The sequence below is a fragment of the Ovis canadensis genome, chromosome 22 (genome assembly GCF_042477335.2).
Source record: "Ovis canadensis isolate MfBH-ARS-UI-01 breed Bighorn chromosome 22, ARS-UI_OviCan_v2, whole genome shotgun sequence".
Lineage (NCBI taxonomy): Eukaryota > Metazoa > Chordata > Mammalia > Artiodactyla > Bovidae > Ovis > Ovis canadensis.
In genome coordinates this window covers 58129454-58200229 of record NC_091266.1, presented here as the reverse complement: position 1 = coordinate 58200229, position 70776 = coordinate 58129454, and the positions used below count along the sequence as shown (strand labels likewise).

Below are 70776 nucleotides of genomic sequence, written 5' to 3'. Positions count from 1 at the left end.
AAGCCTTCAGAGTCCTGGAGAAATCTGAATTTGATGGACTCTGATGTAAGTGAGAGTATAAGTAAGGGTGTCCCTGGTGGCTCAGTGGTAAAAAACCCACCTGCCAATGCAGGAGATGCGGGTTCGAGCCCTGGGTAGGGAAGATCCCCTGGAGAAGGAAATGGCAACCCATGCCAACATTCTTGCCTGGGAAATCCCATGGACAGAGGAGCCTGGAAGGCTGCAGTCCATGGAAGTCTCAAAATAGTCAGACACAACTTAGCAACTGGGCATGCATGCACGATGTAAGTGAACCACGTTGGGCTCAATTCACTTCTGTGAAGCTTTGAACTGGAAACAGCAGGCATCCTGTTTTGAAGAATGTCTATGCAGCGAGCACTTGCTGTGTGCTTCACATATGTGATTTTACCCTTTCCTTGTGTTAAAAAAACAAGAAACCCCAGGCTCAGAGGGGTTAAGTGACTTGCCTGAGGTCACACAGCTGTCTGATACCTGACTCCGAGACCTCTCCTGTCCCTGGACGCTGGGTTGCCTCGCACTGAGCCGGGTCCTCCCACAGTGGGCATCAGAGTGTTCTGAGGTCATCCTCTCTCCCCAGCAGGAGCCCCTGTGTGCCCACAGCACACATCCGGACCTCACAGGGAAAGAAGAGCCATCTGGGTTTCTCTAGCACAACCCAGCTCAGCAGTCTCTGACCCGACTCAGCTGCTTAGCAACCTTCTGTGGCTCCCTGTCACCATGCCCAGGAATGTCCAGGCCTCTCAGCCAGAGTCCCCCAACTTCCTCCTAGCACTTCATGGTCTGGGAACACAGACCTGTGTCAGCCCCATCAAGCCATGCTCTCTCTCTCTCCCCTCCCCTCCTGCCACTCCTCCCACTGGATTCTGAGTCTTCCCACGACTCCTAATACTCATGTGACCCGCCCCCCTCCTCCAGGAAGCCTTCTCTGATTCCTCCCCCAGTCGCTTGCCGCCACACCCCACCAAAGTCCGTACCCCCTGTCCAGTAACAATTTGGCTGTATGTGTCCCACCCAGCAGTATCCTGAGTATGGGACTGCATCTGGTCACAACTTTTTTCCCAGTGCAGCCTTCAGCTGATTATTGGAGGTGGGGTCTAAACCTGCCCTGGGGTTGCCTGGCTTCCTAGCAGGAGAGGACACTGGCCCAAAAGTGGCTGTAGGTGTCAGCCCCACTGAAACCCTAAGTTTCCGCCCTTGGAGCTGCAAATGAAGGCCATGTGCACAAAAGGCACAGCATGGTCGCCTCTCCTGGAACAAAGAGACGCACGTGGGTATCACCCTCAGTGGCGACGGCCACCCCGAGCCCTGCCGCCTGCACCACGCTGGTTGCCATGGCGTGTTTCAATTAAGTGGAAGGATTTTGTGCCTTGATAACAGCAAGCACGTCTCCCTTTTGTTTGTCTCCGGTCCCTAGGGGAACCGAGAGAGGGTGTGGAGCTCGGAGATGGTTCTCAGGGGAGGGGCGGGAGGGAGGTCCCTGCGGAGGAGACTGGGGGGAGGTGGGCTGCCCCTCTGACACACCCCTGCTCCACTGCCCTGGGACTAGCTTCCCCGGTCAGGAGGCACCTCCTCCAGGCTGTCAACCGTGATGGGCTAAGGGCATGGGGCAGTGGTGGCCAGACTGATCTGTTCTCACTCCCTCTGTTTCCATCAGGGATCAAGACAAGGGCACAGTGGGAAACAGAAGTAGAACAGGAAAATTAGAAAATCCCAAGCTGCTTCTGCCAACCTTGGATTGTGGCTGGCGTGTGGCTGGCGGTACAGGCCTGCCTGTGTGTCTCTGCTCCCCTTGTGTGTGTGCAGTCGCTTCACTGAGCTTCCTACTACAGCCCTGTAGACTGTGGCTCACCAGGCTCCTCTGTCTATGGAATTTCCTAGGCAGAACTGGAGTGGGTTGCCATTCCCTCCTCCAGGGCATCTTCCCAACTCAGGGGTCAAACCCACGTCTCCTGCATCTGCATTGCAGGCAGATTCTTTACCACTGCGTCACCAGGGAAGACGGTACTCTCCTTAACCATTCCTTAGCCTGGTGTCCCACTGAGGCCCTTAGGTGCTTCCAGCCCAAGGCCAGGATGCATTTATTTGGAGAACCTGCATAACGAACCCACCTATCAGCGCAAGGTCATACCTCATTTGTATTTTCATCTGAGTTGAGCAGAATACGCTAAGCAGAGACCAAGGGACCCATTTTACAGATGTGGAATTTCTGATCACAGAGGTTAGGAACTTGGAGATGGAGCCAGGATTTAAATCCAGGTTTGTCTGACTCCAAAGTTCCCAGTATTCCCTCTCCCCAGCTGCCTATTCAACTTTCCTTCGATGTGTACTATATTCAGAGCACGGGCTCAGCCATGCACTGAGCCCTTTGGAAGTTCTGGGAGGAAATGGATGAGGACTCCAGTCTAGGTCTCACAACATAGACCAGCACTATCCCATCAAATAAAATGCCAGTCACATCCATAATTTTAAATTTTCTGGTAGCCACATTAGCAAATGAAAAGAAACAAATGAAATTAATTTTAGTAAAAAAATGTCTTTAGCGCACTATCCAAAAATATCATTTCAACATGTAATGAGATCATTTACATTCTCTTTTTCCTATTAAGTCCTAGAAATCTGAAGTGTGTTTTATCCTTACAGCACCTCTCATTTCAGACATGTCATCCTGTCATGCCCGAGCCCGAGCTCCTAACCATGGCGACACTTCCCACCCACCGCTTCTCAGAGCTCTTTCCTACACAAGATCTCCTTGTATCTTCACAACAAGAAGGTGGGCAGACATGGTCACTCTCTTATAGGTGGGATTACCAACCTCCAGATGGTCTCCAGTGATCCTGGCATCTGGGTATTTACATCTTTAAAAAAAAATTTAACATTTATTTATTTATTTGGCTGCGCCAGGTCTTAGTTGCAGCTTGCAGGACATTCGATCTTCCTTGTGACACGCGAGATCTTTAGTTGCAGCATGCCAGCTCTTACCTGAGTCATGTGGGATCCAGTTCCTTCTTGTTGTTGTTGTTCAGTTGCCAAGTTGTGTCTGACTCTTCCCGATCCCATGGACTGCAGCACACCAGACTTCCCTGTCTCCCTCACCATCTCCCAGAGTAGGCCCAAGTTCATGTCCATTGAATTGGTGATGCCATTCAATCGATGGTGCCAGTTCCTTGACCCGAGATCAAACCCAGGCCCCCTGCATTGGGAGCACAGAGCTTTAGCACTGGTCCACCAGGGAAGTCCCTGGGTATTACATCTTTGCATGGTGCCCTCCGTATGAAAGAGGGCTGGCCTGTGAAACCAACTGTAGTACATTGTAAAATGGCAGAGTGGGACTCTGAGGCTGGTCCTGGAAGCCACTGTTTTCACCTTGCCCTCTTTGGATGCTTATGCTCGGGAAAGCTGGCCGCCATGCTGTGAGGACCCTCAAGCATCCCCGCGGAGAGGTCCACATGGTAAGAAGCTCAGGCCTCCTGCCAGCTGCGAGCAGTAACTTGTCAGGCAGACAAATGAGCTATCTTGGAAGTGAGGTCTCCAGCCCCAGTCGAGCCTTGAGATGCCTGGAGCTCCATCCCACCAACAGCCTGACTGCAGCCTCTGAAAGACCCTGAGCCAGAACCATCCAGATAAGCCACTCCTAGATCCCTGACCCTCAGGCAATTTGAAATCATAATTTTTTTTGTTTGAAGCCACTAATGTTTGGATAGCAAAAAATAATTAATATACCTGGGCAAGGGGCTCTCCTGGCGGCCCAGTGGTTGAGACTCTGTGCTCCCACTGCGTGGGTCTTGGGTTCAGTCCCTGGCGGGGGAATTAAAATTCCATATGCCACAAGCATGGCCAAAATAATAAATATACATGTACAGCAGGACAGTCTAGAACACCTACCCAGGCTGACTGGTTTCAGAAATCACAAGGCGGAGCAAATTCAACTCCGTACTGGAGAATCTCAGCTCTGATATGGGCCCTAGGGACCCCCGTGCAGCAGCCCTCCCCCTACCACAGGAGCCCTCCCCAGCTCCTCTGTCTCTAGCTGCTGCTCTGCCTTCAGACACTTAGCACCAAATTGCTTCGTGACACATTCATTCTGTCCATCACCCTGGAGGAATTACGATTTGGCTCATCTCAAATCACAGGTCAGGTGAGGCAGAGTGGCAGGGGCTGCAGCCAAGCCGGCAGGAAGGGTATAGCTCACGGCTCAGGCCTTCCAGCTATAAAAGAGTAACCCTTCACCCCGGCAAACTCCTGCTCTCTCTCGCCAATCTCTCTCCTGCTGATGTCTTTTCACCGATTGCTGCGGGAAAAGCCAAGACTCCCTCTTAAACTCACTCACCTGGCCCACCTCCAGTTCTGAGGCAGCAAGTGTGAGAAATAGCCCCGTTAATGCACACCGTGGAAACTCCAGGGAGAGGAGCACGTGCGCTCAGGAAGGAGCCCGCTCCCCAGCCCCCACGCCCACCCTCAGGTTTCCTCCGCTTTGAGGGACCCTGAGTCTTTCATCTTTCAGGCTCAGGGGAGGGATAAACCAGGGGCTTGAGATTAACACACATGTGCGTGCCTGCGTGCATGCTCAGTCAGTTCTGTCGTGTCTCTTTGCGACCCCATGGACTGCACCCCACCAGACCCTGTCCATGGGATGGTCCAGACCAGAATACTGGAGCGGGTTGCCATTTCCTCCTCCAGGGGATCTTCCCAGTCCAAGGATCGAGGGCTTCTGCGAAGCAGGCAGATTCTTTACTGCTGAGCCACCAGGGAAGTCCCTAACATACACACATACCACTGTATAAAAGATGGATAACCACCAAGGACCTATCGTATAACACAGGGAACTCCACTCATTATTCTGGGACAAACTGTATGAGAAAAGAATCTGAAAAAGAATGATTATACGTATATGTGTAATGGAATCACTTTGCTGTACACCTGAAACTAACATGCTGTAAATCAACTATGTGCCAATAAAAGTTTTAAAATGCTTTTAAATGTAAGTTAAATGTCTTTAAACATAAGCCTTACAAGCTCAGTGTTAACTTCCCACTCCCTTTCCTTCAGGGTCTCCTCGAAGGATGGGGCCGGGTGTGCAGGGGTGTGTGTTAAGTGGCCTTCCTTCCCCTTGGACTTCTCAGTATTGAGCAGGGACTTCTCAGTATTGAGCAGGGACTTCCTCGTTTGTCCCCCTAGCACCCCCTACTTCCACCACCCAGCCCTTCAGGGACCAACCTACCAGCCCCCAAGCTTAGAGGGATGAGCGGGGAGACTGCACCCTGGAAGCAGGAACCTTCAGAAACCCTCTCACCTCACAGAGTGTGGACCCAGATCTCACAGCCTGGCTGGCAGGAGGGCAGGGTCACTCATGTGTCTGTTTAGCCAGCAGGAATGTCTCGAGGGCCTGCCTCAAGACAAGCTGCAGGCACAGAGACGCGAGGCTCGGGTGTGTCCCCCATCTGGCCCGTCTGCCCAGGAGTGCTGGCATGAGGCCACGCAGGTGATGTGCACATGTGCAGGTAAGCAGGTGGCAGCATTTCTTGATTTTGTTGGTCTAGATAATGAGTCATCTATTTAAGATTTTACTCAACATATATGTTCTCTGTTTTCCTTTGCCATTTTGAATTGTTTTGCTCCAAGTGTATTCTCCACACTGAAGCCAGAGTGAACCTTCCGGGGCCCAGATTACTTGCTTTACCTCATCCACAGCCTAAAAGCTCCATGAGAGTTGGAACTGTACCTGGGTTTGCTCACCGAGACCAGTTCCTTATACATAGTATTAATACCTGCTTAATAAACATTTGATAAATAAATGAACAAATTAGGAAGGTTGATATAGTCAAAGCTATGGTTTTTCCAGTTAGTCATGTATGGATGTGAGAGCTGGACCATAAAGAAAGCTGAGCACCAAAGAATTGATGTTTTTGAGCTGTGGTGTTGGAGAAGACTCTTGAGAGCAAACTAGTCAATCCTAAAGGAAATCAACCCTGAATATTCATAGGAAGGACTGATGCTGAAGCAGAAACTCCAATACTTTGGCCACCTGATGCGCAAAGCCAACTCGTTAGAAAAGACGCTGATGCTGGAAAAGATTGAAAGCAGGAGGAGAAGGGGACGACAGAGGATGAGATGGTCAGATGGCATCACCAATTCAGGGGACATGAGTTTGAACAAGCTATAGGAGAAATTGAAGGAGGGAAGCCTGGCGTGTTGCCGTCCATAGGGTCACAGAGTCAGACAAGACTGAATGACTGAACTGAACTGAGCAACTCCAGACCCTAGCTTCTGAAAATAAATGTCCTCAAACCCCACCCTCTGGCATTTCTCCACATATCGGGTCCTCTCTCCAATCTCAGTCTCCCATCTTTTAAGGGGGACAGGGTGATTTGTGGACTCCCATAAGTCACAGGAGCCCTGCAGTGTGGTGCTTAAAAAACAGGGCTTTGGGGAATCCATCTTGCAGTCCAGGGGATGCTGGTTCGATCCCTGGTCAGAGGACTAATATCTCACTTGCCGTGGAGCAGCTGAGCCCGCGTGCCACAACTAGAGAGTCCTAGCACTGCAGCCAAAGATCCTGCGTGATGCAACGACGGCCCCAAATGCTGCGACTAAGATCGATGCAGCCAGGTAAATAGGTATCTTAAAGAGCCAATTATTTTAAAAAATGGACTTTGGTCTCTGAAAGACCAGAGTGGGGAGCCCCGTTCAGTTTCCACTAGCTGGGCAGTGGTTACTCTGCTAGCGTGACTTGCTGCATGGGACCCCTTCAATATTTGCACCTGCACAAGTAAGACATTCTAAGTTCTCTTTGTTCATTAAGGTATCTCCTAACATCTTCGAGTGGAGAAGGCAATGGCACCCCACTCCAGTACTCTTGCCTAAAATATCCCATGGATGGAGGAGCCTGGTAGGCTGCAGTCCATGGGGCTGCTCAGTCGGAGACGACTGAGAGACTTCACTTTCACGCACTGGAGAAGGAAATGGCAACCCACTCCAGGGTTCTTGCCTGGAGAATCCCAAGGACGGGGGAGCCTGGTGGCCTGCAGTCTCTGGGGTCACACAGAGTCAGCCACGACTGAAGCAACTTAGCAGCAGCAGCAGCAACATCTTCAAGACTTTGTGACACACTGCTTTTGCACCGCTTAGAGCGTCAACATCTAAAACAGGGTTTTGCCTTTACAGAGAGGGTTTTCACATTTATTCTCCCCATGAAGACTGTTATCCCCACTTCTCAGATGATGAAACTGAGGCTCAGAGAGGTCACCTGACTTTCCCAAAGCCAGGCAATTGAGAAATATCATACTCACCACCCAAGTCATGCTGCAAAGGGGATCTAGGAATCCCCACCATGGGGCGAAGGGCCTGCCAAATACGTGGCACGATGCCACACACACAGTAAGCACTCAAATAACTGCAGACACCACTGGCTGCCCAGGAAGAGAAGATGGTGGTCCTGTGCCCATCACCCCTCCACTGGTGCTGAGCCTGGAGTGTTCGGGAAGTACTGGTCATTGCCATGCCCCCTCTCCCTCCACTGGGCTTCACTTAAGGACCCAGCCTCTGTCCCTGTCAGTCCCATCGCAGCTCAGCATGCCCGCATGCAGGTTCTGCCCTGCAGGTGGACCCTCAGGGCACAGAGGCTCCTGCTGTCCTCAGCCCTCCCCCGGGGAAGATGGCCAGCTACACGAACAGACCCAAGCCCCCTTCCCAGGCCTCAGTCTCTGTGGGGACAGGTCGAGATCTTTAGTAGATCCAGGAGTTCTCAGCCTAGAGAATCTGGGAAGCCTCATTCCCCCTCCAGGCTGTTTGCCTTCTGCTGCAGAGAGAGGGCCTGGTGGGCTGAGCTGCTGTGTGCCTGGAATCACAGGATATGGTCCCCACAGAGCAGCCTCCCTGGGGTCCCACTGGAAGGGCGGAGCAGGGGGTGTTGGACAGCTCAGCAACCTCATGAGGCTTGTGGCTTGCTAAAACAATTCAAGTTACAATCTGAAATGCCTGGCTCCTTGGCACACCGTGCTTGGTAGACTCATCCTGCCCCTATGTGGGCCCAGCCACCCCATCCCGCCCACACCTCTGCCCGAAAAAGAACAGTTTATTACTTGTTGCAGGAGGTCAGGTGGAGACACACTTTCACTCTGCATTCTTCGGTCAGAATTAACCAAACACGGCAGCCCAGGCCACCATCTCCCCTGTATTACGTCCTCCATTTCCCTAAAGCACTTGTCCCTGGAAAAGCAGAGAGTAGAGGGAGCGCCCAGTGGCCCAGCCACAGAGATGGCCCCGTCCATTACTAAAGGGCGGGACTGGTCCTCGGTGTCCCCAAGTGACCGCTAATGACCATCTCTCCCAGACTCTCGCCTTCCCTGCACCAGTTCTTCCCCGCTTAGAATGGAAGTCTGCTTTCAGCAAAGATGCCGGTATGTTTACAGGAAGAACAGGAGATGGTTTGCCTCATGGTTAAAAGTACTACCTCAAATAACAAGTATTGGCAAAGATGTAGAGACACTGAGCCCTCATATATGGTCGGGCGGGTTGCAAAATGGTGCAGCTGCATGGAAAACAGTTTGGCAGTTCTAAAAAAAAACCAAACAAACAAACAAAAAAACCAGAATGATCATATGACCCAGTAATTCCATTCCTAGGTATATATCCAGAAGAACAGGAGGCAGGGATTCAAAGAGCATGTTCACATCATGTTCACAGCAGCACTATTAACAAGTAGTCAAAGCTGGGCAAAACCCAACCAGCTCCATCTGCCCATTGATTGATGAGTGGATAAACCAAACTCAGTCTATCCATGCAAAGGACTATTTTTCAGCCTTAAGAAGGAATGAAATTCCGATACATGCTACAGCATGGAGGAAACTTGGAAACATGTTAAGTGAAAGTAGCTGGACACAAGAGGATGAATGTTGTGTAGCTCCACTTTCACGAGGCACCCAGAACAGACAAATTCATAGAGACAGAAGGGGGGGTAGTGGTGGCCAAGGACAGGGGAGCTGGGGGCAGGGGGCACGGGGACTTATTGTTTAACGAGTTCAGAGTCTCAGTGCCAGATGATGGGAAAGTACTGGACGTGGATCATGGTGGTGGTGGTGGCCCAATATCTCAGCTCTGCTTAATGCCGCTGAATTATACACTTAAAAATGATTAAAATGGTTTAAAAAAATTGCTGTCTAGAAGTAGAAGGTCCTTTCCTTTCAAGGTTCAGTTTCATTTTTTATTCAGCACAAGTTCCCTAGGAGCCAGTTCCAGGGCAGAATGAAATCAAGGGTTCTGTGTCCGCAAGGAGCTCAGCTTCACGTGGATTCTGGGCACACACACTTAGATCACAATCCTAGTTCAGGGAGGTCGTTAACGATGTTGTTTGGGGAGTTAAACGCAAGGCTCAAGGAAGAAGGAGCCTGCAGTACGCTAGCCCGGCTCTCACTTGAAATCTCTCCCCAGGTCTAGGGGGTTGGAGATAGCAGAGGTGACAAGCAGGCCCCAGCCTATTCATGGGGGATGAACAGAGGGAGAAACCGGGGGAAGTGGGGCAGCCAGGGGGGCTTGGCAGGTCTAGAGTGACTCCTCTGCCCTCAGTCTAACCCTTCATCCACCCTGTCAAAGAGGGCTGAGATCTGCTAGCTGCACGAATGTTATCAACTAATAATCATCAGACAACGACGGCAAAGAAAAGCTGACTCTTAGTGCGTTCTTTAGGCAACCATTGTACCAAGAGTTTCACCTGAGTTTTCTTGTCCAATGCCCCTCACAGCCCCAGGAGGTAACTGAAATTATTATTATTTTACAAATGAGAAGACTGAGTTCAGAGAGGAAAATGTGTCCGAGGTCACAGGCGTAGAAAAACAATGAGTTGACAACTTCGTGCAGAAAACATTTTTCTTTTCTTCTCAAAATGAGTCGGGCACATGCCTGCGGAGTGAAAAGAGGTAGACTGCAGGTGGTCTTTTGAACCCTAAACGACCCTCCCCCAATAGGTTATCTTCAGCACTGAGCTCCAAGGACCCCAGCCAAGAATGCAGGGCAAACTTATCACCCTGAATTATCTATGGACTTGGGTCTCTGTCAGGTTTTGATGGCTCTGATCTGAGACGGGGTAGAAGTGGGAGGTGCTCAGGAGGAGCCCTGGACTGGACTCAGACCCCCTCTGCCCTCCTTCTGGAAGCAGCTCTGGTCAGTGAGGGCTAGAAGATGCTGACGCCGGGACACGATCTCTAATGCAGATGCTGGCACCGACCTGGGGCTGCATCCATGTGCGTGTTCTCACTTAACTCCTCGAGGACCCTGTGGAGTGAAGCGTATGTCCCTTTCTCAGACGGAAAGCTGAGACTTCAGAAGGGCAAAACGACTGGTCTCAGGGTTCCAGAGGGAGCACAAAGCCAGCTACATAATTTTTGAGGCCAGTGCAAAATGAAAATGTGGGGTCCCCTGTTCAAAAGTGCGTCAGAATCTTCAGACGACGACAACAGGAAACCAGACCCGGGGCCCTTCTGCACACGGGAACAGGCTACAGCCGGTGAGGTCAGTCCACGGAGTTAGAACGGAGCCAGGACTTCCTGGGCGCATGTTCCAGAACCCAACAGCTGCCTCTCCCGGCCCCTAAACACAGCTGCCCTGGGATCCCCGCGCTGCAGCCCCCAGCATGGGAGGGGTTCTGTGAAGCGAGACGGTGAGTAAAGGCCTGGACAGAGCCGGGTCACAGACTCCAGCCCCATGTCGCTGATCGCATTAGCTCAATTCAATTGTGATTCTCTCTAATTACAATCCTTTTCTAGGAACAAGAGGGCCAAACTGAATTAGGAGGGGGAAACAGCCCATACTTTCATTCAGGAAAAAAAAAAAATGGAATAAAAGCAAAATTAGATTTTACTCTGTGGGTCCTGGAAGAAGGAGCCAGAGAACCTCAGCCGAGGCTTGCCTCTGCCATTTGACCTCGTGTGGCTACCAAGAGTTAAGGCCTCTTTAGCCTCAGTTTGCCTTACTGTGAAATGGGGACAAACTATTTGGGGAACTTTAATGAAGATAGATGATGTAGTAAGTACTTAATCTTTTGGAGAAGGCTCATAAAAATTTGTTGCTCTTTTTCAGTCACTAAGTCGTGTCTGACTCTTTCCAAACCCCTGGTCTATGGCCCACCAGGCTCCTCTGTCATGGGATTCTCCAGGTAACAATACTGGAGTGGGTTGCCATTTCTGTCTCCAGGGGATCTTCCCGACCCAGGGGCCGAACCTGTGTCTCCTGCATTAGCAGTCAGATTCTTTACCATTGAGCCTCCAGGGAAGCCCTTGTAAAAATTACACCCTCCTATTTAATTTCAGGAGTGTCATGGTGCCCTGAAGTACAGGCACAGTATCCCTGGAAGTGCCTAGAAGTCAAGTTAAGAACAGCTAAAATAAGGACTGTAAAGGCACAATGCAAATACTTGTTATTTTGTGGGATTTCAGTCCACTGTAATATGAACACATTGAATTCGAAAGGCTTTTTTAAATATTCAGACTTTTAAACAAATAAGCCAGAGGACCTGTGCATTATTTTATTCTGCTCTAGCATGAATATTTCATAAATTACATGCAATTATTAACAACACTAGCAAATTAATTACTGTCAATTCATATTAATAAAATTGCATTTTGTCATAAATAAAGTTAGTTTACTGCGCACCATCAGTCTCTGAGGTATTCACATTTGTCAATTGTCCTCTACTTCAGGCTAAAGCAAAAGTAATCAAATAACTAATTATTGTACTAAATGTAGCACTGCTTTCCCGTCAATGAAACTCACATTATTTATAGCCCTTAGGACTGAATATTCAAATCTGTGTGAATTCCAGTGCTGAGAGGAACTTTTCAGCCCTCTCCCTTTCTACGTGCTCCCTCAGCCACCGGCCTCGGCCACCTGTACCTTAGTGAAGATGTCTCAGCAAGTAGTCGGTGGTCACTCTGGTGAACAGGAACTCAAAGTTTGCAGGATCTACTGGAAGCATTCCCAGTGCCAGAGGCCAGTTACCCCGTGCCACGCAGGCTTCCTCTACCGCTGTGCATTCTTATAAAATTTTCTTCTTTCAACAAAACTCCAGAGTTGTAACCTGAGATTACAACACAGATTCTGTGTTCCAGTGTCCTTTTCAAAGCCTGGGGGTTGGCTGATCAACATGAAGTCAAAATAACAACAGTGACGACTGTATTTGCAGAAACCCTAGTTCCAAGCAAGTTCACCTTCACGGGTTCTAGGTGGGCATACATTTTGTGGGGACCCTACGCACCAGTGTTGAATGCACTTCTCACTGTGGCACAGGGGTACTTAGTCCCATAGGACACAGGTGCTGGCCTGTGCCAGGCCCCTGGCTGGGCATGGAGTCATCCAGCACACAGGAGACAAACACAGCCCATCAGAAAGCAGCACACGGAGCTCCTCGGTGATCCCAAGGGGAAAGTGAGGTAAGCCACACAAACACCCTAAAAGAGAAGTATCCCAAATAGCACTTTCTTAAAAATTCCAGATGGGAGGTTTTTATTGCAGACTGATACACATGTGAGAAAGACATCAATTTAGTGAACATTCCCCACACCAGGAGGTCAGCCCATGTCAAACAGGTGCATTCCATTTATCCAAAAAGGACAAATAGAGTCTTTGGTCATCCTCAATAAAGAGAAAACGGTGGGACACCAACGAGAAGTTGCAGAGACAGGTTCTCACCAAAGGGAAACACCTCTGGGCTGAGGCATCCTGGCTGATGTAAAGAACTTGTCTTGAGCGGACAACACGAAGCAGGAACTTAGTCAACGCCAGACAGGACCCACCAGGCCATTGGCAAGCCAGGGCCGTGGGGCAAATGGACCCGTGGGAATCAGCATCATCGAGAAAGTACAGTGGTGGAGCAGAGAAGGGCCACAAAACACGCAAACAAGTCTAGGTTGCTTTGGAGCAATCCCCATACATGAGCCTTTCACTAACTGAAATGAATAACTTCCAGCTTCCTAAACACTACTCATCTGCTGGAACCCATGCATTTTCCAGAGGGAACTGAGACCCAAAGAGGCAGTCAAGCCCAAACCACATAGTCAGTTAGGGCAGAGAGTGAAAAACTCACCCAGTCATGACTAACTCTTTGTGACCACATGGACCGTAGCCCCGGCCAGGCTCCTCTGTCCATGGACTTCTCTAGGCAAGAATACTGGACTAGGTTGCCATGCCCTTCTCCAGGGGATCTTCCCAACCCAGGGACTGAACCTGGGTCTCCCGCACTGCAGGCAGATTCTTTACCATCTAAGCCACCAGGGAAGCCCAGTTAGGTGCAGCTGCTGCTGCTGCTGCTAAGTCGCTTCAGTCGTGTCCAACTCTGTGCAACCCCATAGACAGCAGCCCACCAGGCTCCCCCGTCCCTGGGATTCTCCAGCCAAGAGTACTGGAGTGGGGTGCCATTGCCTTCTCCAATGCATGAAAGTGAAAAGTGAAAGTGAAGTCGCTCAGTCGTGTCCGACTCTTAGCGACCCCATGGACTGCAGCCCACCAGGCTCCTCCGTCCATGGGATTTTCCAGGCAAGAGTACTGGAGTGGGGTGCCAGTGCCTTCTCCGAGTTAGGTGCAGAGCCCACCCTAAAACTCAACTCCTGACTCCCAGTCCTTGGCTCTCTTTTTATCTTCCCATTCCATTCTGCTTCTTCTTCCTAAGAAATGTTTTCTTCTCCAGAAACAAAGACCAAAACAAGCAGAAGCAGACAGACATGCAGGCACATACATGCACACACACATGCATGGACACACACACACATGCATGGACACACACACATGCATGGACACACACACGCATGCACACACACATGCATGGACACACACACATGCATGGACACACACACATGCATGGACACACACACACGCATGCACACACACATGCATGGACACACACACATGCATGGACACACACACATGCATGGACACGCACACGCATGCACACACACATGCATGGACACACACACACGCATGGACACGCACACACGCATGCACACACATGCATGGACACACACACATGCATGGACACGCACACACATGCATGGACACACACACACATGCATGGACACACACACATGCATGGACACACACACACACGCATGCACACACACTTGTCTTAAAGTCAGTAAAAATAATTGAATACAGAAAACCAAAGTTCAACATGACATTGTCCTTAATTAACGATGTTCTCTTCATATTTTTCTCTCTTCAAATTTGCTTTTTAACAAACAGGAAGAGTTAAGTAAAATGACTATATTAACTCTAAATTTCTTGCCTTTTAATCGTTGGTGTCACCACCTTCCTGTGATTCAAATTTAGTTACTTTGCATCTAATTGAAGCACGACACAAAAAAATGGTAATTTGACATCCAAAGGAGGAGTGAGGGAAGAGCAAAGAGGGGACATATTACTTAACTTCGTGATGATAATTATGTGAACACAAAGACGCTTACAAGAACATTCTACATTGGATATCAGCCAGAAAAATTAAACCTATGTTGCTGCTTCAATACATCTGAATACTAGGAATTGGCAGAAAAACATCTATTCTGTGAATAATAGCCTCCACAATCCCAGAGGACAGCAGTACATGAATTTTTTAAAAAAAGAAAAAAAAGAAAGAAAAGAAAAAGAAAAATAGTCTGGAGCTTTTTCCAAAATGGTGCTAATGCGCCACTGAAACTTAATTTTATAATTTACTGGCAGTCAAGATGGCAGGAAATAAAATAATTTGCTATATTCTGCGCAACAAACCCTGCTTTTCCTGGGAAGGGGTAATTATCCTCATGGAAAAAAAAAAAAAAGAAAAAAATACGCCATCTCATATTAGGCTAAAGTCTCATCAAGAAGAGAAAAAGTGCCTCATTACACGTAATTACCAGGGAATTAGAAACATCATTTAACTAAATGAGCGAATAATGCTCAGGATATTGAAGAAACTTGCCTGCACTTCTGCAAAGCACTCTAAGTCCCATTACAAAAATTGCCCCTCTTTAATGGAATAATTTTAGGCCTTGTCTGCCTTGCTTTAAAAATAAAGAGCCTCCGAGAGGCAGAAAGAGGCTGAAACTGCCATAAACAACTGTTGAAAGGGACTGAAGAGAAGGCGCTGTCTCTCCCGGAGACGGAGACTCAGAATGACTCATAATCTACCGTAATCATGAAAATTAAAGCTGAGGACTTGAAAAAAGGATTACCCCCTTTTTAATTGTACTTCCTCAAGACTGTGATGTACTTGTGAGGATGTATTAGGGAGAAGAGACGAAAGATTTTCAGTTTTGGGTCCAGCCTTCCTGCTCCAATACAAAAGCAGTTACAGCTATTCAATGTTCTCTTAAAAACAAAACTATAACATACCTGTAGATTGATGTCTATTGTGGCTTAATGCAATGATTTTTTCAGCCATTCAAAAGCCTCCTGGATTTGCTTGAGATCCCCTCCCCCTATGCCCTTCACTTTTAATGTTTGTTAGCTTCAAAGCGGTGGATTTAATGTGACCACCCCAACACTGTTTTGTTTTGTTTTACTGTTTATTAATTAATTTTGGCTGTGCTGGGTCTTAGCTGCGACACACGGGACCTTCACTGTGGCATGGAGCCTTCTACTTGCAATATGTGAGATCTTAGTCACCTGACCAGGGATAGAACTTGGGCCCCTGCATTGGGAGTATGGAATCCAGTCCTTCACTGGACCATCAGAGAAGTCCCTAACCATGCCAACTGCTTGCAACAATAACCTTTATTCATACAGGGAACCAGGAGAACATGTACTGATCCTGGTGGTTTCACCTGAGTTTCTTGACTTTATTGTTTTTTTTCAGTTTACAATACCTTCCCTTGTTTAAAATTTATTCTTTTTAATTGAAGGATAATCTCTTTACAATGTTGTGTTGATTTCTGCCATACATCAACATGAATCAGTCAAAAGTATACACATGTTCCCTCCCTCTTGAACCTCCCTCCTACCCCACCCTTCTATGTCGCCATAGAGCACCAGGTTGATCTCCCTGCATCATACAGCAAATTCCCACTGTCTATCTATTTTACATATGGTAATGTACCTATTTTCAAAGCTACTCTCTCAATTCATCCCATCGTCTCCTTCCATCGCTGGGTCCACAAGTCTGTTCTCTATGTCTGTGTCTCTATTTGTGGGTTGTTTCGTGTTCATCGCTCAGGCGTGTTCGACTCTTTTTGACCCCCTGGACTGTAGCCCACCAGGCTCCTCCATCCATGGAATTTTCCGGGCAAGAATGCTGGAGTGGGTAGCCATTGCCTTCTCCAGGGGATCTTCCCAGCACAAGGATCAAACCCTGGTCTCCTGCATTGCAGGCAGATTCTTTACCATCTGAGCCACCAGGGAAGGATCTCTAGCGCTGCCCTACAAACAGACTTAACAGTATAGAGTTTCCTGACTTCAGAGCAAGTTGAATCCAGAAAGGAATTGAGATTCTTAGAAAACAGTCAAAGAAGGAACTAGAGAAGCCACTTTAAAGAAGAAACCAGAGTCAGGGATACTGCAGTATCATGCTGAGGATCTCGCCCCAGGACCTATTATGGAGCCGCCCCAGAGTGAGGATCAGCCCCTTTCCTGAGATAGACACAATCAGAGCAGCAAAATGTACCATTCCTTCTGCTGTGGACTTTTGGGCATTGACAACTGCAACCCACCTCCCATTTTGCCAGTGAGGAAGCTAAAATCAGCCCAAGGCCACAGAGCTCCCCACTCAGGTTCTTTGTAGCCAAGTCCAAGTTCTTGCATACAAAGCGCAGTCACCTCTCAGCTGGGCAGGAATGGTGCTCCTACACCACATCAGAATCCTCTGTCCTTTTGGAGATTCCATGGTCCACATGCATTCCTTCCTGGTGCAGCCCTCGTGAATGACAGTAAGAAGAGAAAAGGACAGAGAACCAGCACTGTGAGCATGCTCATCACAAGCCCCTGCCCTGGGGAGGCATGGAGGTGGTAGGCAAGGAGGGGCGGGTGCTGGGTAGGGAATGGCTGAGCCCGATCTGCCTCCCTGGACCCTGTGGACATGTCCCTCTGAACCTCTTTGAAGTTCTAGGGCCCTGTAGCCAAGGAATCAAAAAATAATGAAAGGCAGAATCCTTGGTCGCACAATGGATAAGAATCTGCCTGCCAATGAAGGGGACACAGGTTCCATCCCAGGAAGATTCTACAAGCCGTGGAGCAACAAAGTCTGTGCACCACAACTACTGAGCCTTTGAGCTGCAACTACTGAAGCCCGTGTGCCTAGAGCTTGTGCTCTGCAACAAGAGAAACCACTGCAATGAGGAGCCCATGCACCACCACGGAGAGTAGCCCCTGCTCACCACAACTAGAGAAAGCCTGTGCAAAGACCCAGTGCAGCCAAAAATGAGTGAACAAAGAAAATGGGCAGAGGATCTGAACGTTTAAAAAATAATAATAATGAGAGGCAATCGGTGGGTTTTCTCAGGGATGAGAATGGCTTCATATAGCTAAAGTTCTGAAAAGAGAAACCACTTTGGGGGTTGATAAAGGGCAAAGTGCCTGGGCTTCTCAAGTCCAGCGTTTAACTCCAAGATGAAACCTGGCCCTACTGAGGTTTCCAGATGAGACAAAGGAACGTTGACCTCTGATCCTAAACTAACAGAATAAAGTAAAAGGACTGAGGAGTGACAGCTACTATCTCTTTCTTCTAAAGATGAGTCAGACTAACTGATCTACCCACTAAGATCACACAATTGATAAGAACACAGATTCCCCCTGCTTCTAAAACCATTTCCACAGGCCACACAACTCTCTCCCATGAGAATTATTAACAAATAATATTAATAATAATCCCACTCACTGTGGCTTAGCACTTCAAAATGTTTTTCAAAGTGCTTTCACAGCTGATATTGCCAATGAGGTAAGTCAGGATGGCACAATCTCCATTTCACACCAAAACATGAAAGGACCTGAACAAAACCATATTGCCATCAGCCAACCAAGATGAGTGGCTCTTCTTCCTGACCTGGTGATCATAATAGTGGTGCTGGCAGAACACATTCTGAGAGAGGACTCACTTGGCCTAAGATTTGCAAAAACAACCCCTTGCAAATAGACACTTATTTTCCTTGTAGACAATATGAGGACATTCTCAATATTTGAACTGCTATTTTTCTTTTTCTAATTGTTTCTTGTTAGGTCATCTACCTTATGACATTTGTAAAACTAAAAAAAAAAATTTAAGTTTAAACCATATGTGCTAGCTGGTCAAGACAACACATTAAGCTCACATTTTGATCACCCCTCTGTCCAGACATGACAGCAATGCCAGCTAAATTATAAGAGGAGAAAAAGAGACAGATTAAAACTCTAAAATAAGAAATAAACATTCCTACATTTTGAGTATTAAGCAGGAATACAAAATCCACACCTAGGAACATCACAATGAAAACTACAGAATACAAAGAATAAAGAGACAATAGTTTGCAGAATGTGATGGTTAATTTTATGTGCAACTTGGCTGAGCCATGATGCCCAGATTCTTGGTCAAACATTATTCTGGATATTTCTGTAAGGGTGTTTTGGGATAAAATTTATGTTTAAATCAGTAGACTTTGAGTAATGCAGATTGCCCTCCATAATGTGGGTAGGGCTCATCTAATGAGCAGAATACCTGAATAGAACAGAAGTTTGACCTCCCCCAAATAGGAGAGGTTGTGCCACAGACTGCCTGCAGATTTAGTGTGCAACATCAGCTCTTTCCAGCTCACCAGCAAGCTGCCTTTGGATTTGAACTTAACTCTTCCCTTGGTCTCCAGTCTGCAGCCTATTCTATCAGATTTTGGACTCACCAAACTATCAAAACCACAAGAGCCAATTCATTAAAACAAGTACACACACACACACACACATAAACACACACACATACACACACACACATACACACACACACACACACATGCTATTGGTTCCATTTCTCTGGAGAACCCTGAGTAACAGAGGGTTCAGGGTTCTCTGAACCCAGAACAAGACAGATGTTCTGTGAAGGAGCAATAGTTAGACTCATAACAGACCTGTCAAATGGAAATACAGATGACAAAAATGTTCTCAAAAAATGCTGAGGGAAAAGTAACTTTCAAATTAGAATTTTATATCCAGATAAACTATCCTTCAAGAGTGAGGACAAAGTAAAGACATCATCTAGAATACATACATATTTTCAGATTAGTAAGGAAAAATAAAGCAAAAGGATATATTTCAACAAGAAGAAAAATTAACAAAAGGGAAAAAACTATGGGCAAAGAAATATATACATAATATATGTTAATACATTTAATTAACTGCTAGACTACAAAAAAAAACTTTGATAATTTAAAATTGGGTAAAACTATAAACATCAATTATAAGATAGTGAAGTGAAGTGCTCAGCAAGTGGGTAACATGTGAGAGGCCACTGTAGATGATGGGAAGATGCTAAAACTACTGAATAATTATAGAGTGTGATAGAAAATTTTATAGCTAATTATGAGTGTTAAAATTTTAAGATCAACTACCAACTTATGGGATTCCCAGGTGGCTCAGATGGTAAAGACTCCTCTCACAATGCAGGAGACTCAGGTTCAAGCCCTGGGTCAGGAACACCCACTGGAAAAGGAAATGGCTACCCACATCAGTATTCTTGCCTGGAGAATGCCATGCACAGAGGAGCCTGGCAGGCTACAGTTCATGGGGTCACAAGGAGTTGGACATGACTGAGCTGCTAAGCACACCAACTTTTCCAAACAAGAAGTGAGGTAGGGGAATATGGAGGGATATGAAAAACTATCAGTACAACAGAGAGCAGAGAAAGAGGAAAGAGGAAGCAAAAGCATATTAAACAAAAATGTGCAAATAAATAAGACAGTAGAAACTGTAGAAATAAATTCATATGTATCAGTGATCATAGACTGATATTATTAGATTTTTTTTTAAGAATTGATGCCTTCAAACTGTGGTGCTAGAGAAGACTCTTAAGAGTCCCTTGGACAGCAAGGAGATCAAACCAGTCAATCCTAAAGGAAATCAACCCTGAATATTCACTGGAAGAACTGATGCTGAAGCTCCAAGAATTTGGCTACCTGATGCTAAGAAATGACTCATTGGAAAAGACCCTGATGCTGGGAAAGATTGAAGGCGGGAGGAGAAGGGGACGACAGAGGATGAGATGGTTGGATGGCATCCCCAACTCAATGGACATGAATTTGAGCCAACTCTGGGAGATGATGAAGAACAGGGAAGCCTGGCGTGCAGCAGTCCACGGGGTCACATAGAATTGGACACAACTGAGCAGTTGAACAACAAATTATAAGACTGCATTTGCATTTTTAATCCAACTATAAGGCCCTTAAAATAGACATAAATGAAATTCACAAGACTGAAAATATATATATATATATATATGTAAAAGTACCTAACATGCAATATCTAAAATAAAGCTCACAGAGTAATAATACATTAGATAATACTTAAAGCAAAAGGTATTCACAGGGATGAAGAGACATACTTCATAATAAACTTGTATATATCTGATAACATAGCCTTAAGATATAGAAATTCATAAAATATATAAACATGCATAAAGCCAAGAGAAAAAAATACATGAAAAAAAATCAAAATTACAAGCAGAAACTGACAAATCAACATAGCAGGAGAGCTTACATCAGAAGACTGACAGATAATACAGCTCAAAATTTAATGAGAGCATAACAGATCTGAACATCAAAGTTAGCAATGTAGTAAGTATAAAAATTGAACCACGCACCTGGCAAATACAGAAAAGTTTTTGTAGATATATCAAAATTTATTTGTGTCACAATGGGAAACTGAACAAATCATAAAAATTGGTATCATTTAGACCACTCTTTCTGACTATGCTGTCATTTAGCTATAAATCAATTAAAAAATAGCCCACGTTTGGAATTTTAAATGTACAACTCAATACTACAGAGGTAAAAGTGGAAAACTCAGTGAAAATTATTAAGTATGTGGAACCAAACAAGTATGAAGTAACTCATACCAAAACTAGTGAGATCCAATGAAGAATGTACCTGACAGTAAATATAAGGATTTATATACATTTATTTTTAAATAAGACTGAGAATTAGTGAGTTTTGTGTTCCACTAAAGAAGCATGAAACAGAGCCAAAGAACAAAACTGATTAATAAAAGTCACAAATAATCAATATCAAGAATAATAAACAGTAAAGTTTTTTTAAATCATAAGAGAATACTATGAACAATAAATGTGAAAATTTACATGAAATAAATAGGTTTCTAAAATACATGTGTTAAAAATTACCAAAACTGACTCAAAAGAAATAGCTGAAATAAATCACACTGAATTGCTAATGAAGACTGTCTACTACCCCTAACACTTAAAACCCACAAGGTGCAGATGATGTTTCTAGGCAGCTTTTACCAAACTTTCAAGGAATATATAATCATTGTTTTAAATCATTTCAGAGACTAGAAAAATTAAGGGAGCTTCCCAATTTACTTTATAAGGTGAGTGTACACTTGGTACAACTGGACAAAGTCAGTACAAAGGAAAACAAGTGAACCTGTAGAACTGCATCCCAGAGACTCCAAGAAACACACCTGATGTAAGAAATGCAGAGACAGCCCGCTTAGCACTGCAAAAATATCCCCAGGCCAAATGTCTCCATGGAAGCAAGGTTTCTACTTCTCAGGGGTCCCACGGTCCCCGCCCCTCAGTGCACACCTCTGTTCCCTCCTCAACTTACTTCCTTACAGATGGGCCGGAAGTGGCTTTCCCCATCCCTAACTGTGCAGGACTGTCCATCCACCCACCACCATCGCCTCAGTCTCTTTCATATAGTACGAGTGAATTCCACTTGATCCAACTCATCTTTCTTCAGCAAGACAACAACAGGCCAAGGTCACTACCCCAGGTACAACCAGAAAGTCAGCTGCCTTCAAGTCAAACATGAAGTCCATTTAAATGTGCTGTGGAAGTGTGAACTGGGGTTATACACACAGTCCTGTGGCTTTGGGTCCATCTCACAGGGCTTTGGTCCAGGACTAAAGTAAATTGTGTAACTGTGCAGAAGATATGTTGGGGAGTGGTAATTTGAGAGACATTTTTCTTTTTAACAATGATTATTATTATGATTCTGTAATATATTTACATTTGGTATGTATCCACATAATGTTCATTCGCTCCACTTCCGATATCTTTAGGCTTCAGAGGAAAATATCTAATTCTTATCTCCTTCCTCTCAGCTTCAGGCCACGTTATTTGGCTTATGTGCCTGCCCAACTCTGTAAACTGAAAGCTTCTTGAAGACAAACACAAAAATTCACCTTTGATTAATTACAAAAACAATCATACGTCAAATATGTCTCAATAAAGTTGGAGCTGAATAAAGTGTTGACAAAGAAAGTCATCTCAATAGCAACAATTAATAATACAGGAAATAGGCCATATACTAGTGCTAATCACTTTATACCCATTATCTCATCTAATCCTTATAACCACCTTATAAAGTGGCCACAGGACTGGAAAAGGCCAGTTTTCATTCCAATTCCTAAAAAAGGAAATGCCAAAGAATGCTCAAACTACCGCACAATTGCACTCATCTCACACACTAGCAAAGTAATGCTCAAAATTCTCCAAGCCAGGCTTCAGCAATACGTGAACCGTGAACTTCCAGATGTTCAAGCTGGTTTTAGAAAAGGCAGAGGAACCAGAGATCAAATTGCCAACATCTGCTGGATCATGGAAAAAGCAAGAGAGTTCCAGAAAAACATCTATTTCTGTTTTATTGACTATGCCAAAGCCTTTGACTGTGTGGATCACAATAAACTGTGGAAAATTCTGAAAGAGATGGGAATACCAGATCACCTGATCTGCCTCTTGAGAAATCTGTATTCAGGTCAGGAAGCAACAGTTAGAACTGGACATGGAAAACAGACTGGTTCCAAATAGGAAAAGGAGTATGTCAAGGCTGTATATCGTCACCCTGCTTATTTAACTTATATGCAGAGTACATCATGAGAAACGCTGGGCTGGAGGAAGCACAAGCTGGAATCAAGATTGCCAGGAGAAATATCAATAACCTCAGACATGCAGATGACACCACCCTTATAGTAGAAAGTAAAGAAGAACTAAAGAGCCTCTTGATGAAAGTGAAAGAGGAGAGTGAAAAAGTTGACTTAAAGCTCGACATTCAGAAAACTAAGATCATGGTATCTGGTCCCATCACTTCATGGTAAATCGATGGGGAAACAGTGGCAGACTTTATTTTTGGGGGCTCCAAAATCACTGCAGATAGTGACTGCAGCCATGAAATTAAAAGATATTTACTCCTTGGCAGGAGAGTAATGACCAACCTAGACAGCATATTAAAAAGCGAAGACATTACTTTGCTAACAAAGGTCCGTCTAATCAAGGCTATGGTTTTTCCAGTAGTCATGTATGAATGTAAGAGTTGGACTATAAAGAAAGCTGAGTGCTGAAAATTGATGCTTTTGAACTGTGGTGTTGGAGAAGACTCTTGAGAGTCCCTTGGACTGCAAGGAGATACAACCAGTTCATCCTAAAGGAGATCAGTCCTGGGTGTTCATTGGAAGGACTGATGTTGAAGCTGAAACTCCAATACTTTGGCCACCTGATGCAAAGAGCTGACTCATTGGAAAGACACTGATGCTGGGAAAGATTGAAGGCAGGAGGAGAAGGGGACAACAGAGGATGAGATGGTTAAACGGTATCACCGACTCAATGGACATGAGTTTGAGTAAACTCCGGGAGTTGGTGATGGACAGGGAGGCCTGGCATGCTGCAGTCCATGGGGTCACAAAGAGTAGGACACGACTGAGCGACTGAACTGAACTAACCCTATAAAATGGACACCACATTATTATTTCCATGGAAGAGACTGAGGACAAGAGGCTCAGAGGTCAAATAACAACCTCAAATTCCATAGTTAGCTAGTTATAGCAACTGTACTTGAACCCAACAGTTCTGCTACACAGCCCACCCTTCTGAACACAGCACTGTGTCCAAATCAGGTCATTTGAAAGTGTTTGGATAAGAAGGTAGGTGGATGGATGGGGGGATGAGCAAATGGATAGATGGAGGAATGCACTGATGGATGGGTGGGGGAGTGGTCAGTTCAGTTCAGTTCAGTTGCTCAGTCATGTCTGACTCTTTGCGACCCCATGAATCGCAGCACGCCAGGCCTCCCTGTCCATCACCAACTCCCGGAGTTCACTCAAACTCACGTCCATCAATTCCGTGATGCCATCCAGCCATCTCATCCTCAGTCATCCCCTTCTCCTCCTGCCCCCAATCCCTCCCAGCATCAGAGTCTTTCCCAATGAGTCAACTCTTCGCATGAGGTGGCCAAAGTATTGGAGCTTCAGCTTTAGCATCATTCCTTCCAAAGAAATCCCAGGGTTGATCTCCTTCAGAATGGACTGGTTGGACTGGTAGATGAATGAAAAGTTTAGGGAAACAAAAAATGACCCTCAAAGGGAATACTTTGGTGGTCAGCGATCTTAGCAGTATTAAGGCATGCTCCTGAGGAAGTTTAAGTAAGATCTGCTGTGCTCCTAGTATAGCTAAAACTTGAACCCCTAAAAAAAAAATACCATCCACTGGTCCTAAAAGCATAAGGGTGATAGAGAAAGAGAGATTGAGAGACTGGGAGGAAGGGATGAAGGACAGAAATAAACAGGTCAGTCCTCTTTCTGGAGCTTTCACAAATCTGCGTTTGTCTAGATCAGCACAAACCCACCTTCACAAACGCTTAGTGGGTCAGCAGGGTCATTTCGCATAACAAAGACATCCCATTAGCCTCTAGAGACCACAGAAGGAATCAGGAAGGTTTTAGCACCTTCGTTCACCTCTAAACGTTTGCCCTTAACAACAACGTTAAAAGCAAAAGGCTCTGAAAGAATAAAATCTCTTTTGAAAAAAACTTCTCACTTGCTTCTAATTCTCCTACCCATGTCAGTCAGGTTCAGCCAGGGGAGCAGAGACATCATGGGGTGGCGGGGGTGGGGGCAGCGGTGTGGTGGCGAGTCACAGAACAGGGCTTTATTACAGGAATCTGAATGTGTACAGTTGTGGGAAGAGCAAGGAGGAGGCGCAAAGGTCTGGAAGCGGGGTGCTGGAGGATCAGCAGTCACCAAGCAATCTATCAGAGAAGGCAGGCACGTCTGGCCACCAAAAGGACTTCACGGGGAAGCTGGGGAAAAGCCTCTGTGTAGCTGAGATCCTGTCCGTCTGCAGACCACCCCCCGCAATCTGGTGGTGAGCCTCAATCTCCAGGTGGGCCTCAGAGCCAAGAGTCAGAAAGAAATGCTGGATGCAGAAGAGAGCAAGGAACCCATTAGACCTGTGCTGCCATCCATCCTTCACCTGACCGCCAAGAAAACCCTGGAGAGTAATGGCTCTCCAGATCCCTGTATGTTCCTCTTGGGGCCAACTCTAACCCGGAAACAGGCAGGGAAGGGGATGCTGGGAAATGTAGTTCTCAGCTTAACCAAGGCAACCTAGCACAGTCCACCCAGGCTCCTTTAATTAAATATAGAATACTTAACGTAATTATTCACATCTTTTGGGAGACTGTACATTTTAATCATAATTACATGATAAATATTTCACGGTATATATCTTTGTCATATAATTAGGAATAAAAAATGTAATCTCAAAAAGATGCTAAATAATTCAAATGGCTGAGGATGTGATTAAAGCCTTGATTGAAATATGGTCAGAAGGTAACTCAAGGTCTTCAAGCATGATCTCCCAAGAAACGTCACCACCAGGTATGTTTAAAAGTACACTGACATGGAAACACCCAAAAGAAAAGAAATTTACATGGCTTTGAATATGGGGTGAAAATCTAAAGAATATATCCAGCTCAAGTTATGATCTGGCAAAAATTACTATAGCCAGTTTATAAGATCCATGTCCATTCTTCTCTGGCCTCTGCTAAGACAAGGGCATTCATCTCACTCATTCATTTTGAAAATATCTTCTTCATTTTTTCAGGTTTGGGGTTAGGGACTATGCTATGTTCCTTCTAAAGGCCCTCACAGCACCTAATACATGGACAATGGCACTTGGGGAGAATCTCTGGACAAATTTCATTTTAGTTCCCTATTTACTGCATTCTACTTTATAGGACTCCCCTGGTGGTCCAGGGGTTAGGATGCCATGCATCCACTGCAGCGGGCGTGGGTTCAATCCCTGGTCAGGGAAATACGACTGTGCATGCCATGCGCTGCCACCAAAAAAAAAATTAATTAAAAAAAAGAAACTATTCGTGAAAAAGGTTTATTCTGAAAATAGGAATAACTGGGGCTTTGATAAGTGCTGTAGCTGAAGTACAGGGAAGTATGCTCTGGAGAATACAGGAAGAGATGAGACTAGCGTGATGTGGGGACTATAGGAAGGCGCCTTGCAGGAGGTGGAAACAGGCCTTTTGGAGTAAGACATCAAAAGGATTTTGTGTGTGAGAGAGAAAGAGAAGGAAAAAGCAGGGAGGAGAGAAGAGCACAGTTGAAGATAAATTAAGGAAATAGTTGGGAATAATTGGGCATGACTTCCCAATGGATCAACTTCAGTATTCTTCACGCTTCTTCAAACGGCGGCAAAGGGAGTGCCCATGGCTTCCATCATTAAATCCTCAAACACAGTAAGAAAAACTTCCATCAAGGGTTACATCTGGGTTTAAAGAACTCATACTCTGTGGAAATGAAGTGAAGTCAAAGTCGCTCAGTCATGTCTGACTCTGCAACCCCATAGACTATAGAGTCCATGGAAGTCTCCAGGCCAGAATACTGGAGTGGGTAGCCTTTCCCTTCTCCAGGGGGATCTTCCCAACCCAGGGGTCGAACCCAGGTCTCCCACATTGCAGGAGGATTCTTTACCAGCTGAGCCACAAGGGAAGCCCAAGAATACTGGAGTGGGTAGCCTATCCCTTCTCCAGCCCTTCTCCAGTGGATCTTCCCGACCCAGGAATCAAACTGGGGTCTCCTGCATTTCAGGCAGATTCTTTACCAACAGCCACGAGGAAGCCCTGTGGAGGAAACTGTAAACTCAGGTGTGTCGAGCAAACCCTTGTAACCATGAACTATACCCCCTCTTCTAGCCGTCATTCACGTAGCACGTGTATCTACTGAACACTTACTCTGGTCCAGACACTGTAGGGAAAATAAAAATCTAGACACAGTCCTGGCCCTGCGTGAATTCATTACCTAGCAAAGAAGCTGGATCTTAGTATGAGAAAATATTTAAAGAATGAATAAATGACAGGAAAATAATACATGTCATCCTCAACTATATAGGCCCAGAAAAACAAAATGGTGTAGTGAGTTTCAAGTTAGGCTGGGGATGAATCCTGATCCTACAGGTACTGGCAGTGTGACCTGAAGGATGTTACTCAACCTCTTGAGGCTTTGGTTTCCTCATCAGTAACACTCTCATTTGCTTGTTGTGAGAGGGAACACTATGGAAGGAAATAATGGAAAACAAATTGATCCAGTGTCCCTCAACAGGGATGATGATGAAGTTACTGAAGGCCTCTAAGCAGGAAGAGGTAAAACATCTCAGTTTTTATTTCAAAACTCATCTGCTGAAAGAATCAAGAAATACGAGTCCACAGTTGCAGAAGCTGAGAACCTTTGCCTTTTGAAGGCAAAGAGACATCAGGTCAGGCCATGTCAGCATGGGAATGAACCCAAGAGAGCCTTTCAGGAAGCGCCAGAGACTCAAGTACCGCACAGATGCCAGACACCCAGCCAACTAGCCCAGACCTCCGTCTACTGACGTCAAGCCCAAGGCGGTTACCCCTACTCCACACTTCCCCAAGAAGTTGTATTTCAGGGTAGAAATTTTGCTTCAAGAACAAATAAGCTCACAATATTTTCCTAACACAGTCCTCTTCAAAATGACTAGACTCAGAAAGTCTACACACCATCCGAATGATCAGCTTACTAAGGTGTATTTTCCACAATCCAGTGGTGTCCCCAAACACTGTCTTCTCAAGCTCCAGAGGTATGTTCTGCTTAAACGTGAGCTGGGCCCAGAAGTGAGGACAGGTGCATGTCCTACACTGCTGCCTGGCACAACACATGTGTTTTTAATGACTGGAAGTAAAATGTTCTATTTCATTGTACCCTCAGAAGACCCAATTATTACGGCATAACGCATGTCACCCCAGAGCCAAAGCTTGGTCTGAGCTATCCATTGCCACCTCCATCGCCAGAATCAAACAGCACAATGGTGCCTTGAGCATCTATTTCCAAAATCCACCGATGGCCTTATTTTCCTAAGTCAACTTTTGCACGAAAGGCTTTCATAATCTGCTTATTGATTTAAGGAAAAGAGAGAGGGAAAGAGGAAGAAGGAAGTGAGAGAGGAACCAAGGGGTGGGGGGAGAATGAAGGACTGTATGGTCTAAACTATAGATCTGAATGATTAGCCATTAGCAGCAGCCGACAGAAGACCTTGAAGAGTGTGCCATCACTACATTCAGCCTGAAACAGGCTTCTGATCCCTGAGGGTTATGAAGCTGTTGTGAGAAACCCCTGATATGTTTTCCAGCAAGCAACTGGCAGTGATGGACAAGTACGTTAGAAGAACCAAGGGGTAACCGCCTTGGGCTTGACGTCAGGAGACCGAGGTCTGGGCTAGTAGGCTGGATGTCCATGATACCACATTTTCTATGAGGTCCTCAACATTCAGTTGGAGAAGGCAATGGCACCCCACTCCAGTACTCTTGCCTGGAAAATCCCATGGGCAGAGGAGCCTGGTAGGCTGCAGTCCATGGGGTCGCTAAGAGTCTGACACGACTGAAGCGACTTCACTTTCACTTTTCACTTTCATGCACTGGAGAAGGAAATGACAACCCACTCCAGTGTTCTTGCCTGGAGAATCCCATGGACAGAGGAGCCTGGTGGGCTGCTATCTATGGGGTCGCATAGAGTCCGACACGACTGAAGCGACTTCGCAGCAGCAGCAGCAACATTCAATTAAGAGGTCAGGCCTATGAAGCTTTTCAGATCTCAGTTCCCCGGATGCCCAAGGAGTTGGAATATGCATTGTTCAGCAAGTTCTGACATATGTCAGAGAAGGCTTGTTTCACACTGGTCTCTTCAGTTTCCAGTTCCTCACCTTTATCCATATTTCTGGAGGGCCAATAAAAACAAAGATGAATCACCTTCTCCCCAAAGTGATGACAATTCCAACCACATACATTATGGCTTAGCCTCTGGCACAGATGTCATCTTTCCAACATGCCCACTGCCTTCCCCTGCCAGGCTCTCCTCCTGAGCTGCCACAAAAAAAGAATCGTTCACAGGAACTCCTGTCCCTTCTATTGCAAATCTACAATTAGCTGCTGAAAGCAACAAAGTATTAAAATTAACTTTCTCTAATCTATTCTTCTCATCCACTCCACTAAGAAACTCCAACCAAGGAGAAACTAAATTAAAAAGATGACATCAATCAGGATGTTGGTAACACAGGTCTAAACACTGCCAAGAGAAACCAAGAATAACCCTCTCTTCTGGGCTGTACTCATTTTGGATCAATAATGAGTAAGAAACCTTTTCTGAAATTTTGACTCAGCCAAATTAAAATTTTGTCTTGATAACCCACTTTAAGTTTCAGCTTAGTCTTACTGTTTCCCAAGTAATCTCAAGAGGCTAGTTTCGCTGTAAGCATCCACAGGTTTGTCCCCAAATTGTTTCACTATTTTTCGTAAGGATTGGCTGATTTTAATGCATATGAGACATTTATCATAGTACAGATATATAGCAAGTTCTTAGTAAAAAAGTACTTATAATTGTTTCTCTGTAAAAAAAAAAGAAATAGTAAATGTGCTCAACATCAGTAATGCAGATGGTTATTCTAGCATTTCCATGCAGAAATCCTATCCAATGTACAGATCAAATATTACTACTATTATTAACAACGTGCTAATCTCCATAAAGGAGTCTCCCTTCAAGAGTTAAATATATTCTCTCTGATCTTATTTGCTTTTTCTTCCAAGTAAATTTGTCAAAAATTCTGATAGTGAAGTCCATATAAATGAGATTTATTTTACTCTCCAATAGCTTCAGATTTGAGTCAAGAAAAAAAAAATCCTCTGGATAACAATTGGCAGGCATAAGCACAGGATGTTTTGAAATGGCACAAATGGTGGATCTTATTGAAAAGCAAAGGTGAAGCCCAACACATAACCTAGCACATCCTATTAACTTAAGTAAAGTGAGCAGGGAAGAACCAAGCTCTCAACGAACAGCGCCCACTCCAGACCTGTGCTGGGAGCTCGCCTTCCCAAGCTCTCAACGAACAGCGCCCACTCCACACCTGTGCTGGGAGCTCAGGCCCACGTCCACTTGATGAACACCAGCAGCTAAGAGCAACAAACACGTTGTGAGGCCCATGGGTGACACCCTTGCCCTCCAATCCATGACCACCTTCACGACAGCCACCCACGCAACACTGTGCTTCTCCAGTGTTACCAGCCGTCTCGATGAGCCTACAGTGAACCCAGCTGGAGGGCTGCTTCTACACCCAAAGCTTGAAGGTGAACATTGCCGTTGTTCCCAAAAAGGGCATTTCTTTATATGGACAATGCTAACAAGCGACAGTCTGGCTAAGCTATGAAATACCAAAAAAAAAAAAAACAGAACAAAACCGGAAGGGTTTCTGTCTGGTAATACAGTAAGACTGTTAGGTCTGACCAGCTAAGCAGATACGGATAATGTAATACCAAAGACAAATCATCTGGGCTCTTTAAGAATACATGGCTGGTGCTAAGAAAATCTTCAAGAGCCAAGTATTTCGAGAATTATAAAGTGATGTTATAACAAGGTCAGGAGTCTAGGTACATAGGTTTTAAATTACTGCAATAGCCTATAATAAAGCCCTATAAACGGATGAAAGGTACTTCGTTACCACATTGGAAAAGCCACCTAGATGCTTCTGAAACCAGTGGGTACAATTTGTGTGGCTTCTTCAGGTTTGTGTTAACTGCACAAAGTTAGCTAGGATGGTCAGAGGTGAAACGAATATTTCTTGAGAAATTAGTTAATGAAATAAACCATTGGAAATGAGCCTTCAATTATTTCAGCCTGACACCCTGCTCAGTAAAAGGAATACATTTCCTTTTCCATTTCCCTACTCAAGTCAGGTGATTGGAAAAGTCATACCACCAGTGGTGTATTCAAACAAAGCAAAACAAAATAGCACCAACTGCTTTTCATTTAAAGTAAGTTCTGAAAGCTGGCTGCCAAACCCTGAGTTATAGTAAACAAGTCAGCTAACTCACTCACGTATGTTCCCCCAATTAGCAGTTCTTTATAAATCACAGTTCAACCCAGTTTTTACCTCCAGATTCTTTTCCATCATGACACAAAAACACTTTCTGACTAAGAAGCCAATGCCTGTTACAACTCCACAAGTTCTGTGGGTATCCTTCAAAAAGGAAAGCCTTGTCGCAACACACCACTGATCGAGGGAAAAGTGCCTTTGTACGCAATGGTCCAATTGGTATTTGTGGTCACCAGACTTGGCAGCTCTCATTTCTCTTACCGCTAGTCCCACAGCAACGTAGCCAGGTGCCATTTTTAAAGGAAACCGCTGTAACTAGTCCTAATAGTTTCAATCAGCACTTTACCAAGTGAAAGATGGGCTACCCGGAGACGTTCCAAAGACAAGCAGGGGAGTCACGGGAGAGAAGAGCCACGAAACGAGTGCTGCGGCTTATTTTCTGGATGACACCAAGGATGTTTTATTTTTAATGTACCTAATCCATTGGGTTCTATTAACACATTCACCTACTTTCCTAAGGAACTTCTAAGATTATGCAGCTTTCACCCTTGAAGACCCAACACATCAGAGAATTGGCATTCCTCTTCTAATAGTAACTGATCTCACAGTCAAAGAAACGGGGTTACTCAACAGGGACTTCCCTGGCCGTCCAGAGGTTAAAACGCCACGCTTCCACAGCTGGGGACTCAGATTCAATCTCTGGCCAGGAAACTAAGATCCCACATGACACTGTAGCGCGGCCAAAAAAAAAATACAAAAGGAGGCAGCCAGCTTGACCACTCCACTGTCCACAGTACGACTGCTGAGTGTTTCCCTACAGATGATTCTCCTGTAGCCTTGCCCCTTTCCCTCTCACCTTATTAACGCCATCTGATGTCAGAAGTGGGGTGGCTTCACTCCAGGATAGACATAGAAAACAGTATTACTATTTCTGCAAATTTTTAAAAACATTTACAGGCAGACCTTGCTTTATCATGCTTTACTTTATTGCACTTCAGATATTGTTTTTTAACAAACTGAAGATTTATGCCAATCCTATCAAAGCCATTTTTCCAACAGTATTTGCATTTTGTAATTCTCATAGTATTTCAAAACTTTTTCATTACTACTATGTTTATTATGGTGATCTATGATCAGTGATCTTTGATGATACTTTTGAGAAAAACTACAACTCACTGAAGGCTCACATTATGGTTAGCATTTTTAGCAATATTTAACTAAGGTACATATGCTGTATTTTTAGACATAATGCTTTGCACACTTAACAGACTATAAACATAACTTGTACACCCACTGGGAAACCACAATACTCACATGAATCCTTTATTGCTCCCTTTATTGCAGTGGTCTGGAACTGAACCCACAATACCGCCAATGTTTGCCTGTATGTGGATGCCTCATGAGCTTAAAGGTATAAATGAGTGTAACATTTAAGAATGGAAAAGGGAAGTTTGTGAGAGAGGGGTTACAAATGAGGCTTCAAATATGTGCAATGTTTTATTTTGAAACAAAGGGAAGAAAAACAAATATTGTATAATATCACTTATATGTGGAATCTAGAAAAATGGTAAATTTGCAGTCACAGAAGTACAGAACAAACTTATGGGGGCCTCCCAGGTGGCGCTAGTGGTCAAGAATCTGCCTGCCAATGCAGGAGACGCAAGACAGGTTTGATACCTGGGTTGGGATGATGCCCCAGAGAAGGAAACGGCAAGCCACATCTGTATTCTTGCCTGGAAAATTCCACGGACAGAGGAGTTTTGTGGGCTGAAGTCCATGGGGCCGACTGAATACAAGCAAGCACACGCACGCACACACACGCACACAGGTGACATGAATTGGAAGATTGAGACCGACATATATACACTGTGTATAAAATAAATGAGAGCTTACTTATAGCACAGAGAATTCTACGCAGCACTTGGTGGTGACATAAATGGGAAGGAAACCCAAAAAAGAGTGGATATATGTAATACAGATGACTGACTCACTAGCAAAGTATATATAAAGTATAATTCACTAGCTTGTATATACAGCAAGAAACTAACAACATTATAAAGCAACTATACTCCAATAAAAATTCTAAAAAATAAGAAACAGAAAAGTAAATATGACAAAATGTTAACATTTTAAAATCTGGATGACGACAACCTAGAGGGGAGGAATGGTGTGCGAGGTGGGAGGAAGGCTCAAGAGGGAGGGGACATATGTATACCTAAGGCGGATTCATGTTGATGTATGGCAAAAAGTAACACAAAATTGTAAAGCAACTACCTTCCAATTAAAAATAAATCTTATTTAAAATCTGGAAGATGGGTTTATAGGTGTTACTCTTTTGACTTTTTCTCAACATTGGAAATAGTTCATACATGTTTTTTAAAAGATAAGTAAACTGACAAACTTAAGAACTAGGAATTCCACAGATATCTGAGCATCCATTTATGAAAAAGAAACTGAAAAGTTAGCTAGTAACTGAGAGCAATGGATTGAATATTTTTTATCCCAAGAAAGCAATGACTGTGTTAGGCATGCCCTAATCAACATTTTATATATTCATTTATAACCTCATGAGTTATTAACTTCATTTAACAGATGAGGAAACTGCTACTCAGAAATTAACATGGCCAACGGTGCAATGAATTAAGCAGCAAAGTCAAGATTCAGAGTCAGGTTCAAAGGCTTCAAGATACAGGCTGTCTCGTGGGTTTCCCTCAGAACAAAGCAGTACCCTCCACAACTAACGTACCTCTAAGTTTTTACATGGTGGAGCTCAGAACCAGACATTGAAGCCACCAGAACACTCCCATTTACCCCCCAGAAACCCCCAGGGAAGGTCAGCTCCACCCCCATTCTTCTAAGAGCACCTTGACAGTCAGCAGTCCCTTCCTGGTGAACTGCAGGCCTCGGAAGAAGCATACAGTATTTGTTACAAAGTGAACAAAGGGCAACAGGGGGCACTGGAGGGTCTCAAGCACAACATGATGAAAAGAACATGTTTTATGCAGCATACAATGGTTTTTCAAATTAGAGGTGTCAAGGCATTAGTCATAAAGTCCATTCAGGGGGCCATAACCAGCATTTCCCAAAAAAAGAAGGGAAAAAAAAGGCAGGAAGGAAGGGAACCGATGTGTCAGATGCACAGAAGACAAGTGGTGTTTCACACAGCTTTGCCCACTGTACACACTCCTGACTTCGTGCTCTGGATCACAGTTCAAACGTGCTGCTTACTTGCGTCACAACCGGAAGGTTTGAAAGTTACTGCTCTAGAAGACAGAGGATTTAGGGTAGAGGCTGGAGCCTGCAGCACACCCCCAGATGGCCAGGAGGGACCCTTTAGGTGGTGTATAGTAACAGTAGAAAGAAAAGAATGATAAACAAAAAAAAGACACACTTGAAAACAAGAGAATTTGGACAGGGAAACCCAATGAAAACACTAAGGTATTACACATGGGCCATTCGAGGGGAAGGCAGCCGTAATGACAGGCCAACTGTGAGGAAGAGCTGGTGAGGAGGTCCGCAGAGGAGGCAGGAGACACATTCAGGGTGAGATGTGTTAGGCTGCGAGAAACGAGAGGACAGACAGACAGACTACAAAAGCAGCTCAGCCATACCACGCCCTCAAAAGCAGGGGCCCCTCACTGCTTTAACTTAGTCACCTTTTATAAAACTGTATTAATTCTCTTTCAGTTAAACCATGTTTTAAATTTATGCTCTGTCCCCAACCAAGTGGTTATGATTTTAAAAAGCACATAATCACACTAAAGAACCAATACCATCAGTTAGTCTCCGGCTATTACATTATTCACCATCCCAAGGGCTTCCCTTTGATTTAGCATTTGATGGATAAGTACAGACGGGTCTGTCGTTTGGCTGCGAGTGCGCCCACTGACGGCATCAGCACTGGGGCTGGGAGCTGCAGGGCCCTGGCGGCCCTGGCACTCCTGGAGAGAGTCGGGCCAGAAGGAGCCTGGCAGCTGCCTGCAGGCTGTGCCCGTCCCGTGAAGCCGCACAGCTGGCTCGAGGGCCCTGCTGATCCAGCAAGAGGGCACAAGGGAAATGGCAGAACTCCAACAGATCACTTTATTCAAGACTGAATCCCCAAAGTACATCCGAATAGACATAATTAAACAAGGCAGTGTGGACCGAAAGGTACAATGTCATCCCCACCAGGACCCCTGATGAAGGGAGGTTTGCTTTACAGAAGGCTTTTACGAAGTAAATTACATTAATTACCAACATTTAAAAACATCCAACATTTAAGGGTTTTGAATCTCTGATTTATTAGACAGCATGGAAATAACAGGTTTAGGTTATTTTACAGAAAGAGCTCAAGCTGCTCATACACAGCAACTGGGCTTGCTGAGGGAAAAACAATTCTTCAGACTACTGCACAAGGACACAAAGACTCCTCATCCTACAGTCAGGAGGAAAGGGCACACCAACAAGAGGACAGAGAAATTCACATACTAAATAATGTGTCCACAATGACTAAAACGCATCCCTTAAGGGACAATCATGTATTGGTAGGAAGCAAAACAAAGCTTTCCATAGAGAAACCACTTTCACGAGATGGTTAGGTGGACCTGCAATGAAGAAAATACATTTCAAAAGATGGGTTCAGATGTACACTAAGTTTTCACTAAAATACTTACAAATAAAAATAAGACCTCTCTCTGTAGCAAAAGAAAATTTTTAAAATACATCATGGATAAAACAAATTTCAGTAAAGGATCCAAGTACCATTCAGATACATACATTTGCAAATAATATAAATAAAAAAACAAAAAGTGTGACAACAAAAATACTATTTGGAACTACCTAGAATAGGCCAAGCTAAGTTCATGTTCTGCTTCAGGGCATTACATTGAAATGAATCTCATTCTCACTATAATTTTTTTCTTTTTAACCTTAATCACCAGCGGCTGGGCAACTGAAATGGACATGAGAACTATATAAATGTCAGAGAAATATGTAAACCTCATTAATGTTTCCAAAAATTCATTTAGAGATAGAAACAGGTCCAAATAGATGCCTGTCTAAATGTACTGCAATTACGTTACAATTATTTTTCCAAATACACAGATATGCTCTGTCTTTTCTCAGCTCATTACTGACTCAAACAATTTGCCCTTCTGGGATCAATTGTTTGCTAATAAATAATTGTTTACAGTCACAAAATGATGTTAGGAGGTTTTCTTATTAGTTTTCCTCCTGCACCCTAATAAGATTGAAAACGAGCTGATTCCCCAGAGTCTAACCTTAACCTCGCTTTGTTTCACAGCCCAGGAAATGATGACCCATCTGCTTCAGAAAATAATGGACGGCCGAGAGGAAATATTGTTTAATTGTAGATTAACCTCCTCATGAGGCAGTCTGAAGCAGCTTTAGAATTAGCAACTATAACCAGCAAGAGAAACAAATGGCTCAAGAGCCTTCTTCTCTACCATTTAAGGCCCAGAAAGAACGCAAAGGGGGCTTTATTACCTACATTTATTTACAAACATTTATTTCCGCAGTGGAAACAAAAATCAAGGTCAAAACTGACTCTCAGAAGTGCTGTTGCTGCCCTCCCCTTCTGTTTGCCCAAATACCTTTAAATGCAGAAAAACCATCAAACCATCTCATGCGCTAAAGAAAGTGTTTAAAAAAAAAAACAAACAATTTAAAAAAAACCTCTTTTCCAATATTTTCAGGTTCTTATAATATTAAAAGTAAAAAATGTTCCCTGGCTTCTTTGTTAATAGTAATATATCCACCATTGGGGAGTACGAATTGTTTTATTATCATCAACATGGCACTTAAGTAAATGAAATCTTGTCAAGTACATGGTGACCTACAAGTTCAAAAGAAAAAAGAACAGCATGAGATCAAAATGGCCGGCCAGGACAAGAGACACAAAAGTGAGAGATCAAATGCAAACCCAGCCCTTTATCCAACAGGCTTCACATGCTACGCCTTTTCTAAAGGTCCACCTGTGAAGGCACACAGGGTACGAACATTTCACACTCTGCCCTCTCAGGGACTCAAGCAACTTAGCAAGGGCCCTCTATGCCATTCTAATTCAGAAGAGTACAGGAATCCTGGAAACAGTTATTCCATAAACATTTACTGAGGACTTCCTTCCAGGGCCTGAGGAGAGAGGGACAAGGAGCGGGACGAAGATACTTGGGGGCTGGTATTTTATGGTCAAACAAGTGTCCAGGTACCAGGTTTCCCTCGAGTCTGGTACAGGTAACTAAGTAAAAAGCTCTGCCCTACGTACCAAGAAAATGTAAACGGTTCTTCCCTGTCAACAGTTACACCCAAGAGCCAAAGACATCTCCAGAAATTTCAAAACTAAGGAAATCTAGTATTCCAGGCAAGCCCATATTACTCTGAATTTCCAGTAAGACCTGAAGGTCATTTCATTCTGTGTAAATATTACAGAAACAACCTCTGTGGAGAGGAAAGGTTTTTGGCAGTTCAAATTCTTAAATATCTTAAATAGAATTTGCTAAAATAAATTATTCTTGAATTCCTCAACTTAATTTTGAAGCAATGAGCTAGTAATAACTCCAGAGATTCAAATAATAGTGCCTATTCAAGAAGAATGAGAGCTTGACATTCTTCTCTACAAAACAACTAGGCACAATTTTATCCGTCAGCCGTCTATCAACCTACGGATATTGAAAGCTTGGGAGAACAAGATAAAATCAACTCCAGCCCTGGAGTCAGCTGTAATATCGAGCAGGCATCAACAATGCTATTCATGAATTTAGAAAAATTAATAAAGCCTGGGTTGAATGCAAGAAAAGGCTCAAATACAGGTGAAGCATACTCACTTGGGTTTTGTTTCTGCATCTGTCACTTGGCGAATGAAGATACCATCTTCGGGATGTTCCGTGTCATCCATTTCATACATATACGATGATGCTATTGCAAGCGTGGTCCCATCATTACTGAAGGCGAGTGAGGCGATGCTGGTGGGGTACCGATGGAACTGGCACAGTCGCTTTTTGTTAAATGGATCCCAAATATTTACAAACCCATCAGAACCACCTGCAAGTGATTTCAAAATAGTTCTTGAAAGCAGATACAAAAATAGCCATTATCTTGACAATTTTTAAGATCACAGAAGTTGCATTTTCCCCAGGGAGTATGATACTAGATTTTTTTCCCCTTTAAATATCATAAAAAACCAAGCACAATTTTTAAGAACTCTGCCCACTGCCCAGGTGGTCCAGTGGTTAATATGCCACACTTCCAATGCAGGGATCGCAGGTTCAATCCTTGGTCAAGGAACTAGGATCCCACATGCAACACAGAATGACCAAAAAAAACCCCACACCTGCCCAAATACAAATATGCAGCATTCCATTAACAGCAAAAGTGTATTAACAAGCAGAAAGAAGTGAACATGCCATACTCTACCTGTGGCAAAAGTATTGTGGATGTTGTGAAAGGAAATGGCATTGACTGGGTAAATCTGCTCAATATTGTTTTCTTTCAGTCTGTGACACTTGAAGGCATACTTCTTCTTCTGCACCTCGGGGCTTGGGTCCAAGTACTCAACTGCCACTCGACCTTCAATAGAACTTAATACATAACCCTGACAAGAGGAGATCAGAAGACAAAACTAGTGAATCCAGATACCAAAACAAGGCATATACTCCCAAATTCAACCCACACTAAAGAAAGGTGATTATTTTTAAAATGAAAAGAGAATACGGCTATATTTTAAGCAAATGTTTAAGCAGGACTTAGTTAAGATCACTCCAAAAGTTTAAAACACTTATACCTGTTATATTAAAAAGCAAACAAAAAAGGCCACCGTCACTTACTTTCTTTACCAGTACTCTGCACACTGCAATCAAAAACGTCTAGGTATTCTGTCAAACCTCATAGGAATTTTTAAATTATTTCAATATAATTTATTTGTTGTCCTGTCCAGAAGGGGACTCAAATTCATTCCATCACTTGGAATATATTTTTCTTGGCTTGATGCCTCCTCACTTCTAACAGCTCTAAGAAGAACTGTATCTTCTTCACTGAGGGTGTATCAATAATCCAGACCAACTGGAAAACCAGCCTTCCATCTGTCATCCTGCCTCTTGCTTTTAACTACAGCAAGTCAAGTTTATACCCAAACAACACAGATTTTCAGCAAGGTTCAAAAGTGCTCTATAATTTCAAACCTCTCCACACCTTGCTGTGAAACAGTATGTCAGCGAAGATAAGAGAGGAAGATAGTATGAAATCTGTATTTTACTTCTTTAATTTTTCAAGATATGAAAAAGATTTATTTCTAAAAAACTATTAACACTGGTAATGAAAAAAGAATTAGTAAAATGTTACTCTTAGTTAAAAAGCTTCCATTATAAACTACAGATACACTCCCACAGAAAATTTTGGATATAAAACATCATAATATTCATAAATGCAAGCATATTTGGACCGTGCATTTAAGGTTTTTCATAACTTCAATTCCAATGGAAACTTACAATATCCTGAGACAAACTGTGATCACCATTTGAGGTACTAGCCTTTTGAAATAAAGAGCTAAGAGAACAGAGTAACAGACCTAATTCTTTTGAGCTCCACAACCACTAAAGGACAGCCATAAGATTCCAACGATATCTGCTGTTTTTAATGACTTTCCTCTTATAAAATTCCCAGAGCAAATGACCCCACCACCAACTTCCCTTCAAACTGTCAGGACTGGGGGCAAGGGAGCATTAGTAAAGTGTCACCTCATCTAGTAATGATGATGGAAGGTGACCCACACTGCTCATCAAGAGTTAGTCACTATATGAGGCACAGTTCCCCTCTAACCTTGGAGGCATTCCTTTAAAAAAAAAAAAAATGTAGGTTCTGCTCTCAGACTAGCTAAAAACCTCTATTAGTATTAGGGTACAAAAGGGGGAAACAAGAAGGAAAAAAAAAGGGAAAAAAAGAAAACAACAAATTTCGTAACTCTAAATTTTCAGATTTAAACTTGAATTCGCTGGTTTGTAAATTAAAATACCTGCAAAACTCTCTTTGATTACTGTATACCTGTCAAGCTTCCTGGAGGAGGAGCACCAAGGAATCAGAAAACCACTGGAAGATTACTTACCCTCTGTGAACATCAAAGCCTTCTCTAAAATTAGCTAACACACTAGCTTTTAACAAAAGGCTACTGAAAACACACCTAACAGAAATTCCAATCACCACTCCAAAAAAAAGAGAGAAAGAAAGCAAGCAATGCGTAAAATGCAGTGACCAAATCATTATTATAAAGGATTCTACTATTTTCAAATTCCCACAGCAGGCGGCGGAGGCAAGGTCAGTACCTGCTTGTTGGGGAATGCTCGGATGCAGCGCGTCTGGTACTTGAGGCTGGACTCGCGGCGCTGCTGCACGTAGCCCATGTTCCGCAAGTCCCACACCAGCACTCTGCGGCCTGCGGTGCCCACGATCAGCCGGTCTCCCGACACCGACAGGGTATACACCTTTCAAAAAAGACCAAAACTTGCTAAAAATGCATGCCTGCAAATGGCATTTTGCTCCAAAATAAAGTCCACGGATCATAAAACCATTAAAAAAAAGTTAGCTGATAGGTTCTCAAACACAGGCACCAAAATTTTAAATACTTCAGTTACACAAACCAAGTAACTGGCACAAAATAATACACCCAAGATATTCTTAATACTTAACCACGTATCGTAATAATGCACATTCTAATTAACTCTCCGAAAGTATCTCTGAAAACGATTCTCTTTCTTACTAAAACAAACTAAATTATTAAATAATTTTATAGCCCTCTTGTTTCACTTAGTCACAATATAAAAGTGTAAAGATACTCAAAAAGGAGACAATAGATAATAAAACCATAAAAACAGCTCAAGATACCTTTCAATGGGCTTCTGGCTTTTCATAAGACAATCATTTTCAAAGTTATTTTTCTATGACCACCTTTTAGACAGAGATTTCACGTTGCAACTCTTTGATTTTCCCACCTGTCACACTTAATAAATAAGCCTTTCCAGGAAGAGTGAGAGAGTTAACATTAATTACCTGCTTACTTGCTTTTGGTGGCATACAAACTCAAAATTAAAAGACAAGGTCAGTGGTCTGGCATATGACAAAGCAAATTTTTACACTCTGATGTCACACTAAACACTCAAGACAGAGTTATGTTTACGGAAAATTTTAAAAGCATTTATCCCCTAAAAACAATTGGGTTTTTTTCCCCCTCAACATTCCTTTTCTTCAATAGTAAAACAACTTTCACAAATTATCCCCTTATAATAAATCACAAAATTTCCTGCCTTTAAGCTGACTTACTTTCAAATACATTATCTGGAGACCAAACAGAGATAGCAAATTCATGAAAATAGTAATAAAATGTACTTTCCTGATCATGTTAAATCATTTTTTTTAAAAACCTAGACTTCAGGTATATAACTGTGTTCTGATCATTACTTTCAATTAATAAGCAACTAATTTAATCTAATACTTTAAAACTTGAAAAATCACTATAAAAAATGAAGAGGCCTCATTACATGCTAAGACATCTCTTTAACATTCAGTAATTAAAGCTTACGGTTAGTTATCACTAACGTATTAACAACGTAAGCATCCCGCCCACCGCCGCCTCCCAGGGAGGGCGAGGGGCAGAGGTTCGAGGGGCAGAGGTTCGGGGACTGGGCCTAATAACATAATAACCTGATAATTTCTACAATCTAGCCTTAAAATTCAACAACTAATTTGACCAAGGGAAAAACACAGAATTTAAAAGACTCAAAACAGTAGATTTAATACAAGTGTATTTCAGTGAGATATAGTAAGATTTACTGTTGTTTATTCAAAAAACATTTGCAGAAAAACAGAAATTAGCTAAGACACATGAAACACCGAATTCAAAAAAACAAAGAATCCAGAAAAAGATCAATTTGTAACAGTACAATCAGAATGGGAATTTTATCTTAAATCCTTACTATCCAGGTGACACACAAGCTTCTAACAGTGCTTTCTATCCCCACTGATCGTAAATCAAGTAAAAACACTGTCATGCTACTGACTAGGTATATACATTTATCAAAGACCGTATTAAAAAAAGTGACATAATGAACCTTGCTGAACCAATAAGCAGCTTGATTCAGTGTGGCTGTCCATTATATGATATTCTGTCAGCAATTTATCACAGCTCTTAACATGTTACATACAACCATAAATCAAAACTAGAAACAATGCAATTATTTTATTCTGAACAAAGGTCTTGCCAGGAGTAGATTCGACTGTGATGTGACAAAAATAATGGCTCTTTGGATGCACTACAGTATATAATGACAGCTAACAGGAACTGAATAGTATATTTACACTGAGGAAATAGACTCAAGTGAAGGATACCTTTAAACTGCTAAAACAATCAATCTTTAAAATTAACTACCACCTGATAAAGTCTGATGAGGATACAGCAAGAATGCTCAATTACACTTTCATTGTACAGATCAAAAGGTTAGAATAATACACAACATTTCAGTTTTAAGAAGCTTCCTTCAACTACCTCTGTCAGTATTAAAAATAAATAAATTATAAAAGCCAGGGAATAAAGGACATCTTTTTTACTAAACTTTAAATGATAACCCATTTCACCCCCTCACAGTCAACTAAAGAGAAAGCTCAGGCCATAGTGAAAATGAGTGATGCTCCATCCCACTTCCTGCTTGGGGAAGTCAAACTCAATTTCAGTCTTTGCTAATGACTTCTCTGAAAAGTTGCTTCTCAGCCCTAGGATCTAAAGCATTACAATACATGGAAGTGGGTTTATCACTCGTGCTATCCAGTACAAATGTGACAACTGACAGGAAAAAGCTGACCAAAGTATGATTAGTTTTCCTTTACATATTTAGTTGGGTTTGTAAAATAGACCCATCAACTCTTAACCTCTAAATTCAACATTATCTTCATCATCTATCAAGTCAAATCACCCCAAGAACCATAATTCCTATCATGAACATAAAAAGCCTACCTTTTCAGGCTGAGAGAAGGTCCCAGCATTACAAGGGGTTCTGGGATCCCACAATTTAACGGTCTGATCCCAGCTTCCAGTAACCATCACATTCACTTCGGGACAGTATTCAACACATCTGATAGGGGCATCATGGGTTCCAACAAGATTTTCTGTAGGAATAAAAATAAACCAACAACCAACAGCTGGCTTTACTAAAGATTTCTCAGGTGAACAACAAAAGGAAACATTCATTCTACTGTAATGAATCCACTTCCACCCACTCAACAGAAGTATCTATACACAGAAAAACTCCAGGACTACAAAGTCATTCATTCACCTCTGTCCATCTTACAGTGCATAGCTTGATTCACTGGCACAATAATATGAAAAGCTACCTTGAGTTTCAGACTACATTAAAATGATGGTGTATCCATTATTTTCGTCAGTTGATTCTAGATTCTTTCAAATCAGGAACCTTGTTTCAACTCTATAGTTCTGACTGTATCTAGTGCATGTTCTGATACATGCTAAGTGTTCAAGATATACCTGTTGAATGAACACTTGAGTGGAGAACTCTGGTCCAAGGGATCTGGATAAAACTTATCACATTAAGCTGATGTTTCAAAGAAACGAATTTAAGTGGTAACAGGATTATCTGAAAGCTGGGGATGAGGAAGGCAGGGAGGCTCAGGATTAATAACCACCTGGTTTTCATGGTGGTTATATTTCTTTCCTTCTTTATTATTTATCTGGCTATGCTAGGTCTTAGTTGCGGCATTCAAACTCTTAGTTGTGGATGTGAGATCTAGTTTCCTGACCAGGGATTGAACCCAGGCCCCCTGCATTAGGAGCATGGAGTCTTAGCCACTAGACCACCAGGGAAGCTCATCAAATTTCTAATACACAATTTCTTCCCTTTCAATTTCAACTTTTCACATTATCTCATTCATTCATTCAACTAACATCTACTGTCTACTATGTGCCAGAATCTATACCACATGCTAAGGTAACAACAAATACAAAGAGTATGTGGTTCTGATCCTCAAAGAGGAAAACCACCTGTTTAAAAACACTCCATTTAAACAAGAAAGTATCTCATAAAATTCAGCAAAGATCTCCTAAGAATAAGCAGCTAATTCCTTTAATTATGGTCCCCAGCATTAAAAATCTTTGTTTGCTTTTTGGTGTTTTCTTGAGTTTTCAAACAAATAGAACCTAAACCTGCAAGCTAACTTCCTAATTAGAAAAAACTGCTAACAAACAAAACCAAACATCTGCAGCTGTGAGTTACATGACAAAACAGCTTTCACATAAAAGCCTCTTCTGATTGGATCCTTCTTTTCTTTCTGGATAAAATATAGCGCCCATCCTCCATCCATTCTCTCACTGTCCAACTCATCCTCATTAAGTCCTATCTCTGTGCCTTGCTATGTTCTTCAAGTACATCTATGTCTAACACATGCATATACAACATAAACAAAAACCTTTACTAGAGAGCTCTGTGTATTTGAGTTCCATTCCAATCTCTATTCTACTTCCAAGTCATGATAAAAATGTGGGTAATTCATTTCATCGCTTAGAAATTAACTAAAAGAAAAGGTGTAACCCTGTCCTTCATTCAATAAATGTAACTGAATAATGTTCTATGCTAAGCAATTATACAAGCTGGGTTACTATGGTACCCAGACAGGACTGACTATTTTATAATGTTAGATTTTTAAAACCCTGTCTTCCTTCAGTCTGAACTATAGTAGTAGTTTCTGAAAAGGGAACTCTGAAACATCAACATTATCCTGGAAAAATTCTACTGCAAGGCAGAACACTGCAAGATCCAGTTCCCTTCTGAGGGCAGGGTAAAGGTCAAATACTTAAGTGCCACTTCATGTAAACACTGTGGATGGAGATCACAATGAGTTACACTGTTAAAATACATACATTATATTTTGTGATTCTAACTTAATGGTTATCATTTAAGCAAAAAAGTCCTAAATTCAAGCCATTTTTACTTTTATCTAAGCAACTCAGGAACTAAGCAATTCAGGAACTACTCTTCTTAAATAAAGATTTGTGAGTAAGCACTAGCTAAGAAAACAATAAACTGGTAAAAATGAGGCTCTGTTACCTTGATCGGTGTTCAAATCATGCATTTTCAATTGATGGTCTAATCCCCCACTCCAGGCATGTGTTGGATCCTACAAAATAAAAGTTTCAAGTCATTCAAAACTTACAGAGCTTTAAAAAAAATGTTTAACCTTGGAGTAGGAAATGGCAACCCACTCCAGTATTCTTGCCTGGAAAATTCTATGGACAGAGAAGTCTGGAGAGCTGGTAGTCCATGAGTAGCAAAGAGGTGGACATGACTGAGCACGCATGTGTAACAGGTTATGGAATTTGGAAAATACTAACAAGGAAAATGTTTCCTGTAGCCCAATCACCTAGAGATAACTACTGCCAACAGTTAACCATGTCTCTTCTAAACTTCTTATAAAAACAGATATAATTTAAAAATAAAGTGTGAAATCAAACTCTGGACACTTTTTAGTTTCAGGAATATAGCCCATGTCATTAATCAATCCACAGAAATATTATCAGTAGCGATTTCATAATAATCCATACTATAAGTGAACTTCCAATTTTCTTATGTCCTTACTGTCAAACAATTTTTCTCACATTTTTATTTCAATAAAAAACTACATAATAAGCATTTTTAGTAGTGTTTTCTAGGAGCAAGATTAAGGGAAATTAGGGTACGGACATTTATAAGATTCGTGCTTCTTCCTGGCAAATTCCATTCTAGAAACATCCTCTCCATCTACTTTCCCATCCATATAAAGAGCCACTTGCCTTGCCACATCCTGCTCAGCATTACTTATAATTTCTTATATTGCAATGAGTTTATTAGGAGTAAACAGTATCTGTGGTTTTAAACAGCATCCTTCGATTACTTATAAAGTTGACTCTTTTAGGTTTAATAATTTTTAAATGAAAAAAAAAAGCGTTGAAAAATTCCTCTACCAGCCAACTCCTCAGTTTATGTTCAGAATGAAGTACCCTGGGCTCACTCATTGTAAATAAACATAAAACAGTGCAAAAAAACTGAGCAAACTAAGTAGTCACCCAAACTACTATGCACGCAAATTAAGGAAGAACTGTTCACCACACTGGCTGAGAGCCAGTATGTAATCCCATTTACTAGCAAACAAACCTTTTAATAAGATGGCCAAATTTTACAGTCTTGCTGTGAGTTTCACGTACATTCTGTCCAGAAAAATTCACAGTGTTAACTCCATCAAAAGCTTAAGGGGAGACCCAGTTCCTGACGTCTGTCAAGTCCCCAGGGCCAAAACGCAGCACAAAGCAGCACCGGAACCTCAAGGTTAAGGGTGGGGGTGGGGGTGGGGGTGGGGGTGGGAGGGGAGGGGAAAGAGAGGGGCGCAGTCCAAATAACCCTACAGACAAGAGCCTTCGCCCAACACTGCAAAAGGGACACTGATCACGAGGGACACCATAAAACTCAAAAGGGTGCAGGAGCTGACACGGAGAACACCTACGTAGAAGGCGCAGTCCAGGACGGCGCCGGTGTGCTGGTACTTGAGACGCATGGAGTTGGCCGGCACATCGTAGAGGCGCACGGACGTGTCCCAAGAGGAGACCAGCAGGAACTGCGATGTGTTGGGGCTGAACTTCACCGAGGAGATGCCGTCCTCGGGGGGTTGGTTCAGCTTGAACTCGTTAGAACCGGTCATCTGGGGAACAAGGGCCTGGTGAGAGTCTCCCCAAGAGGCCGGGGTCGCGAGGCTCGACTAGCAGAAAGGGCCGGGCAGTACGGGGGTGGGGCGGGTCCCCCAAGGGGCCGGGGTCGGGCGGCTTGACTCGCAGAAGGGCTGCAGAGTAGGTGGGGTGGGGGTGTCTCTGGGGGACCGGGACAGAGGGGAAGGCCGGCAACGTGCCATCTGCGCCTGCGCAGGGCCGCCGCGCCCTCGCCGGTCGGGCCTCATCGACCCCCCCTCCCCGCCGCCCCTCCTGAGCTTCCCTACCGGCTGGGACCGCACCGCCACACCCCTAACTCCAGCCTGGCCCGCCGGGTCCACACCCTCCCCCGCCGCGGGCTTCTGCACGCCAGCCTCTCCCCACTCCCACCCCGCGTGCTCCTAAAATAAAAAGGAAAAGCCGTGGAAGTGAACCCGGTTCCCAGCGGACTGCTCCGCCGGCTCGGGAACCCCGGGGACATCCCCGGAAAGCCCGTGCCTGCGCCCGGCCACCTCGCCCCGCTACCTCGGGCTCCCTTCGGAAGCAATTCAGCCACCGCGCCCGCCGCCACTCGCCGCCGCCTAGCTTCCCTCGCCGCTCTCGCGCGTCGAGCGAAGTAGGCGGAGACAAAACTCCAGCCAAAGCCTCTCATTGGCTGATTTCAAACGCCAACGTCTCCTTCTAAGGCAGCCGATTGGTCCATCCCAAGGCCCCGGGCTCGGGCAACCCAGTCAACCTGTTCCGGCACAAAGGCAAACGGCAGCCTTTCCGATCACGTGACTGCTTTCCGCCACGAGGCTGAGGCGGCCCGCCAGTGCTGGACGCGTGAAAACTACAACTCCCAAAGAGCATCGCGCCAAGGCGGAGCTCACGCCCTCGCCTGTTCGTGTGGGGCATACTGGGAAATGTAGTCCTTGTGGCCAACGCTTGTCCTGTCCTCTCAATAGTAGGTGGGAAAGATGCTCTTTGCTTTTGACTCTTGGAGCCCTCACCATGTCTCGGACACAAGAACTCCATTTTGGTCAGTACTTTTATAGGACTGAATTAGTCTCCCTTCCACTGGACGTACATATCCGGTGAAGTTAACCAAAAGTGGAGAAGAAAATTTTTGCTCTGACGCATGTTTTGCCCCACTTTTTTCTCATTTTCCTGGACTTTCCACCTATGAAGCAGGTGGTCACATTTCCCATTGTCGAAGATCTTCTGACTTCAGAGAAACTCATCCTTATTTATACTCTGCTTTATCTCTTCATTCCATCTTTCTGCAAACATTTATTGAGCACCCAGTTCGTGCCAGGCCTAGTGAGAAGAGTGAGGAAAAGCATTGATCAGATCAGTTCTTACTCTGGAGGAACTGTTTTTCCAGAAGGTTGGACAGACTGGGAAACAGATAATTACTCTTACGTGTGTTAAAGCTCAAAAGCCTCTTACAGACATATGTCCAAGTAAGACCTTAAAATGACAACCACAAGCTTCTCTCTATTCCACTCTCTCACACCCCAACAACACTCTAGACTTACAGGCTCTGCTCTATTTTCTGTTTCTGGAATCCTCCAGAAATAGGAGAATCAAGAAGGTTGCTTCTGTAATGAGAAATGCTTTGGTCTCCATGAAAGAAAAGCAATATTTAATAACTAGAATGCTGTGACTCAGTTACTATTGAATATCAAAAGCATGCTGAAATGTTTCAATTTAATCTGTGCTATACCATCTTTTTCACTGCCTTTTGTATTGTGGGGGAAAAAACCTTACTTTATTATACAATTGTATGAAGTGGGAGAAAATTGTTGAGGTTAAAGTGTTTAATTTCTAAGGCAACTCAATAGAGAAAAGGTGTTGTTGGTCCTTATGCGTTCATATACACTGACTCAAGTGCACTTCTTTTTGTGAATCGTGATACAGTAAACATACAACCACCACTCTTCTGCCCAGTGTACTGATGGTATTCTTGCCAAAACACAGATTCTTCCCCTCTCTCAATTCAGTCGCTCAGTCGTGTCCGACTCTTTGCAGCCCCATAAACTGCAGCCCACCAGGCTTCCCTGTCCATCACCAACTCCAGGAGCTTGCTCAAACTCATGTTCATTGAGTTGGTGATGCCATCCAACCATATTATCCTCTGACGTCCCCTTCTCCTCCTGCCTCAATCTTTCCCAGCATCCTCACCAGTCCTCATACTTGGTTTTCTCTCTCTCCTCTTTCAACAACTTAATAGCTAGGTTAAGAATTTTAAAGTGCAGTGCCTTACCTCCATTCTAATTTTGGCTAAATAATTTTATCTCCAAATAATTTTATTTGGTTCCCTCTCCCAGTTGTTTATTTAATTCTACTAGTGTTCAAGATTCTGAGCATGAATTATCCACTAATAAAATCTAAGTGTATTTCATTATCCAGTGTGTGTATGATTCAGGTCCCTCTGGACAGGCAGTTGCAGCCGGACTCGATTTGAGTTTTAAGAAACGTCAATCTTTTAAATCCAGTTTAGAGCCTGAAAGGAGGCTGATGATTTTGCTGATTATTCAAATGAATTGATAGTCTTGAGATCGGAAATCTGGCCACAATGGAGTCTTGAACAACATCTTAAATCCAAATGCAAAGCTGTGTGTGTTTCTGTGTGTGTGTGTGTGTGTGTGTACTTAGTTACCTATAAGAAAGAGGTATTCCTAGAAACTAATCACACTGTTGGATCACCTTTGACTCCTAATTTCTGGATTAGTATAAAAGTGATGTATCCACTATATGACAAACGAAAAGGATCATCCCTAAAATCCTAAGGGCAAAAACCACTTTGCTGTTAACTGTCTACACAAAACCACTTCCTATAAAAGAAGTAAGCCCAAGAAAGATATAGTGATCTAATACTGGTAAAACCATCATCTCTTTTAAAAAAAACAACCTATCAAAGTGACGACCAAAATGATATGGATGAAATATTTCTTTACAAATAGTTCCTTGAAGGCAATTTGGTTAAATCTGCACAGAATATTCAAAGAGCAACTTGAGAAGAAAAGAAAAATTTAAAGCGGGTTATCTGGAAGGAGAGAACATCATTGAAATATGTGTACCAAAAATATCAGAAGAAAGATGCAGTGTTAGTTTTCTCTCTCTGACTGGCGATATCTAGCATAGTTCCCAGCGCTGTTTACCAGGGCTCAGTAAATATTGAACTCAGCTGGAATTAAATAAATGCAATTGACCTAAGAACTTTGGCACATGGGTTCTTGGGTAGCATCCTTCAGGTGTCATCTTGAAATTGTAAATTTCATGGAATTTAACGTGAGAAGAAAAAAATAGAAACCTCAAATATGAATAAGACATCAGGTATTTTAGACATGATACTGTGTGTCACATAGACGGATTACAGATATCCTGCATACTTTCACAAAATGCAGATAATTTCCATGTCTGTTGACTCCAAAAGACCGGTCCATCAAGTCGAGATTTTCTTTCTGGAGGATGAGATCCGGCCTCTGCGCTGCGACTCCCCGCACCTTAGCAGCGGCTAAGGAGTAGCTGGGGCCGGAGAACCCGGGAGCTCGACTCACGTGACACTGAATGGTCAGCCTCCTCAAAGCTCAGGCTTTTTTTTTTTTTTTTCCCCCGACGTTTTACGAGGAACAGGTGGCTGCGGTCTAACACTGCAAGCCAGCGATTTGCATAACACTCGTGCGCCTCTGTTCTCTTGATGCCGCGCCTTCCCAAGCCAGGGTGCGGCAGCAGGTGTTGGGGCGCCGAAATCCGTGGGCGCGCAGACAGCGCATCAAGGTTCCATTCAGTGCCAGCTGCCACGTGCCTGCCCGACACCGGGCCACTTAGCCACGCTCCATGCAAAACCACGAACAACAGCAACAACAAAAACTGTGGGGAGGAGCCTTCTCCTCCCGAGCTTTCTTTGCCGGGTCTCGGGCCTCATCCCTCCTTGGCCGAAGGGCCGCCTCTCTGTGCCCTGTTCCTGCGCCGCGCCAGACGCGCAACCCTGCCACCGGCTTGGGAACTGTGAGCGGCTGTAAGTCTTGTCGCGCCAGGCTGGGGGACGAGCAAACCGGGCTCGACACCAGATCCAGGCAGGGCCGCCCCACCTGCCCTGTGCCCTCGGAGGGGAGGCTTCTGTCACTGAATGGACCACGTCGCACGGCCCTGTGCTGCCGCCAACCCCAAGCCGCTCCCAGGGCTGGAAAGAAGCTCGTTCCACAAGGCAACTGCTTTGGCAACTGCAGTCCCGCATCTATCCCTCTCAGCGCCCCGGGGGTTGGATTCCGGCCAGGCTGTCTCCGCCCGCGCGGAGACTAGGGCACCCGCTAGTGGAATGGGGTGCACCTCCAGCCCACGTGCCATCTCGGCTGCGCCCGACCTTTAACTTCTGACCTCCGCCCCACCTTCCAGGTGGGGAGATCCAGACCTCCTCTGACGCACGCCTGCAACCAGTTCCGTGGAAAAGCGACAAAAACCTGCGCATTAGCACGCCAGCCAATCAATTGCACCAAAGTTAGCAACGATGTTTAAAATGTTTATTTTTTCTTTTTAAAAATATTTACAGATCTGAAATCTATCCCCCTTTCGCCCCTATCCATCCTCGGGACAAGGGAAATGAAAAGAGGCGTTGAGATCATTGTTCAAAGCCCCCAAGGCCGTGTGTGCGTGTACATATATTTACGGGGAGAGGAATGTATCTGGTTTGGTGTTTTAATTTTTATTTTTTTTTTTTTGTCCTACCGTCCAGTGTCGATCTGACCGAAACTCCCTGTCCGACCACCACCCTAGAACGTCCCCTCCTAAATGATTTTCAAAACGTATTGGTTTGTTTGGGGGTTGGAGGCGGGTAGAGAGCAAATGATCTGGCTGGAGGGATGCCGATAAATACCAGAAACAATCAAACCAAAGTAGGGCAGAAGCCATAAATAAGAGATAATGAATACACATGGTGTATTTCGTAATATTTCTGGAAACGCGCCGCCTGCTCCGGAGTTGGGGGGCGGGGGCAGCCCGCGCCAGCCAAGCTGGGAGCGGGCGGGAGGGCGCGGCGCGGGGCCGGCGGGCCGCTCTCAGTAGTCGAGCTTGTTGTAGAGGTTGTAGAGAGGTAAGGCGGAGAGGTTGCTGCCCGGGTAGTAGAGCGGCGCGGGGAAGGCGAGCGAGCGCGGCACTGGCACGCGCAGCAGCGAGCTGTCCCGGAACACCAGCGGCATGCCCACCAGAGTCTGCGCCGACGCGTGCGCCATGTTGGCGGCCTCCAGCTCGGCGGAGAGCTGCCGCTTCCACTTGTTGCGGCGGTTCTGGAACCAAGTCTTGACCTGGGTCTCGGTGAGCTGCAGGCTGGAGGCGAGGCAGGCGCGCTCCGAACTGCTCAGGTAGCGCTTCATGTCGAAGGTGGATTCGAGCTGGTACACCTGGCTGCGCGAGAAGACCGTGCGCGTCTTCTTCTTGGCCGCGCCCGCCTGCCGCTCGGCGCCGCCGCTGTCCCGCGGCCGCTCGGGCCCCGGCGACGGCGAGCCCGCGGGCAAGAGCCTGTCTTTCTCTTCCTTAAAGTCCGGGTGCGAAGAAGAAAGGAAAGGCTTGCGCTCCGAGCTCGCCGGCCCCGCGCCTCCGCTGCCCTTGGGAGTACCTGGGGAGTGAAAACAGATAAGAGAGCCATGGAATTGGGGAGCCTCATGGACCCCCAGCTCCTGCCAGGACCAGGGGCTTGGCTGGCGCCTGCAGCCGTGGTTCCCATGTTCCTGGATCTCAGCCCCTACTCTTCTCTACCTCTCGCTGAAACCCAAAAAGCGGCACCCTGCTTTTGAAAAGCAACAGGAGAGGGACCCAACTACTTGGAGCCTGGGGTCTCTGCGCTCCCAGCTTCCTGAAAGGACGTGTGGCAACAGGGGGAGGAGGTCTGGAGGGGGAACATTAGCATCTTTTTGAAAGATGATTTTGCCTTGTAGTAACTGAGCTGGAAGAGTTCCCTGAGCTTTATAGGGTGGCATCGTTTCACAGGCCGTTTGTTCAGAAATCAAGCTAAGGGCTGACACGAGGCTCCCCTTGGTCAAATGTTGTAAAGAGGAACCATCTCTGAAAGGCACCATTGTCAATCATCTTGGAGTGCTAATCATCCTGAGGAGGAGGAGGGGAGAGAGAGAGGCAAAGGTCGAAGAGAGGGGAAGGGAGAGAAGAAAAGGAAGCAGAAAGAGATTGCCGTAGAGACGGACGGACGGACCGCTCAGATCCGACTTCCAGACCTCGTGTGCAGAAAGTATCCGATGTGCAAAGGGGGTATTGCAGAGCCTCGAGAGCGGCCGGCCCTGTGCCAAACCCGCAAACACACTCCCTTCAACCCAACCTTCCCCAAACCGCGCCGCGCGGCATCTGTGTTCCCGGTTTCTTCCCCAGCGCCCGCGGGGCGGAGGAGTCAGCGCGGAGCACGCCTCTCCCCCCAACCCCACCCTCGGCCCCGGACCCCGCGCGGCCGTGGCTCTGGCCGGGGGCGGGGGGCCCGACGCGAGAGCCCCGGCACAGTTTCCCTCCCCTAGAGCTTGCTCTAGGCCGACCCGGCGGCTTGCGATCCTTACCCAGGCAAGGAAAGGGGATGGGGGGGTGGTGCTTGGAGCCGGGCTCCTTGGGGCCGTGCGGGTCTGGGCAGAAGCAGGCGGGTGCCTTCCAGCCGTCGTCCGGCTCCTCCTCCTCCGAGGACACGGACAGGCTGCGCTTCCTGGCCGGCCAGCCGGCCGGCTCCCTTGGCGCCTCCGAGGGGCCCCCGCCCAGGATGGACTGAATGGTGAAGCTGGAGACGCCGCCGGCCGCCGGACACCCCTTGCCCGCATCTTCCTTGCTGCCCATCCTGGGTTCATAAGAAATCGGAGGAAACCAAGAACTCCCTTTAGAAATGATCTGGGTGGAAGGTGGTGCAAGCAGGCAGGCGGGGGGGGAGGGGCGGGGAGGGGAGTTGGGGGGAGGGGGCGGCGAAGCTGGCGAGGCGTCCCCTCCGCGCGGGGGAAATGCGGGCACCCGACAGCTGCGCTGGGGTCCCTGCCCGCCCGGCTTCAGGTGCGCCCGCCCAGCCCCGGCGCGAATGCCCCTTCCTTGCCCGCCAGCTCGCCGGGTCCCCGGCTGCGCGGAGGTGGCGCGGCCTCATTTGCATAGAGGTTACTCGGTCGCGGCCAATCGCAGCGCCGCCGAGCGGCCCCGGAAATTTTCAAAAAGCACAGGCCGGGCTCTCACAGCCCCTGTTCTCTCCCCAGCTCGCGAAGAGCCCAGCGGGCAGCTGCTGTGTCCAACCAGCCTGGACCAAAAGCAGGATGGATGACAGCTAGGTTCTTAGCCTCTGTGGCATCTCTGATGGCTCAGACCCCGGCCCTGTTGAGAGACAGGGGCAGCTGGGGGCTCAGAACTGGAGTGGCCCCACGCCTCCTTTAGGCGACAGGTCCTCACACCCTCAAAGGGCTCACATGCGCCATGACCCTCCCCAACCTCTCATCCCTTCTCTCCTGGGCAGCCAGGTAGAGCTGGCAGGCCTCTGCGCCCCGCGGCGGAGGTTGGGGGTCATGGGATTTAGGAGCGTGCCCATGGGAACTGATGCTCTTCGTAGCAGCTTAACTAGGAGGCCTAGGATCAGACATCTTTGGCCCTTCCTCCCCACAGCCCCCAACCTTGTCACAGGCCCTGCAGGACTGCATGATCGTTGTGAGGCGGGGCCGGGGGTGGGGGGGCCGGGGCAGCGGAGGCCCTAGATCTTGTTTCAGGAGATCCAGGTTCAAGTCCCAGCACTATCATTTACACGCTAGGTGAACTTCGACAAGCTAAGTCCTAATCAGAGCCTCACTGTTCTCAAAGGTGATACGCACCCATTAATATCCCCTTCCCTTCACCTGTTTTGAGAATGGCCTAGGTAGGAATGAAAGGTACTCTGTAAACCTCTGTAAACAGACCAAATCTCGGCCTTGTCTTCCCTGACTCATTTTTACCTAAATATTGGAGGTCAGGGAATTGCTGCAAAAATAGAAGCGATTTGCTCCAGGAAAGGGGAGAAGGAGGTGAGGACCATGGTTTTAGGATTAGGGAAAGGGTATTCAAATGGGAAGGTGACCTTGAACAGGATTCTTAAACTTTCTGAGCCTTGGTTTTCTCATTTTTAAAATTAGGGGAAAGTAACGATTGCCTCAAAGAAGCTAAATGAGGTCAAAGTGCTTGATTCTGAGCACAGCTTACGGTAGGTGCTCAGTTAACCATAATTCCCTAAGGTGTTTGCACGGCCCTCTCAAAGCCCTGACTCCTGCTCTTTTCATTCCCAGATCAACTGGTACCAGATGCGAAACCCACGCGACGCAGGCAAAATGTTTCGGGAGCATAGCTGTCTACACAAGCCTGGAGGAACCCAAGGTGAGGCAAGACTCCAAGGCGCTCAGACGACCTCAGCCCCGGGTCTGCAGCCTCCAGTACGGCTCGGCCAAATGATCCCAGGAGCCCTGACCCTATGGTGCACCCCCCCAACGCAGCCAAGGGAGAGAGGAGACTGAATCAGTTCCCACAAATGTCCAGACGCTGCCCCCATGACGGTGCAGTTCCCTCCTCGCCCGCGCCGCGCCCGGGTTATTGAGTAAAGCGCTTATAATATCATTAGCCGCGGTGAGTTACCGACTGCAGCCCTACCCGTGGCAGAACCTCTCCCTACTTAACTCCTCCAAGGGCTCGTTAATGGGCTAATTGATTAGGAGTCGGCGGCGCGGCGGGGGCAGGGGCAGGCGAGGGGGCGGGGGCCGGAGGCTGTGCGCCACGGCCCGGGAGGGAGGCCGGCGAGGGGCAGGTGCCGGCCTCCGTCACCGCATTAACCTCTTCAGGGCTCGGCGGCGGGGTCGAGACACATTACAAATGGTCAGCTTTAATCATGGTGTCAGCTCATTAACCCGGAAGGACCCGGTGCTGAAATACAATTTGCGCGTCCTCCTCTGCGCGGCCGCGGCGCGAGCTCGGCCACGTCACAGCCCGGCCCGCGCGCCTCCGCACAGTTGCGGGGTAGAAGGGAGCATCCTGGAAACCAACAGCCGACTCTCACCCACCTGCGACCTCTCCGCGCGGGTCTCCCGGCCGGGCTGCGCCCACCCCGAGGGAAACAGGCCGACGCGGCGAGCGGAGCCTGGGGAAGAAACACCCTTTGGGGTAGGAGGAGGGCTTTCACTGAACCCTTCTGAGCTAGCAAATACTCGACGCCGGCAACTTGGACTATCCTGAGTGCATCTAATCAGTCTTCACTTGAATCCTCAGAGCAAACCCGTGGTGCCGATCCTTAGCCCAATATACAGGCGGGGAAACTGAGGCCCAGGAGGAAAAAAAAAAAGTGACCAACCCAAGTAGAGGAAGCAAGATGGAAGCCCGAGGTTGTCCCACGGCCTGTACGAGGCCCTGGAGAAGGGGCGAGGGGCGGGGCAAGCATTGATGCTGAGCTTGGGAGTGGCTGCGGGGTAGACTGTGAGGACCCCGGCTATCTCAAGCCCGCCCGGACAGGTGTTTGGGTGGAGTTGGCCTCTGCCAAGGCAGTGGCCAGGTGTGGCAGCGGCGGGGCCTCGGGGATAAGCCCCGGAGAAACAGCTCCCAGACCCGGCGAGGTTCGGGGGCGGGGGGCGGTGGCGAGGAGCCATGCAGCCTGGTTTGAGGACTCTTAGGAAACCGTGCAGGCTCGGGACCCCCAGCCGCTGCCACCACCCGCTTCCGTGGGCTAGTTTGGGAGGGAAGTCAAAAGGAGCCTTCCTGCCCGGTTCTCCGTCTGCTCGCTACGCTCCTTGCGATCGTTTCGACGGTTTGGTCTACACAGACGCGCGCTCCTGCCCAGGCACCTCTTCGGACGCGAACACCGCAAACCTCAGGCTCGCTTCTGCATAAACGATTCCGCCGTGGCACGCATTCGGTCCGCAAACGTGCGCTGCAGCGCCACAGACACACTGCCCCGGGCCCGGGAAATGATGGTGGTGGTGGCGCAGGCCGAAGGCGGGGAGGTTGCAGCGGAGAGGCTGTTGGGGGAGATCGGGCAAACGGGTCCTCCACGCCTCCTCTCCTTTCAGCTGGTCACGGGCGGGGTCTCCCGCTGCCTCTCGGTTACGGACAGCAGTTCCACTGCAGGGGCCAGAGGGCCAGGACAGAATCTCCCCGCCCTCCCTTGGGGGCATTTTTTTGGGGGGGGTGGGTCCCCGAGATTTCATGGCGAAGGCAGAGGCCCAGACGCCCTCTCTTGGGCTGAACGCAGTTGCAAACCACACTGCCAAGAGCCTTCAGCGTCAGGAACCACCACCCACAGATACCCTGTCTCTCTGCCCTCGAGCGTGGCAATCCTTCAACTGGGTCCCACCTCCCGCCCCACCCTCCTACTCTTGGGGTAGCTCCGCCCCCTCCTTAGTTCAACCAGATTAACAGCCGCTACCTCGGGAGTCAGGCCCCTCGTCTTCCTTGGGATCGCTCCCCGCTCCCCTCCCGCTTTTCCTGGGAATTAGGCATAACCGAGTTTCAAAGAATGATAAACTTTCCGAGACTGAAAGGACGCTTAAAGTTTAGGTCTCGAGATTATGCCGCTGCTCAATATTAAAGCGGCCCAGAGCAAACTTGCCGAGGAGCCTAATAAAAATTGATCCTCTCTGCTCTGCGGCAGTCGGGAAATAGGCTGGCTGAGCCGGGTAATAGTGGAAGAAGGCTCCCTCTGAAATGACAGATGAAGTCATAAACAAGTTTGATCTTGGAATCAAGCTTCGATAAATATTAAACACAGTCTGCCCCCCTCCTTTGCTCGAGTGGATTATGATATATGGCGCGTCGAAACTTTAAAATAAGGAAATACCAGAGAAAATGATCTCAATAAATTTTCTAAGTATAAACGTTGATTATGTTTCGATTTTCATTCAAGGGCCTCTGCTGTTCGTTCTTCGGTGCAAATGACATCTTGCAATAGGCTTTTGGGGAAAAGGGCTCCCTATTTGAAAAAGAGAGCCCCAGAGGTGTACAATTTATGTAATCTGCGGCTGGAAAATGAATTGTGTAATTTATTGGAAAACAGAAAGTCATGAAGATTGGATCAGCATAGCCGAGTCCCAACACCCCCCTCCCCACATCCATCAAGTTCCAATTAACAGCCTAACCAGAGAGCTTTAATGGGTTTCCAATCTAGTGGCCTGATAGACTCATCAATTCCTCTGGGAGAAATTAAGAAAATCGACCGCCCCTTGGCGACGCAGTGTCATTCCTTTCTGCAACTATATGTCAAATTAAAAACACAATTAAAATTTAAACTGTTTCAATCAAAGGGTGCCCTGCAACCTATGTTTCACTTAATAGAACTTTGATGAAAATCTGATGCGTGCACTCCATCACCAAGGGGGGCGAGGGCGGCGAAGCTCACGAGAGAAGGGGATTCTTTCTTTTTCTTTAAGACTTTAGCGCTCCGGTGAGGCACACCAGGTGACTCCACCCCGCAGCTCCAGACTAAAAGAAGGGAGCAGCGCGCTCTCGGCGCGTTCTTGCTCTCTTCGCTCTCACATCTCCCCCAACTCTTTTTCCTCTCGGTCCACTGCAACCGGAAGGGATCCCTTAGGAATCCGGCGACAGAGATTGGGGGAGGGGGGTTAGTTTTCGCTGCGAAGAGGCATCGCCTGGAGCAGCAGTCAGGGAAGGGAGCTGGGCGAGTACAACAAGTGGGCATCTCCTGGAAACTGTCCGAGGAGGCCTGCTGCCTCCAACAATCTCTTGTCGCTGGTCTCCGAAACTGCCCGGACACACGGTGGAAGTGCAACGGGATCCTGGAGGCAGAAGGGTGGGGAAAGATCCCAAGAGGAAAAATGGACACCCGCTGCGCTGCTGTCTGAGACCGGATTCCCTAGAAGCTGGAGCTCCCCACCCCCACCCCCACCCCCACCCCCACCCCCACCCCCACCCCCACCCCCACCCCCACCCCCACCCCCACCCCCATAAGCCTCCAGGGTACTTCCGCAAGAGGCGCCAAGCTCGGGAACAGGCGCATCCCAGATCTCAGTATCCGGGTCGGAGGCACCAGGTGGGACTCCAGAGTACAGCACTCCCGGTTATCCTTGCTGCCCTCTTCTCTCTTCCGCCATCCGCCCACAGCACCCTCCCAAATGTTTGCAGGCCAAAGGTCACCATTCGCCCCGCGCACCCAGACAGGCGCACGTGCACACAAGGCCGTGCACACTGCGAGATGCGCGCGGCCCGGCGAACGGATCGCTCGCACCCAAAAGGCAGAGACCGGCCAGCAGGCTGGGCGGGGGTGGGCGAGCAGAGTGGGCGGGAAGCCCGGAGGAGGGGCGGAGAAGTGCCTCTGCCCAGCCAGGTGCAAGTGCCTGGAGGGCGACATCCCAGGGGCTTCCCCAGCTGTGCTTTGGACCCCCAAGTGAGGGTTTCCATGGAGCTCACGGCTTTTACACTCCGACTCCGTCGCCGTGACCCACTAGCGGGGTCTTTTCCTAGCCACTTGGCGGTCCACGCTTGGCTCGCTAAGAGGAAAAAACCTCCGGGATGGGTCTCAGGGCCCGGGGCGTGGACAAGCGCCAGGGGTGGGGCGACATGGGGCCCTGGAGGCGGGTAGGAAGGTTTTCAGATAAGTCTCCAGCCCCCGCAGGGCCTCTCCAGGGAAGTTCAGGTACCCCGCGCAGTAGAAGCAGGAACGCTTGGCCCAGGCCCAGGCAGCCCAACGACGCCAGCTCTCGCCAGAGCCCCCGAGGGTCGCAAGTTGCTCAGTCCTCTGGACCACCGCTGCTCTGACCCCCACTCCCATCGCCCGGGCCCAGGCTGCCCCAGCGTGCGCTTGCGGAAGAGAAAGCAAATCCCACCGACCTGCGTGCCTCCTCCTCTTTCTCCCCGCTCTACCCTCCAGCGCGCGCTCTGGGGTTCTGGCGTGCCAGGACCTGCCAAAGGACGTCCTGGTTCAGAATAAGCGTCCAGTGGCGAGGGGGCAGTTTATATCTGTCTTGCTTTTATTTGATGTACACACACCTGCTCTATTTACTACCAAATAAAAGAAATACATCTGTGTTGCCAACAGAAACAGCTCGAGAGCTTGCTCACTGCTCTCCCACGGCTCGGAGATGCTCGCTGGTTCTCAGAGCCCGGCACAGGGGGACCCCCGGCTCCGAGTGAGGTCCTGGCCTATAAGCATATGGGGGGGGGGTCTGCAGTGGGATGTTGGCGGCGTCCACAGTTTGTCCCAGGTGGCTGGTGAGGAGGGAACAGGAGGCATCTCTGCTTGGAAGATTTCAGGCTTCGTGCAGCAGAGGTTGCAGTGCCACCTCGCTCCCTACCCAATCCTCTCCCCAAGGTTCTTCCCAGCTGCCCCGGCACCCAGAAAAACGTGTACCTGACTGTGTTTGCTGTTGTGATGCTGTATGATCACAAAGCAGATGTGATGCTAAACGCATATACAGTTTGCACCCTGGGAACCCCTATATATGCGGTCTGTCAGGAGCTCTAACTAAAGTGTGTGTGTGTGGCGGGGTGAGTGTTTTAAATCACCTACGAGTGTGAATGTATCCTGTATGTTGTTTTCGTGTGAGTCTGTTTGGATGGTGCAGAAACTATTAAGCCAGGAAGCCGATGCTATTGCACTGACTTAATTGGGGGTTCCCATGGGGGAAAGGATCTGAAGTTAGGAGCAGAGAGAAGGCTGGATTCCACCATCCAAAGGGATAAAGTCAGGGATGTTGGCTCAGTGCCCTAGGTTAGAGGATACCAGCAGCTCTGGCTTCCCAGGATAGATGTCTTGGAGGAGCTGAGTGGAGGTACCCTCACTCACCCCACATAACCCCTTCTGCTGAGGGGTTCCGGCAGCTCCTGGCAATTTCCGCAGAAGCAGCACCTACAGAAGCATTCTGTGTGGGGGTGGGGGGCAAGGGGCCGATGACCCCAGGCCAGTTCAGTCTCACCAAGTGCCGTCTTGGCCTCTAACAGGCTTGCAGTAGAGCCTAGAATGCTTCATGCTCAGCGAGCAGCCTCCACGCTGTCTCTTGCATCCTGAGAAATACTGTGACCCCCACCCAACAGGAGTGAGTTGGAGGTTTGCTGCCTGGGCAGGCTTCTAGGCTCACGTCTCAGCCAGTCCCAGGCCACAGCCCAGCCGAGTTCCTCCCCCAGAGCATGCACCTTGGCTCCTGGGAGGGACTCCCTGGCCTAGGGCAACAGGGGTCCTCAAAGGGAGGGAAAGGGAGGCCGGGACACAGAATCAACTGTGCCTGTGGAGAACCAGTTATTTCTCGACTTTGTAAAGACCGGGTCAGTCAAGAACCGTTTTCTAGAATCCAAACACAAATAAAGAAGTATTTTGGCGGTTGATAACATCGTGTTCTGGCTGTAAAATCTAAGAACGTGTTTCCTATTGCAACATTATTTTTAATGAGCTGTTATTGGTCTGTCCCGCAGTTAGTATTGCCAACAGTAAAAGGCATCACTGTGTTTGCAGGTAACACATGGAACAACATATTTGGCCCCCGAATTTCTGTTTATTTTTCACTTGTGACACATGCCCTCGTTTTTATCCCAAACCAGATGGAAATAAAGGCAGATCTGTCTTCCACTGAGGTCCAGGCTAAATCTTGCCATAAATACGCATGCCAGTTTATTTGGAGGCAGTTTCCCGTCAATAGAAAACGATACTCGACGTTTCAGCCACAGTATAATCAATCGTGTGGATTGGGCTTGAGCAACTGTAAAGCTCTGGGAGAGGGTATGGGGGCGCGTGCAGGCGCTCCCCAGCGGCCGCGCCCGCGGTGTGCTCGCCGAGATCTTCGCCGTCTCTGGGCTCCTCATCTCCCCCTTCTTGGCTCCCCAGCTTTAAATACGCCCTGCCAGGAGCCGGGCGTGCAGACCCCAAGCCCTGAGGGCAGGCAGCCGCGCCGCGCAGGCGAGAGGCGCCCGAGCGAGCACCTGCCTCCACCCTCGGGACCCGCGCTGGCGAGCGGCTCCGGGAGCGCGGGGCCCGGCAGGCGGCCCACGCGGAGCGTGGAGGCCGGGGCCCGGCGGGAGCCTGGGAACCGTCAGCGCTGCGCTTCCAACCTAAGCGGCCGGGATCAGGGTGAGGGACCCAAAGAAACTATGCGCCCGCGAGGCGTTGGCACGGTGCACAGAAAAGGATCTGGCCGCGAGGAGACAGTCCTCTCGGTCGCCGCCGCCGCCACAGTCGGGTGGCCTCTGCTCCCCGGCACTGAACATACCATGACCGTGTCCACACCCGAACCGCCCCGGGAGCTACAGTGCCTCCAGGCCTGGGAAGGCCTCCCTATACCGGGGTCGCGAGCCGCGGTCTCCAGGTCTGGCTCGCCTCCTAGGGTCGCCCTCTCGCGGCCTGGCCGCTCCCAGCTGGACGTCGCGATCGGCCTCTGCCCCCCTCCCCACCCCCGGCTAAACTCCAAGTTCACTCCCTTCTTCCCTCCCCAGCCCGCATCCCGGAGGCAGCCGGAGCCGACCCCACTCGGGCCCAAGGTGCCCAGGGATGTTCTGCCCAGAAGCTCGCGGCTCCTAAAGGACCCTGCGGCCTGGGAATGGAATTCGAGGCGGCTGCCCTAAGATCTGAAATAACCAGTGGTCTCAGCTCGCGGCTGTCGCTGCGCTCGATTTCGCGAACTAGATAAGACCAGGTCCTCACCCCTTCCGCCCCGCATTCTTCCCTTGCTCGCACGGGCTTTTCAAGAGGCGGACGGTACCCGGGAGAGAGCGCAGCTCTGGTCACGAACAAAGCCGCCTCTGTCTCCGCCGCCTCCGGATTAGAGGGGGTGTACGTCGAGGTCGGACTCGGCCAGTCTGCAGAGGCAGCCAGAGAGCGAGGCAGAAAAGAGTTCGGAGACACCTGCTCTGGGGAAAACCGTCCAAAGTTACACACTCTGGCCACAGGAAATGCTTCGCTTTTCTTTTTAATTAATTCCATTTCACGACAACATGAAGTGTAACAATATTTTGTAGTCCCCCCCTCCTCTTTTTCTTAAAAAGGGCCTGAATCCGGGCAGAGGGGAGGGTGATGGGTGGGAGGGACAAACTACCGCGGAACAACAGGTGTAGCCGACATAAAGGAAAAAGATTGGGTGGCAGAGCCAGGAGCCCTGAGGAGTTGAGGGTGAACTTTACAAGAATCTGTACATTTATCAAATAAGTTAAAATTCTCCTAAATTGATTGTCCTTCACTTAAAGCGCTCCAGTATGCCTATCTTACTCCTTCGAGCATAGCTACCTATCCTTGTTTCCTTCCTTCCGCCTTTTCTCCTTCTTAATTTCCTCCTCATAAACGATTGACTGGGATTAGACATTGAAAACGTCTGCTTCTTTCCGCAGAGGAAGAAGCAGGGCTCTCAGGAAAGTCTGTACAATATTGCACAGGTCAAAACTACAACAGTTACTGCAGAACAAAAAGGTAGGGGGAGAGGATAAAAAAATAGGTTTGGGTTTTTTCAATATTGAAATCACTCTCTCAAAACAGGAAACAAAGTAACAATAGGAATATTAATAATAATTTACCAACAAATGAAATTTCCCAAACAGAGGCTACTAATAAATAAGACCATTCACACCAGGCCAGATGTGGGGGTGTTTCAACAATCAGAAGTCTGATTGTGGGCTATCTTGTCCTTTCCCTTTAAACACTTAGAGAATTCATCCATCACAAAAAGAGACTGATGAAGAGGTGAACTGCAACAGACCTCTGCCGGAGAGAGGAGAGAGAAAAGTGGCCTGAGTCTGGGTTCTTATGAGAAGCTGCTCAGATTCTGAAAATTGGGGAATAATCGATTGGGAGTGAAGGGGAACAGCCACACCCAGAGATCCAGAATAAAAGTACAAGGTGAATTCTCTCTGTCTCCCTCTCGACTTCTGAAAATAGTTCTTTAGAAAATGAATAAACTGAGGGTTCAGGCTTTGCGTTTACTTTCCTTGTATAAAAATAAACCCAAAAAGTCACAGCGCAATGAGAATCTGGGGGTGGGGGTGGGGGTGCAGGTGAGGGTGGGGGTGGGGAGGTGAGAGGATCGCACATTTTACAAAAGCTTCCAGCTGAAATATTTGACCTGGAAATGTCTCTTTCTTGCTTTCTCTTAATATAAACCGAAACCAAAAGTAAGAGGGGAAGCGCCTCAAATCCATTAGGGGTGAATTGCACGAAAATGCATTGCAAATACTTACAAAAAAAACGCTACCGACTTGGGGAGGGGAGGCCGGGGCCGCGCGCCGGAGCCCCGGTTCCCGAAGGCCGCTGGACGTCTCGGCGCCCTCTGCCCGGCCCAGTCTCCTCCGGGGTCTGGGAAGAGGGCCGGGCGCTCCCTCCTCCTCCCCTCTCGGGCCTCAGACGGGCCGGAGCAGCGGCACGGACGAGACTACCGGGTGCGAGTAGTACACGGGGTGCGGGAAGGTGAGCAGCGGCTGGCTGACCGGCACCGGGGCCCCCGCGGCCGCGGCCGCTGCGCCCTCGGCGGCCGAGTTCTCGTGGTAGAGGATGGGCACGCGCACGATGCGCTGCGCCGCGGCGTGGCTCAGGTTGGCCGCCTCCAGCTCGGCCGCCAGCTGCCGCTTCCACTTGTTGCGGCGGTTCTGGAACCAGATCTTGACCTGCGTCTCGGTGAGGTGCAGGGACGCGGCCAGGCCGGCGCGCTCCGAGCTGCTCAGGTAGCGCTTCATGTCGAAGGTGGACTCGAGCTGGAAGACCTGGCTGCGCGAGAAGACCGTGCGCGTCTTCTTCTTGCGGCACGCGGGCTTCTTCTCTGGGCTCTCGGCGCCCTTCTTCCAGTCCTCGGTGCCCGGCGTCGCCGCCGCCGCCGCCGCCCCCACACTCGCCCCGGCCGCGCCCGGCGCCGCCTCGCCCTCCTTCTTGCCTTCCTCCGAATCGCTCTCCTCCAGAATGATCTCGTCTGGGCTCTTGGAGTCTAGCTCCTTATGGTCTGGGTCGGCCTTCAGCAACGGCTCGGGGGAGTCGCGATCGGTGCCCGAGGCGGGGGAGGAGTCTCGCAACAGGGCCTTCTCCGAGGCTGGAGAGAGACAGACAGACGGACGCACAGTCACACACACACACACACACACACGCACAAGGACACAGCCTTCAGCGAGGCCTGGCGCCTGGGGGGGCCGCAGGCTCACGCCGCGACAGCCTCCGGGCTCCAGGCCTCGAGGCCTCACCATTCCCGAGGGCCTCCTTCCCGGCTGGGCCAGAAGAGGGGCCCCGCGCCCCGACATCCGACCTTCTCCCAGGGACAGGCTGGAGCGGCCCGGAGACGGCGGCGTGGCCGGTTTCATTCCCTCAGTTCCCCCACCAGGGGCCCGCGGACAGATTCGCCTCCAGTTTAGGCACCCCCCGGGTCACTCCCTTCATCCAGACCAGGTTCCCCTTGTCCCAGCCGCCTGAAGCCTCCTCCCCATTCGTGCCCGAGATCCCTTTTCCCAGGGAGCGCCATGCCGGCGCTCCAATTCCACTTCTTTTCTCACCAAGTGGGATTGGATTCCCGGGCAGCGCAACAGAGCGCGCGGGCAGAAGTTCCAAGTTAGGGGACGGAGAAAGTTGGCCAAACAAGCGCGTTTGTGGGTTGCAACGCAGGTCGGGGGTGGGAGGGTGGTCCCAGGGCTGCGATGGGACGCAGTGCTGAAAGGCTCTTGGGGGAAGACAACGAAAGTTCAAAGAGAGGTCGGTACCTTCAGGTCGCGGGAGGTGGCTGCCGGCGGGGGTCAGGGTGTAGGGGTACCACCAGGCCGGGGAGCGCTCCAGGTAGTGCGCGGGCAGGGCAAACCTCTGCGCCGGGATCTCAAAGCGGGGGAAAGCCAGGTCGCCCACCTGCGAGAGCGCGAAGCCCGCGGCTCCCTCCAGGGCTCCCTTGGCCGCAGCGGCCGCAGCGGCGGCGGCGGCGGCGGCGGCTGAGGCCGGAGCGAAGAGCGTCCGTGGGGGCGGCTGCGGCTTAGGGGGCGGCCGATGGTGGTCTCCGTTGAGTAGGTTCTTGATGGAGAACGGGGACTCCTTGGGCGCGGGAGGCGGGGGCGGCGGCGGTGGGGGCTGCGCGCTAGCGGTGCCGGGGGCGTCCGGCCCGGGCTCAGGCATGGTCCCCTCTCCTCCGAGTCCCCGGGAGGGAGGGAGCGGGACAGGCGGGCGGCTGGGCGAGCGGACGGGCGCCGGAAATCAGACCATAAACGGAACTCAACTACGGGGCGCAAAGTCGGGGGCCGCCCCGGGCGCAAATCCAGCGGCAGGAGGGCGGGGTGAGGGCCCGGCCGGGGCGGGCTCGCATGGGGGAGGGGTGCCGAGGGGCGGGGAGCGGCCCTGCCGCGGCACCGAGGGAGCGAGGCGGCTCGGCGGCGGCGGCGGCGGCGGCGGCGGCGGCTCCTGGGGAGGAGGCGGCAAGAGCAGTCCCCGGCTTGGGGCTGCGTCAATCCGGCGCCGGATGCTAATGATGAAATCAAAATGTCATCCAAGTTAAATGCGGGGAGTATACGGCGATTGGGCGCGTACAATGGCAAATGGGATTAGGCAGGCGAAGGCGCAGCCCGAGCCGGGCCCCGCAGCCGCCTGCGCCACCGCCCCCTCCTCGCCTTGCCTCGGATTTTGGCGCTTTGGCTTCGGGCTATAAGAGCCCGCCTGTTATTGGCTTTATATAGTCCAATTAGGCAGCAAATGAGGACAAGCCTATTAGCACAAAAGGATATTGGCTCCTGCTAAAGAGGCACTCGGAGCGCTCCGGCGAGCGCAGGAGGCGAGCGAGGGACGTGGAGCCGGCGGCGCCCCGGGTCGGAGCGCACTGACAGCCGCGGCGCCCGGAGCCCGCGCCTCCCTCTCCCCCCTGCAGCTCGGGGACCCGCTACCAGCCGCCTGGCCTGCGGGAGGGGGAAGGGGCGGGCCGGGCCCGCCCGGGTCACCTCGGGGTTATCCGCGCTCACAGCTGCCTCTTCTCCGCCCCCCAGGGGCTTGGCAGGGGTCCGCCGCCCCCACGCAGCTGGAGAGCCAAGCAGCGCCAGCCCAGGAGGATGGACGCGACCTCCGATCTCCGGTGAACTCAGCACTTGCCTACCCTTTGGGGGTCCAGCATTTTCCCTAAATCAAGCTAAAGGCGCAGCCAAGAAGAGGGGATTTGGGTTCCCCACCCACCGTCTCGTCGACAGGAAGGGACCTGGACTCAAAGTCCTTACACCGCGTCCGCGGTCTCAGGAATCCGCGTGGCCTTGGCCTTTGGCCTTGGTAAACCGAGGAGAGAGCCTTCCCTCGAGAGCAGGAGCGGCTGTGCGTCTCTACGCACTGGGTGTGCGCGAAAAACGGGCTGACGCCCGGGCGTCACTCGGTGGGGCGATGGGCACCGACGCTCTGCAGGGCATTCCTCTAGTCTGGCCGCCGGGGCCCAAACCTTGACGATCAACTCTGAGCCCGTTGCCCCGAGAATGCACTTTCTCCCGGGAAGCCTCTCCCGCCAGCGTTTGGAGCCGCCTAACGCTTCAGTGGGGGCAGTGCGATCTGTAGGCACAACGGCGTGCCTTCCTCTGCGGCGGACTTGGCATGACACCGCAGCACGTCCCGACTGCCGTCAAGTCCCTGGAGAACCCTGCTGGACTTCTGAGCTGCACGGAAGGTTACTCTGCTCCATGGACTTTAAAATCAACTCTCCAAATTGCACAAGAAAGCTGGAAGGCAGGCATTTAAGACTCGAACCATCAAATAAACCAGAATTGCCTGCGGGGTCCCTGGTCAGAGAAAGATGGGAAAGTGTCGGTCACTCCCTTCCATGCACTATGAGCTTCCATACACCTGAGGTCTTTTGGTGGCCCCTTCTTCTACTATCGTCCTTCCCCCCCCCCCCCCGTTAGATCTAGCCCTCACCTAACTCAAGGCCGCCCTGCATTGGCTGGCGCGACTGCTTTTGTCACCCATTTGAGAAGTAGGCATGTTTATCTTCCGATCTGGGGCTTCCCACCTTTCCCCACCAAATCTCAAAGGGTGCATTTAATGTTTCTTTCAGCAAATATTCACCTGCAGTAGTGAACCCTGTATTGATTTGCTTTGGGAACCAGGAATCATTGTAAATGGTGCTTCCATAAACAATTATTAGCCTCATTATCATCACTTTCTTGAGTTTGCACCGGGCTTTGCTGGAATCTAAAACGCTATTCCATCCAAAAATCTGACTTTGGAACCAGTCACAGCCCTAAGAGGAACATTCAGGTTTTATAGATAGAAAAATGATCCTGGAGAGGAGACCGGGCCAAGGTCACCCAACCAGTGCTGGACACCCGGAAGTCATTTCCTCCCAAACTACAGAAATAACTGGAGGCGTCTATGTCTAAACCAGTTCAGTGGGCACCGCCCACACCGACCTGCCACGCGGCAGAGACAATGACGGAGTGGCCCCTGCGTGTCTCTGCGCGCGCGCGCGTTGCGGGAGCTCTCCAGTCTCAGGCAGAAGCGTGCAGAACTTGGCGAAAGTTCTGACGCAAGCAGAGCTCTTTAAGCTGAAACGAGCAGGAAAGTTGCTCATCGCCCGAGAAGAAAGAAGCGTTCCGCAGACTTCGCCGCAAAGTTCTGGCTGGGGAAGTGGGCTCTTGGCTAATTGCGACCGGGGACTAGGAGGCTGGCGGGCGAAGAGTCCGCCGGAACAGTAGACCCTGCACCCTGCGGCGCCGCTGCCGGAACCTCACTCCCTCACTCTCTCTGGTCCCAAGTGCTCGCGGTGTATTCCCTGCCAAGGGCGCGCAGGTGCGTTGGCTGGTGTATGTGAGTCTTGACCAGAAAGATGAGATGCTCGGGCGTCAGGACCCCCAGCCCATCCCCTAAATTTCAGGAATGCTGAATTTCAACAGCCAGGAGCACAGATTTAAAAAAAAAAATTTTTTTTTCCCCTGCCTCTTCCAGAAAGCTCGTGGATCTAGAGTCCCAGACCGGAACAAGAGACCTTCACTCGCCCTCTGGCGAGCGGTGTTGAGCCTCTGTTTATCTTGAGCCCGCAACTCCATTCAAAGTCAGGCAAACGGCGCCCTCTATGGGACATCCTCTAAACCAAACCTGCGGGCTCCCGGTGAGAAACCACAGTCCTGGCACACAGCGTTTAAAAACACTCGCGGGCTTACTCTTCCTGCTCTTGGCTTGCGGACAAAAAAAGCACTTTTTCCCCCCTGAATTCCGAGACAAGCAGAGGGTGAAACACCTGCGGATCTCTGCTGATCTTTAGCTGGCCACCATAGCAAATGCTCTCCCCTGTCTCTCCCACTGCCTCCCTTCTTTCCTGACACTGTTTTAGGGCAGATTTCATGTTCCTGCTTTTAACTGGCCCCTTAGGTTCCCACCCTGTCTGCAGGCTAGATGTGAACTGCTGGAAGCGCGGGGGGCGGTGGGGCTGTCTCATTTCTCCTCCCAGAACCCAGCGCACAGCTGGTCAACCAGTGATGCTCAGTAACCTCTTGTTAATGCCTGAATGATTGAGTGAAAGAATGAATTCAGGTTCCACTGTAGACGATTTGCCTAGCTGATTAGGGTCCTTCAGATAGACTATCCATACCCCAAAGCAGGTTTTTTTTAAGCTTTTAATGAGAACCTGAAGTCTTTTGATAACGCATCTTACAATACCTGGGCTTCCCTAGTGCCTCAGATGGTAAAGATGGTAAAGAATCTGCCTGCTATGCAGGAGACCCAGGTTCGATCCCTGGGTCAGGAAGATACCCTGGAGAAGGGAATGGCTACCCACTCCAGTATTCTTGCCAAGACAATTCCAGAGACAGGGGAGCCTAGCGGGCTACAGTCCCTGGGGTCGCAAAGAGTCTGACACGACTTCCTGGGATAGTCTGCCTGCTTATCTGTAGAATGGGAAGGACTGTTTAAGGCTTCTAGCCAAGATTTCAGAGACCCCAGGGACGGGGGCTCCCCACTGTTAACATAGCCGGGATTTGCATTGGTCCTGAGGGGGACACTTCAACTCTCCTGACCTACAGTTCCTATAGGCAGAATAGACAAAAGCCCGCAGTTAGCCTGAGGACACTGCCCCAGGCTCCATGTACTCTGGCCCTCTTTTCTAGAAAGTTCTTTCCCTTGTGTTCCAGTGCTGCCAGGAATTCAGCCAAAGAAAGGGTCAATGACTGTGACTCTGAGAATATGCCCAGGCCTTGGAGATGGGTCATAGCTATGCTGTCCTTGATTGTATAAAATGACATGCAATGTCCTTTCCTGAGAAGAAAATCCCATCAGTGTTGGATTCATCAAGTTCCAAAGGGATTCGTATCCCAAGAAATCCACATTCCAGAAATGATTAGAGAAAATGGAATATATGCACACATTGGAATATTATTCATCAATGAAAGGAAATACTGATATATGCTACAATATGGACGAACCTTTGAAAGCATTATGCTAAGGGAAAGAAGCCAGACATAAAAAGAACACATATTGTATGGTTACATTTATATGAAATGTTGGCACAGTCGTCAACTTCATAGAGACAATAAGTGAAAAAGTGGTTGCCTAGGGCTGGGGGTTGAGGGCAAATGGAAAATGACTGCTAATGAGTACAAGGTTTCTGTAGGGCATGATGAACATGGTCTAAAATTGATGTGACGATGATTGCCCAATTCTTTGACTATACAAAATCCTCTTGAACTCTATACTTTAGATGAATGGATCATGTGATACATGAATGGTATCCCAATCAAGTTATTGTTTAAAAGTCCACCTCCCAGCCACCAGGCACAGGTACAGACTTTCCAAAGCCTCCTGTCTTGTGAGTCCCTTGGAGCTGGTCCTGTGACTCACCTGGGGCTCCCTCACTTCTTC

At 47.7% G+C, this 70776-nt stretch overlaps 3 protein-coding genes across 4 annotated transcripts; all 3 read right to left on the bottom strand.

Moving 5' to 3' along the window:
• Positions 1 to 35588: 35588 nt before the first annotated feature.
• On the bottom strand, positions 35589 to 47849 carry BUB3 (BUB3 mitotic checkpoint protein). Of its 2 annotated transcripts, none has more exons than XM_069567254.1 (8): positions 47583 to 47849; positions 46859 to 47053; positions 45430 to 45499; positions 43326 to 43477; positions 40645 to 40803; positions 38744 to 38921; positions 38155 to 38371; positions 35589 to 37166 (listed from the first exon to the last, which is right to left on the bottom strand). In XM_069567254.1, exons 2-8 carry the CDS (start codon positions 47051 to 47053, stop codon positions 37151 to 37153), a joined length of 987 nt encoding a protein of 328 aa, XP_069423355.1. In that variant the 5' UTR covers positions 47583 to 47849; the 3' UTR covers positions 35589 to 37150. The 2 variants fall into 2 exon arrangements, with proteins under 2 accessions (XP_069423355.1, XP_069423356.1); XM_069567255.1 differs by having other exon boundaries at positions 35589 to 35916.
• A 3895-nt stretch (positions 47850 to 51744) lies between these two features.
• Positions 51745 to 59967, bottom strand: HMX2 (H6 family homeobox 2). Its single transcript, XM_069566720.1, has 3 exons — positions 59856 to 59967; positions 53600 to 53868; positions 51745 to 52656 (listed from the first exon to the last, which is right to left on the bottom strand). The coding sequence occupies exons 2-3, from the start codon at positions 53865 to 53867 to the stop codon at positions 52100 to 52102; spliced, it is 825 nt and encodes a 274-aa protein (XP_069422821.1). The 5' UTR covers position 53868; positions 59856 to 59967; the 3' UTR covers positions 51745 to 52099.
• Positions 59968 to 62904: 2937 nt separating this feature from the next.
• On the bottom strand, positions 62905 to 66135 carry HMX3 (H6 family homeobox 3). The gene is made up of 2 exons (XM_069567247.1): positions 65676 to 66135; positions 62905 to 65017 (listed from the first exon to the last, which is right to left on the bottom strand). Exons 1-2 carry the CDS (start codon positions 66073 to 66075, stop codon positions 64338 to 64340), a joined length of 1080 nt encoding a protein of 359 aa, XP_069423348.1. The 5' UTR covers positions 66076 to 66135; the 3' UTR covers positions 62905 to 64337.
• Between the last annotated feature and the right edge of the window lie 4641 nt (positions 66136 to 70776).

Bases quoted from the DNA above. Each gene is read 5' to 3' on its own strand.
- HMX2 (XM_069566720.1), bottom strand. From the start codon at position 53,867: ATGGGCAGCAAGGAAGATGCGGGCAAGGGGTGTCCGGCGGCCGGCGGC. The intron at 52,657-53,599 runs GTAAGGATCGCA...TTCACTCCCCAG, and splicing joins CATCCCCTTTCCTTGCCTGG to GTACTCCCAAGGGCAGCGGA.
- HMX3 (XM_069567247.1), bottom strand. From the start codon at position 66,075: ATGCCTGAGCCCGGGCCGGACGCCCCCGGCACCGCTAGCGCGCAGCCC. The intron at 65,018-65,675 runs GTACCGACCTCT...GTCTCTCTCCAG, and splicing joins CCACCTCCCGCGACCTGAAG to CCTCGGAGAAGGCCCTGTTG.
- BUB3 (XM_069567254.1), bottom strand. From the start codon at position 47,053: ATGACCGGTTCTAACGAGTTCAAGCTGAACCAACCCCCCGAGGACGGC. The intron at 43,478-45,429 runs GTAACAGAGCCT...TTATTCCTACAG, and splicing joins TGATTTGAACACCGATCAAG to AAAATCTTGTTGGAACCCAT. The intron at 38,922-40,644 runs GTACTGACCTTG...TCCTCTTGTCAG, and splicing joins GAGCATTCCCCAACAAGCAG to GGTTATGTATTAAGTTCTAT.